Here is a 72,089-nt window from a genome sequence, read left to right as displayed (position 1 = left end):
ATCCCCGAGTTCTCTGGAGCCAAGCTACGAGGAGGAGGAAGCCGATCCAATGTTCATGGCGGAGGTCGCGGCGCAGAAGGCCCCCGATGGGTATGAGACGATGGACGTCGACTTCGTGCCGGCGTCCGAGTCCCCCATGGTGCAGGCGGACCAGCGGTTCAACATGGCGATACTAAAGGAGGACCGGGAGGCAGAGGCTCAACTCGACGCGGAGCGCGCAGACGCCGCTGCCATTGAGGCTCTCCTGCAGGCAGAACTGGATGTCGTGGATGCGAACCGGGCGGCGGAGGCTCAACTTGAGGCGGAGCGCGCAGATGCCGCTACCATCGAGGCCCTCCTGCAGGCGGAACCGGATGTCCTGGACTTGAACCGGGCAGCAGAGGCTCGACTCGACGCAGAGCGCGCGGATGCCACTCTCATCGACGCCCTCCTGCAGGAGGAATCGGACGTCCTGGACTTGAACCGGGCGGCGGAGGCTCGACTCGACGCAGTGCGCGCGGATGCCGCTGCCATCGAGGCCCTCCTGTAGGCGGAACCGGACATCCTCGACTTGAACCGGGCTGTGCTCTCGTTCGTGCAGAGCGCCCGCACGCTCCGCTTGAACGAGTATCTGGAGGCCAAGGACAACCACAGTGCAGAGACACACGTCGGCAGCGATGACTGGTTCGCGCCGGCAGCCAAAGACAACGAGGCCGTCTCTTTCCGCGAGCAGTGATAGTTTTTCTTTATGTTGTTGTTTTTATGGATCTTTTGTTGTGTAAAAACATATATTTGTTATGCAAGTCGCCTGACTTGGGTCAGTCTACCATTTCAGTCGGTTGGATGAATATCCTACGTCTCCTAACCCTTCTTTCCTCCTTCCTCACCTCTTCTTCTTCCCCAACAGACCACCGCACGGGCCGTACGGATACTCCCCAACACGCAGTTGGATAAACATACTCTATGAACGAAAATTATGTGTCAGCGATAGGATGGCTGAGTTTGGTTTGTTCACATGTGACAACACGTGTCAGTGAGGGTGCGCTCCCTTGGTTGGGTTTGCGGCATGCAGGAGCGACTGTGTGAGGGTGCGGTGCGACCGCGGCATGCAGGAGCGACGGTGTGAGGGTGCGGTGCGACCGCGACAGCCATGCACAAGTGTACCTCCTTCTCATTTTGAAAACTTGTCAAAAATGTGTGGCGAAGTTTGGCAATGCAAGGCCTAGACCCAAACAGGATAAGTACGTACGTACTAGGAGTACTAGTGTTAAAAAAGAAAGGCGGGGTTTTCCTTCGCGAGATTTAATCGATACAAATCCTCGTTTCATGTGTCAATTAATGCGTATTTTTTCTCCAAATACCAAAGAGCTAACAATCTCACTCCTCATAGCTTGATTAATGCAGCGCCATGCAAACCAACCTTCTCACTTCCGCATGCATGCATGTCGTCTCTCCCTCTCCCCTGTCCATCTCTCTGCACGCATGTGCTTCTCGCTCTCTCTCCTGTTTCTACATGCAAGCAGCTCTCTCTGCCTTGGGAAGATGCGAAGCACATGGGAAAGAGAGATGGGATTACTGCAGGCACGCATGCGGTGGAAAGGGATGGAGGGCCCGGTTGGAAAGAGCAGCGAAAAAATGCCAATGCACAGAGCATTGCGGGGAAAAAAATTCTCAGACGCGGACAAAAAAGGACCGGAGGGAGTACTACTAGGAGTACTAGTGCGGTGAGATGGTTTCTCAAAGAAGATGATGGAGAAGCGGAGTCAGCGAAGAGTGAAAAGTGAAATGATGGTTGCTTCGTCCGTGCTTTTGTGATTTGACGCCTCACTGCTTTGTGATTTGTGATAGAAGGGACAGGGGAGTAGACTCTGTGCTCTATACTGTACTACATGCGTCCAAGCATGGGAGAAAGAGGAGATACGTTGCATTTTTCTATTCCTTCAATTAATCAATCAGGGAGCTTTGGTTCCATCTTTTTGGCTCGGGCAACACCGTCCACAATGGTTCCCACGATGCCAAAAGCTATTTCACATTTGGCTACACATTGTGGATGCCCTTAACCGTACCACTTGGTTTTGCTCCTATGTGCTATCTATACAAATCTCAATTATACTGATCTAAAAAACTATAGAATCAAGATTAGTAAAAAGGAGGTGATTTTGCCGCGCGAATGGCGGGGGGTGTTTCTTATTTGAGCAATGCTACATCCACGTAATGGTTTACGTAAAGTTACGAATTGATGTGATGTGGGACTATTTGATTGGATTAAAGGAGAGGATTAGGCCCACCCCACCTGAAAATTAGGGGGGCATATATAGATTAGATGGAAAGTATACGTAGCAGCTACGTAGCCCCTTGTAAGTCTAGGATTAGGATTCTTATTTTCGGAGGATGTTGTCCTCACGGTTTGCGAACATGCGGTCCCACGTGTCAGTGCTTTACCAAGCCGATCCGCATCCCACATGAGGCAGAACAACGGCAGAAGCAACACATGGTTAAGGTTAAGAAGATGAGGGAGAAGCGGATTCAGCAATGAGTGAAATGATGGTTGCTTTGTCCCTCCAACTTAACTGCGGGAAAGGTGCAGCTTTGTGATTTGACGCCTCATTGCTCATTACTACGCCGACACCATGACTGGGGTGCTTCACCCCGGCTGCTCTGCACTATATTCCGGTATGGCACGTGGACCCGGTAGCTTGATGTCCCACATGTCGGCGAAAGGGACTAGAAGATTTATGAAAGCAAGCGCTCCACTCTTACGATGGAGTAGATGACACGACGGCCCAGTGAACTGTCACTTGTACTGTATAGTACTATAGTTTTGCTGTTTCGCACGATCCATCGATACAAACCCAATTAAACAGGAAAGGGCGGGATTTTTCCCGCGCGGTAGATGATACTGGCCATACATTTCAAAGGAAATTTTAATGTATGCAAACTGAATAATTATAAGTAACAATATGATATCTAGTAAAACTAAAAACACATATGATTTATTGTGTTAGAGTGTAGTAGTAGTGTTGTATTGCATAGTTGTTAGATGTAATATGCGAGAATGTGTAGAGATGTAGTTCTGGAGAGCCTACAGAGAGAAAAGTGTAATACGGTCACCGAACTTCAGAATAAGCTGATTACGGTCACTATATACGTTTTGCGGTGATTATACGGTCACTTGCTCACAGTTCAGCATCGGATTGCACTCTGTTGACCGACCAAATAGTCTGCGTGGCGCCATGTTGACTAGTTAAATTGACCACGTTCCTTGTGGGTCCCACCTGTCAGTTCGCATAGGCAAAAGGTTAGATAAACACAAATTTACACAGGCGCGACAAGGCTCCAACCCGTGCGCGGGAATCACCTGGTTGTGTATGTGTCTGTCAGGGCCTGATGTGTGCGCATGCACGTGTAGGTTGAGCACTTGAGCATGAGAGTGTGTGTTGGTCGTGTGGTGTACTGGTGTGTGCATGCATGCGTGCGTGCGTGTGTGTGAGTGTTGCGTGCATGCGGGGCTGCATGTGTACGTGTGAGCGTTGCGTGCGTGCGTGGGTGCATGTGTTGAGTGGATGCAGTTCGTGTGCATGCGTGCGTCTGTGTATAATCACCACACCAGCTCCTGTGTGTTAAAACAGACGGCTCAGCATACCAATGCAAGGCCACCTTGTCCGCTGTGCCCGCGGTCATGACTTCGAACCACCGTCCAAATATTTTTTTGTCGTTTGTTTTCTTTCTTACTAGCAAGATGCCCGTGCGTTGCACGTAACATCAAGATGCATTTGTATGACTTGTTTATCTTGTGAGAGAAAAGGATGAACGAGGGAAGGCCTTATTTGCAAATGTGGAGAGGTGTGTGGGTACCTTTTTGCAAAATTGCCATAGTTCCTTTCCTATCCGTCAGATATAAATCAGACGGCCTATATTGCAGGATGGCAGGCACACCATCATCACCAACTCTTTTTTTTATAAGAGTGTATTTTATGTATTTTATAAGAGTGTAGATGTAGAGTAGATACAAGTTGACAGGTGGGCACGATGGTAGTGAGATAATGTGATGCAACACTAGAGGTGCCACTAGAGCGTTTAACTAGTCAACTAGTCATGTCATGAGCAAATACAGAGTTGTACGGTGAGCCTGTGACTGTATAATAACCACTAAACGTAAATGGTGACCGTAATGAGTGGATTCTGAAGTCCAATGTACATATCGTGCTTTCGCTTCAAATACAATGATCGTCATTGCATATATCGCGAGAGAAAGATGAAACATGCGTGAATTTTCTGGGGGCTTACTTTTAGAGGACCTGGAGATAGTTTTGTGTGCATACGTGAAAGGGCGTATAGGGGGGTATGTGATGGAGAGAGAGAGATGCTCTTAGTTTCTCTTTATTATGACTAACTTTGTATATAGTATAAAAATATACAAATTCACAGTGCGGAATAAATATCATTGTGGGCACCATGCAATGCACATTAGCGTTTGTACTCCTCCATATAACTTTGTAATGTTGTATATATGTAGAAACTCTAAAATAATTTTTTGGCCACACTTTATTCAAAAGTAATGTTGTATGCGAAATAAACGTGAAGAGAGGGCTTTTTAGATCAACGGGGTACGTGATGTAACATGTGTGAATGTGTAGTTGATGCATTTGGCGGGGCCTAGAGAGGTATGTGTGTGTATTACGTATTCGAGAGAGGCATGGATAGAGGGGCCGACGGGGGGGGGGGGCGTGGGAGAGATAGCACGAGAAATGAGAGTGGTCTAGAGAGAGAGATATGAATATGACGTCACGGCAAGAGATTCCATTCCCTTGAGTGTGTATATGAAAGGGGGAGGGAATAGAGGCACCAGGAGAAATTTTCTGTGTGTGTGGTGTTTGTGTTGGTATGTGTGGGTGTGAGAAGATAATGAGACGTGGGGGCAGAGGGTGTGTCACCGCGTGAGGTCCAGTGGGTCGAGGTGAGGCCCTTCGTTCGGTTCCGTCCTGCGCCACATTGGTCGGCCCGTGACGCATTTAGGAAGACTCATGGATGACTAGTCGTACAAGACAAAGATATCAGAATTGTGAAGGACTCTGTGTCCACTGACAAAGCCGGCTAGGATCTGTAACCCTTGGTTCTCGGACTAAGGTAACCCCTTTATCTCTGATATTACTATTCATCCAACCTAACTTTAAGGGGCATCCTACATAATGCTCTGCTAGAATCATACTCGTCGATTAGGAAGAGAGGTGTGAGGCAATGCGTGAGAGACAGGCGTAAAGATAATGTGCGTACATGAGACACGTAGGCAGGTCCATGTATATAGAAAGGGTCGATGAGGATTGTGCGTGTGTATGTTTGCGAGAGGAAGAGTGCTTGTGATAAAGGTTAGTGAAAATAGTTGTAAATGGTTACGAGAGGGAGGGAGGGTTATATCTAGAGCATGTGTGCGAGACCTCGGGAGAGAGTGTGTGAGCATGTGTGAGAGACCACCGATGGAGAGTGGAACAACACGTAAAAGACTGCTCTACACATTGATTAAAGATATAAATTGTATCCAAATATTCGGATGGGATCATGATATTTGCAATTCGCGTAAGGAGCGGTCATTGATCCATCAGACATCTAGATTCTATTGAATTTGAGCATGTCTATGTTATTATTTGACACAATTGATCCACATAGTTAGTATTTTGAACTCCAGACAATGCATCGCTTTAGCAATCGAATATAAATGTGAGTATAGTTCATGTTGTGTGTGTAAAGCACATTATACATACGAAAGTTACACAATGGACATTATAAATAGCTACCTATGAACTAGCATACATTTGAATTCAACTTAAGGTGGTTTAAAAAATCGAATTCAACATGAAGTCCATTCAATTATTTGAATTTGATATCATGGCATTTGTAAACCATACCTAAATTATGGGGGCACCAATCTTTGCTATGATTTTATACATAATAGCATATGTAGTCCTGTACAAAATAGATTCAAATTTAGCTCCTCCATTCCAAAATATTCGTAGTTATAGGATTTTCAAGTGTCAAAATTTCAAAAAGAAGCGGATAATTTAATGAGGTTTTCAAACATATAAGGTCAAATATAACGTTGTCTATTTAGGTCAATCCTCATAGTTCAAGAGTACTCTAAACGTGAATGCTTGTGTTTCAAAATTTCGAACGAAGCACCAAAAGAGCCTCTACTCACCCGAAACCGCGTGAGACCAATGTTTGGTAGTAGAAGGAAATTACTTTTCTAATAACTCTGACCCGTGAAACCTACTGGCTCGACGTCCAAAGGTCTAAACCGGGGTAGGTTTGTAGCTTCATCTAGATGCCACGCAACCGCATCCGAAAAACATTCATACACAATGGCTTCCTAAGCACACACGCACGCGGCCAAAATCGCTCCCGCACACTATTTGGGACACATGGGATTACCATCCTACCCCCAGCCCGCAGTAGGTCCGAAATTTAAGAGGGGGGCAAAGTTTGTACTTTCCCCAAATTTCAAACAAGCGCGTCCCATCTTCTGTTCAAAAAAGCCAAAAACAAGCATGTCCCAGACCGAAACATGGTTCCCCCTCCCCCCGCCCACCCTGTCCTATTCCCCATTCGTACTCCGTGGGTGCCAAAACTACCTCTCCACTAGCCGCGAAACCCCGACGTCCTCCGTTCGCCACCCCATCCTACCCATCAACCGTCGCCCTCCTCCATCACACTGGAGCCGATACCCCGACGTCGTCGTCCACCGCAACCTCAACCGCAACGCCCTCCACGGCTAGTAGTTGAAGTCGAGGCCGAGCTGTCCGTACCCGAGCCAGTTCAACCACGTCGTCCTGCGCCTCACCGCTGCCGCTCCAACTTCACCACCCTCCACCGCACCAGAGTTGTTCCTGCTACGCCGTCCTTCGCCGCCTCGGATCTGCTTCCCCTCCACCGACATACGGCCACGGCAACACAGTCAACAATTTGGCCATGGGTTCGTCCAAGCCTGCACCCTCCAGAACATCGGTTTCCCCGGTAAAAAGAAGAAGATCGCCGCGACATGTGGAGGTGACCACACCGACAACCGAAAAAGGTACTCCTCTTCCCTTATTCGTGCAAATCTTACGTCTCTCCTTGCACGGTATTCATCCCACAGAAGACACTAGTTGACCGCTTCTTCTTGATACTAGATGTTCCTAGTAACTCGCGATGCACAAGGTTTCTCCTCATATACTATTTCACCTTAGCTAGAGGTCCGTCACCCCCCTGAATTTCAATTTCTGGCCAATTGATTTCCAATTAACGGAAGCATTCCCCTGCGTAACAGGCGCTAGTACGCCTATTACGCTGGGGAAGCAGCGCCTTGGTGTTTATCTTAAGGGCGTGTGCGGCCTAGAGCTACTGGTGCCCGATCTGGAGGTCGGCCGGGATTAAAGGGATGGCCTGGGGGTGCTGCTAAGCACAGCGGTGGTGTGAGGTCGATGGGAGGGCGGGGCGGCGAAGGCAGGGGTCTGGGCCGGTGGTCGCTGGCGGTTCGAGAAAGATCGTCAACAGTGACTGGCGGGAGGTAGACGAAGGCCATCTGCCCGTTCCTTATAGATCGGACGGTTCATTAAAAAAATCGACTGACCTATTTATTTTTAGTCGACTTATCTTAGATATGACCACATGTGGTGGTGTGCTGGAGGAGTACCTGCATTTCCTGTGCTCATATATTACAAAATCATACAGAGTAGAATCTAATTTTGTTTGCCATGCAATGTTGTAGAGCTATCATATGTCTCCTGTCATTTATTTTTCAGCCACCTGCTATCTGCTACTTTTACAGTGCACTAGTTCTGCACACACTTCACCCTTACTCTCACTATTGTGTTTTTATGCAAGGGTATTTCAGACCCTGCCTTGACAGAAGCAGAAAAGAATAGAGAGAAGTCGCTCCAGCGTGGTATGTGGCTAGGCCAAAAACGTTTCAAGGCTTTAAAGGGTGTAGTGCCAGCAAATGGAGACAAGGAACGTAGCTCTGGAGTTGATGATCTCGCTCGCCGTGAACCACTAACCCAGGTGCTTGCTTTAACTTCACGGTGTCATATGTGGTTGCACGTTGCATATGGTGTCTAGCTTGTATTCGAAAGGCCGAAGTCGGTAAGATAAGGAAAGATTTTTTTACATGAACCACCATCTTGTGAGCACCAGAAAACAAATAGCTAGTCAGGGCACTGGCCGAGCCAGTGACAAGCCTAGCAAAGATAGGCATCACATGTAAGCCAACTAAAAAGCTGCGATGGTGGCGAAGCAGCCCGCCTCCCACCAGGCTCTCAGGTCCTAGATGATCATGCTCACCACTCCAGCCGGATGTCTAGCTTGTATTGCTTCCAATTTGGTTAAATTGCATCTGCTTAGCTTACACATTATACCTTTGAATATGACATGCCTTTCTGTTTTTGGTACATACTAGTACATCTGTGTATTAACCATGTTCTTACATCAAACTAATGTTCTTGTGTATCCCTCATCAATCACTTATGACGAGGCAGGCAGGCAAGGGACTACTCCTCATTTAAAGAATGCAACGTCAGCCTCCCGACATGATTCTCAAGAAACAGAAATGCTAGATGAAGCTAGTGAACGTAGCTCTGTAGTTGATTACAGCATTTCCCCTACACTAGCATCGCAGGTGCTTGCTCTAACTTGGCAGCGTGATATGTGGTTGCATGTTGCATATGGTGTCTAGATTGTAATTCTTCCAATCTGGTTAAACTGCATGTGCTAGTCTGCTTAGCTTATACATTATACCTGTTAATGTGACATGTCTTCCTGTATTTAGTACATAGTACATCTGTCTATTAATCATGTCCTTACATAAAACTATTGTTTTTTTGTATCTCGCATCAATCAACATGACGAGACATCTTTAGTATATGTAGTGCGATATTAGTTGCATCTTTCATATGATTTATAGCATGCGCTACTTCTAATTTGTTGAAATTCCATTTATGATGGGACGCTTTTAACTTGGCAGAGTCATATTGGTTGCATCTTTCATGTGGTGTCTAGCTTGCATTGCTTCTTATTTGCTGGAATGGTTTCTGCTTAGTTTACACAAACAGTTGTGAACATGCCATGCCGTCCTGTTTTTCATACATATTCCATCCTGGTATCATGTGTTTGCCTTACATCAAAGTAGTGATTGTCAGTATCATGCATGAATGAGTTCCGAAGAGAGAATTTTATTTTTTTTCTTGTCGGTTTTACTTGACAATTCAAAATCAATAAAGCGGAAGGAAGTTAGCAAGGCAGGGGATAAAGGTGCTCCTTCCGAACGGAGGGCCTCTACAGTTTCTACTCCTCCACACCTCCAAGATGATTTCCAAGACAACACATGCATAGACACTCAACAAAGCTGTGTTTATGATGAGCACGTCTCCCCTAGTGCAGCATCACCGGTGCTCCCTCTAACTTGGCACTGTTATACGTGGTTGCATGTTATGTGTGATGTCTAGCTTGTATTTCTTCTAATTTTGTTGAATTCCATCTGCTTACTTTACACATTATACTTGAATAAGACATGTGTTCCTGTTTCTAGAACATACAATATCTGTCTATCACACCATGTTCTTACATCAAATTACCACTGTTGTGTAACCTGCAACAATCACTTATCATAAGACACTTTTGACTTTGGAGTGTGATATAGGTTACATCTCACATTCTTTTCTAGCTTGTACTACTAATTTGTTTAAATGGCACTTATGACGAGATAGTTTTAACTTGGTAGAGTGATATTCGTTGCATCTTTCATATGGTGTCTAGCTTTCATTGCTTCTAATTTGTTGAAATGCCTTCTCCGTAGTTTACGCATCATAAGCTGTGAATATGCAATGCTGTGAATATGCAATTGCACTAATGACGAGAGACCTCTAACATGGTAGTGTGATGTTGTTTGCATCTTGCACATGATTTATTTCTTGTATTGCTTCACATTTGTTTAAACGCCATTTATGATGAGACATTGTTAACTTGGCAGAGCGATATTTGTAGCATCTTTCATATGGTGTCTACCTTCCATTGCATTGCTTCTAATTTGGTGAAATGTCTTCTTCTTAGTTTACACATCATAGTTCTGGTTATCTCTTCCGTCCTGTTTTTCATACATATTACATCCTCCTATCATGTGGTTGTCTAACATCGAAGTTCAGTTCGTCTGCATCACGCATCAATTTGTCTAAAGAACTAAACTGTTATTCGTTTTTCTTGTCGGCTTGACTTAACATGGCACAGAGAAAGAGGAAGAAACACAGAATGGCAGGGAATGAGAAGCGGATAAACCCTGCAGATTCTGCTGGTACTGATGGTGCAATGGAAGGTCAAAGTCCAGCGGAAAATTCTACAAACACGGCATCCCATGCTACATGAGTTGCAAAAAAGCGAAACAGAAACAAATAGTTGCCACCAAACAAGCAGAGACAGCCCTAGTTCTTGCAACACCTACCACAAAACTACCAGCTGCATGACTTACTCGTGCGTCAACTGAGCTAGCAGCACGTTCCCAAGCTCCCTTGCCACCTGACACTACTTCCCAAGCACTCTTGACACAAGATGAGTTGGCAATATCAGATGAACCTTGTGAGCTTCAACAGCAAGAAGGTAGTTGCTGGAGTCAAGTTACAGTTGCATGCTTCTTTATATGTAGTCTCACAGTTTGATGTACACTAACACTTCCTATGTTTGTTGTTGGACTAGCACCTAGGCGCAAGAGGAAACAAACATCAGGGATAATGCTCGATAGGTTAACTAAATCTAGAGGAGGAAGAATGGAGATCCGTTTTGAGGCAGGTTTAAAAAGGCCACGTGATGCTACAGAGTCAGCCAAGTTAGTATCAGAGGCAGCGGTTGCTGTTAGGTGTCATGTACGTATCCTCCCAACATGGATTCAGTACAGGAATGACAAAGACGAAACCCAGTTCAACACCTTCCTCGACCATTTATCCGTAAGTATGGTTATGTATGGAAACTAGTAATATCGTCTTGCTCTGTCCAATACTTTCTTGGTTGCTGATAATGAGACTCCCATAATTTTCAACAGGTGAGGTTCAAGTTGGATAGCCAAGATGATGCAACCAGACAAGGTTGCACCCATGTTTTCAAGTCTGCTCTGCGACAGTATCAGTATAACTTGAGGAAACTCACTTTGAAGGCAAGGCTAACAGTGAACTTTCCCAAACATCTCCAGTGGAAAATATATCTGATGAAGACTGGAGAGGCCTCGTTAAACACTGGTCCGATCTGAAGTATCAGGTACATTATATATATATGTCATCAGATCACATGTTGAAGTCCTATTTATGCATGTGCCACACAAATCCGTCTTCTTGTAGGTGAACTGTTCAAAGAACAAGGCCAACCGTATGAAAGTGAAATTCCAACAGACGACGGGATCTCATAGCTATATTGCACACTGCAAAGCTCTTGTAATTAGCTGATGTTTCACTCTTTTCGATGTACCATATTATTAGATCTATATTGACTTGTTCCAAATGCAGAAGAAAGCCCACAAGGACCAAAAAGTACCTAAACCAAATGTTGTGGAAATCTTCAAGGACTGTCACACCAGCAAGAAGAAGGGCATGACTACACCAGTCAAAGCCGCTGTTGTAAGTCCTTAATCCTCATGCCTTTTAACTACTACTTACTCTGACTTGTGCCTTGAACTGCATGGTTTGCAGCCAATGTCTATTACTCTTTTCAATTTTATACACAATTGTCTTAGCGTATCATTGCACCTTACAAGGTTTAAAAGAGAGGAGTGATGTTCCTTTGATCTTGACCTGTAATCTAGTTCTGTGCTGGACTTGCCCACACAACGTTACAATTGCCTATTTGTCTGTTCTCAGTTGTTTTGTGATATGAATGATGTCATACTATGCTTACCATATTATAAACTTCGTCTCTTTATCCTTAGCCCTCAATACAATGTGAAGAAATAGACAATACATTAGCGATGGTACATGGTCATATGTTTGGAACCTGGTTTTATTATGTACTTTGCAATAAAATACAACTATTATTTTACATGGATTCACCAGAATAAGTTCTATATATAGAACAAAGCTATTTTGTTTGGTTTTGCTGCCTCCTTAATATCTTCTGTTCTGGTACTACTAATGTAAAACCTCAACTTTTTAGCGAGCTATGGAAAAAATGGTGGAACCGCCACCTTCTGAAGGTGGCGAGGCAACTATAGCCGCAATGTCAGCTCTTGCTGCAGTGGGTCAGTACCTGTCCACTAACAGTGCCAAAAGCATGTTCATGCGTAATACTGGGTTGGTTTATAAGGCAATATTGTCCAAACTGCCTCATGATCAAGATATGCAAGCTCAAAGCAATGTTGTATCTGCGCTCTAGGCACAATTCCATTCCCTAATAGAGACCCTTTGTGAAACAAGGAGAAACATTGCTCAATGTCGTCAAGATATGCATGGTTTTGAAACCAGACTATCAGACATTTGCTATGTTGTTCAGGAGCCTAGGGGAAATGAAGGCGAGGGTTATGGTGCTCCATCGGACAATACAGCATGAAAACGTAACAGTCAGGTCAAATGAACTGAGCTTCTGAACTTCTGGTGGTGCATTTATCTGCTAGACTGTTAAGTTTTATGCCAACCTTCCTTTTGTTATATAGTTGTAATTTGTTTTGGTGCGATACAAAATTTATTCTTAACGTGCAGCCACCGGCTGAAGAAAATAGCAAGCCATTTTTGTATAGTGTAGGGTGTTCCCTATATTTGCACTGGTGGCGATCTTTGATGCCGAGTGGATGTAATCTGTGCAATCGCCTTAATAGCCTAGCATTAGTTTTGGCCTTATTTATTTCTAGTCTTCTTTTTCCCTGGTTTGCTAGTGGCCGCAACTACCATGGGCCATATACGGGCCGTAGGATCCATGGGTCTCCTACGGGCCGTCGATAAATGGGCCTTTAATCGGTGGGCCTCGGGCCGTCGGATAAATGGGTCTACATGGGCCGTAATCGGGCGTAATTGGTATCGGCCCAGCACAGTAACAGGTCGTTAACAGGCCGTAGGACAGCAAAGGCTTAATTCTGTCACAGGCATAATGGGTTGTTAATGGGCCAGAATATAGGACGGGCTGGAAATGGCGCAACGGGTTAACAGGCCAGAAATGGGCTGACTCTTTCCATGGGCCGAATTTGGCCCATTAGGGTAACAGGCCAGTAACGGGCTGACTCTTGCCATGGGTCGAATTTGTCCCATTAGGGGAACAGCCCAGTAACGGGCCGACTCTTGCCATGGGCCGAATTTGGCCCATCAGGGCAACAGGCCAGTAACGGGCCAAAAGTAACCGAGGGCCGAAAAGGAGCCCAAGAACGTATGGGCCATCAAGAGGCCGAAAGCTAACACGGGCTGGAAACGGCCCATGTAAATCACGGGCCATTAACGGGTATAAATAAAATTACTGTTCATTATGGGCTAGAGTGACCATGCGCCTGTAAAGGGCCGAAAGATACGAAGACCTCATATGGGCCGAAAGACGTCGTGGGCCATACATGGGCCGAAAGTGAAATGGGCTAGTGTTATATTCGACGGCCCACATGACGTTGTTGGTCCGATTTCCTTTAGGGCCTAACGGGCCGTGAGTTAACGGGCCGTAAAATGGGCTATTTGCAAAGAGACCGTTAATAGGCTTTTCATGGGCCAGCCCGTTAACTTTTGACCAAGTCAAACGGGCCGGCTTTGTAAGCTAAATGGGCCAGTGGTGGTCCGTGGCACATGTCGACATATCATAGGCGCCTATCTGACCCACTAACAAGCTGACACGTGTTTCGTCCGGCCAATAAGAATTTTACACATGGAAATTTCCCATTGGTCGGGGCTGTTAATGGGTTATCGGATCCAAAACCCGACCCGATATCTTAACGGCGTTCTATTACGGTGGATGCCACGTGTCGGTCACCCTTGACGAAAGCACTTCTGTGACGCGCGATTTATCGTCATGGAAGTGGACACTTCCATGATGATAATTTTCGCAATGTCATGGAACACTTCTACGATAGCACAGGTATGACTATCTTGATTCTGTCATAAATTTGTCATGGATGTACATGCATGACAGAAAACGTGACCTACTATGACAAACACGTATCATCACGGAAGTGTATTTTTTTGTAGTGCCTCCAGTTTATATAGACACCGGAGGGATCTAGGGTTACATAAAGTCGGTTACAGTGAAAGAAATCTTCATATTTGGTCGCCAAGCTTGCCTTCCATGCCAAGGAGGGTCTCACCCGGACACGGGTAGAGTCTTCGGTCTTTGTATCTTCACAACCCTTCAGTCTGGCCCATGGCTAACAGGCCGGACGCCCGAGAACCCCTTAGTCCAGGACTCCCTCAGGGGGCGCGCCCTACCCCCTGGGCGCGCCCCCCTACCTCGTGGCCGCCTCGAGGACCCTCCCTGACTTGTTCCTGACTCCAACACCTCTTATATATACCCAAACTTCCAGAAAGAAACCTAGACAAGGAGTTCCGCCGCCACAAGCTTCTGTAGCCACCGAAAACCAATCTAGACCTGTTCCGGCACCCTGCGGAGGGGGAATCCCTCTCCGGTGGCCATCTTCATCATCCCGGCGCTCTCCATGATGAGGAGGGAGTAGTTCACCCTCGGGGCTGAGGGTATGTACCAGTAGCTATGTGTTTGATCTCTCTCTCTCTCTCTCGTGTTCTTAATTTGGCATGATCTTGATGTGTCGTGAGCTTTGCTAATATAGTTGGATCTTATGATGTTTCTCCCCCTCTACTCTTGTCGTGGTTTTGTCATGGCAGATGTCCTCGTGAAAGGACTTAGTAGTGGAGCCATCGCTACGGGTTAGCTTGAAGGGGTTAAACCAGACAAGGGACACGAGAGTTTTATACTAGTTCGGCCCCTTCGATGAAGGTAAAGGCCTATGTCTAGTTGTGTTGGTATTGCTAGGGTTTCGATGACCAGGGAGCGAATCCGCTTTGCCTGGCTCTCGAGTTGTTGTGTGTTGTCCCTAAACCACTGTCGGGTCGTCCCTTTATATACACAGTTTGACGCCCGCCGGTTTACAGAGTCCCGAGACCGGATCATAAACATGTCCGGCACGGTCTCTATCCTTCCTATCTTACAATACCAGTTACATGAGAAAGTCGGTTTATATCTATAGGCCTTAACCCGCCTTTGGGCCTTGGGCCTTCGTAAAGCGCCACCATCCTTACGTCTTCATGGGCTTCTAATCTTCATAGAGTTAACCCGGCTACTCCTGGCCGGTTTACATCCAGTAGTAATATCCCCAACATTAGGCCCCAGATTGATTTGAACTTGTTCATGTCAATCTTCAACGCTTAGAAAAATTCTTGCCCTGGCACCTTCGCATGGATCTTGTAAACCGCCGTGATGTCATCCTCCAGGATCATGATAAAATCGCCATGACATCACTTGTTATATAAGAATTATACATCTCACCTCCAGTTAATGAGCCTCCGACAATCGAGGCGACCACTCCATTATCCATCCAATTTTCGGGTTCCTTGATTCTCGCGCCTATCACCTCTCCATTTACCTTATAAATAGAACCAAGGGTCATCTTCCTTTTCCCCCTTCGTCTCCTTGCTTCTTCTTCCTCCTTATGACGCCCCTGCACCCGAGCGTCGCCGCCGTCGTTGAGCTTTGTCTCTGCATCTCCGTTGGCGCATCTCCGCTACCTCAACCGCTGCTGTAAGCCTCTCCTCTTTCCTCTGTAGATCCGTTAGGGTTCATGCGGGTTCATGTCGCTCTCCTCGTGTTCTTCGTCAACCCATAGATAGCAGAGCTTGATCTTGATGTGTTCCGCATAGTAGCTATGGAACTCCTTATCTCAGCCATTTGATCCGAACCTTAAATAGATCATAAATTGATCTAGACCTTTTGTGAACTGCTTCGGGACCAAACTTTTAAGTCTCAATATTTTTCCCTTTCCTGACTTACGGTAGATCCAAAATTTCAATGCAATCCTATGAAACCTGTTTCCCTCACTTAGGTATTTTTAGATATGTACCCTTTACACCAATATAGGCGGTTTAACTTTTTGAAGTATGATAATCCGGTAGGTACCATTAGTCCCCTTTTAAACCGCCAATTTATTTATACTCCGGTTTAACAATATGTATATACCTCTACCTCTGTTCATTCCTTATCATTCATAAATACCCTGTCGTCGGTTTACCAATTTGCACATACTTGGATTCCTTTTCCTTGTTGTACCTTATGCATCACTATTAATGAATCGTAAACCGGCATTATTTTCTTCCCAGCTTTTCACTTGCAATGGCCAAGCAGTTTTATTCCTGCAACTGGGTCCCCTCCCGGGTTACTGAGGAGCAACTCAACGAAATGGTCAAGATTGGCACCTTACCGAAGAAGAATGAGATCCGGTGGCGAGTTCCTGGGACGGAAAATCCTCCCACCCCTAAACAGGGTGAAGTAGTGGTGTTTGTTGATCACATAGGCAGTGGCTTTAAACCGCCCAGATTGAAGTTTTTCTGGGATGTGCTTGCCAGCTTTCAACTCCACCCTCAAGATATTGGACCCAACTCGGTATCCAATATATGCAACTTTCAAGTTTTTTGTGAAGTGTATCTACAAGAAGAACCAACTGCCGAGCTGTTCCAGGATTTCTTCCATCTAAACTGGCGCACTGAATTTGTAGACGGTCCCAATACTGAACTTGGCGGCGTCTCCATTCAGAAAAGGAAAGAAGTTGAGTTTCCTCATGCCAAACTCCACAGTCACCCAAAGGAGTGGAACCAAACTTGGTTCTATTGCAGAGACACCTCTCCCGAAGATGAGAACCCTCTATCAGGTTATCGTGCACACCGGCTCGCTAATAATCATCCACTTCTGCAATGACTAAGTGCCTAGGAACGGGCCTCGTACGCACCCCAACTCGCCAAGCTGAGAGCCTTCTTGGCCAACGGTTTAACAGGCGTGGACTTTGTCCATTGTTGGATTTCCTGGGGCATTTTGCCGTTAAGTCGCCGCTCCGGTTAATGTGTGAGTATACTGGTGATGTAGAAGACTCCCAACGCCATATCAATATTCAGCTAACAGATGAAGAAGTCACTGAATCTGTTAAGAAAATATTGAACGAATCGGAAGTTGTCTGCAGCAAGACTGGGTTAAGCCCCTTTTATACGCAAAACAAACCGCCCGCTGTAAGTATTGTTTGTGCTTCCGCTTTACACCTGATATTTTTGAACTGTGCAATCTTTGAATACTCTCTGCTCATGTTTAAACAGGGTGACAATCCTTTCTGGAAAAAGAAACCTCAAGAGATAGCAGCGAAGCCTTCTCGTCCTAAGACGAAAGCCGTCAAGAAAACCACAAAGAGAAAAGCACCTGAACCCATCGGTTTCAAGCTTGATGACGACCCGGATGAACCAGAAGCAGATGTAGAACTTGATTCACTTGGTTCACTTTTCATGCATCTCATTGACAATGATACTTATCAGGAGGACGTTGAGGGCAGCCAAGCTGAAATGCAGAGGTAATTATCCTTTCCTCTGGTTCAGATCCTTTGCCAACACCAAAAATCTGTCAAGAAGTCTGGAAAGTAAGCTTTTCTCACCCTCTTGCTCACTTGGATCCAACATTTATTTTGAAGAAGCAGCAGCACGAGGCTCGCCGCACAACCCGGCACAGTGGCCAAAAGGTTACTTCGACCGGTTTACCGAATACCCTGGTTCGAAAACACCGATCTGAGGTCTCACCTACTTCTGACACTTCTTATCCCAAGGCAGGCTATTTCCGACAACCTCTTAATCCATCCGATTCGAATTATCAGGTGACACCTCCTTCATCCTCTGGCTAGTCAACAACGACCCAACTCCCTCCTCTCAAAACCGTAGCTGGGTAAGTACTTCAACCCCATCTTTTGATGTTTTACACTTTATATGCTATGCTAACCTTTGCCTCTTGTTCTGTTTAGAGCCAAAGCCAGACCCAATAAGAAGGCTCGGGTGAATATCCCGCCTGAAGACCATGTGGTTATTGAACCAGAGAAAACCACTGAACCGAAAGGTCCCCATGTAGACACTGTTGTTCATGAACCACCCCCTCCGGATCATGATTTGAACGAGCAAACAGAAGTTGAAATAGCATATCTTGCCAACAAACCGATGAGCCCGATCCATAATGACGATGGTCCACCTAGTCCGGCGAAGGCTACTGATATTCCCACAACTCCAACACAGACTATTGGTAACAAGGAAGATGATGTTGTCATCACTGGTGTTGGTTATACTTCTCCTGGCAACCCTGTCGTATTGGCGAAACATAGTGCCAAAGAAGAACGCACTGCCATGGAAAAGGGCAAGTGGAGCACCGATCTATCAAGCTATGCCCACTTGAGTGCTGAAGAACTCCACTCTGGCTTTCTGAACCGTCTGCACACAAACCGTGATTATGAAGCCGGTTTGGTGAATCTAATGAAGGAGTGCTATGAGGTAATGACATAACTTTTCCTTTCTTAAGTCCATTTGCAAATATCAACTCCAGTAGCCCCCAAGGGTCGGTTTATGGTAGCAATCATTAATCGGGACTTTGTAATATCTCAACCCTTGCATACTTATCCTCCATATGTCAGGTGATCCTTTGAAATAAACCGGTACTTTATCGTTGTATTCCTGTAGTTTTTCATCTGTGTAGTCCCCAAGGGCCGGTTTATCTTTCCAAGGGAAACCAGGACTTGAATCAATGTTTTCACTTTGAACAGATATACATTAGCCCCCAAGTGTCAAGGATAATGCTTGTATTGTACTTGGGACTTGCAAAAATTTCTGATAATAGAGCAAACATGCATTAGCCCCCAAGTACAAAGTGCATAACTTGTTATGTGCTTGGTACTTCAAATATATACATCCCACTTGATGATATGTCATTCCTTTACAGGCTGAACTTAGCAAAAAGGACTCCCAAACCGCTGATCTTCAGGAAAACATTAAATCTCAGCAAGCAGAAGCTTCCAAAGCCAAGGAAAAACTGACTAATGCTTTAGCAGCCATGGAGAGGCTGAAGGAAACTTTTAATAAAGAACATGCCGATTGGGAGACAGAGAAGGCCGGTTTAACAAACAAGGCTGAAAATGTAGAAGCGGCCCTGAAGCCGGTGGTTGAAGAACTGACCGGCCTAAAGCGGCAGATTAATGCTATGACTTCTGCTGTGTTTGGTGAGTACCCTCTCATGAAGTTTTTCTAATTCATAATATATTATCAATGACCGGTTTACTGATGTTTTACCATGACAGGGACCCGCATTACTCATCTGGGCTCCGACATGCGGATGAAGCTTAAAGCGGCCTATACTTTGATAGAACAGCTGTATTCTGGATCCCAGCGAGCGACTTTCACGACAGCTTATAACAAGCCTCCTCCAATGCTGATAAAAGAAACCATCGAAATGCTGGCCATGCTGCCTGCCCGGTTGGATGAACTGAAGAGATCAGCCGCAAGGTCAGGTGCACTGACCGCGCTAATCTGGGCCAAGGCGTGGATTCCAGATCTGGAACCGGCAGATATCATCAAAGGCTATCCTGGTGTGAAGGAAGACAGTTCAGATTTCAATAATGATGATCTCAGAAGGCTGACAAAGGAGATGCGGCCTATAGCAAGCAAATTGGTGGATGACACAGATCTATTTCATTTTCAACCGGTTTATGATGTTGAGGGGAAAAGACAGCCCGAGCTGATTCATAATGTAGAAGATCTTGTTTCGCCAATCCGTAAGCATACTTATGCTCCTGACATTGACCCTTCCAACCTTATTCATGAAGAAGCCGTTTTTCAAGCCTTAACTGGAATCGATTGGTCAATGATTGATTTCCAGTGACTGGGTAGAGATGAGGAGAATGCGACCGCTCAAGACGACCCTCAACCTTCAAACCGTCCAAATGAGGAACCATAAACCGGAGGCCGGTTTATCAGTTGCAGTCTGCCACTCCTATTAAAACAATTATTCAATTTGGGCTGTTTAAAGCGCCTTGTAATAGGATAGCGTGAACACTTTATCTGTCATGCCATCGAGCATGTTTGGTTTGCTTGTTACTGAGAACTTGCCATGCCTTTGAGAGCTATTATATGCATAGTCCATTATGGCTTTTACTCCTGCATATAAAAACTTGAAAGTGTCCTAGTGGTTTACCACTGGATGGGTCATGATGCCCAACAAATATATACATAACTTGGACAGAGAACCAAGATTATAATAACCAGATATAAAATAGATGATACCTGTGACATATCTCATTGGCTAACCAACTGTTGGTATAGTAAGGGTGAAAACACCAATCTGGTGTATTGATGACTCCTTTCCCTCTTGTCGGTTCATATAAAAACCATACTGGGGTATGATAACCACCAGTTTGTTCATATAATGCTGGTGACCTCTAGCCAAAACCAGACCGGAGAAACTTACTGCCGGTTTAGAAATGATCATGTACTAACAACTGAGGGTTGAAAGCCATGCCGGTTGTAACAAACACCGGTTTATCAGAAAATATTCATAAATCCCTTATCAGAAGATGTTTAAAAATAGCAAATCCAAAATAAATATGCAAGGCTTTTCATGGGCTGCCAGGCCCTAAATTGAGGCTTTTCATGGGCTGCTAGGCCGCTGAGTTAAACCATTTTTCAAAGCCCTTAAGATGGACCTCAATCTTTAACCAATCACCGTTTTAACTTTGACAAGTTCAGGGTCTATGAGATTGAGTTGTCAAACATTCGATGGGTCATACCAGGTTTACCTGGACGGAGTGGCTTACTTAAAAAGGCAGGATAACCTGGGGTTTTAGGTGAATACACCTGGCTTCCAAGCCTGGCTTGATAGCCTATTACAAGGGTGCAAGCTCATTGTTCTTTGAGAAGCAAGGAGCCCCCAAGTTAATATTTGAGTTGTGCTCAGTGGGTACCTATGTTTGAGCTTGTGCTTGAAGCAACAGACTCTCTTTGGTTCCACATAATTTCCTTTTGGCTTTAAGCCTATCAAAAGGTGTAACTATGGTGTAAATACAACCAAGCCCCCTAGTGATTTCCCTTTTTGGTTTTAAACCGATCAAGAGGTGTAGCTATGGTTTGAATATGACCAAGACCCCTAGTGACTTCCTTTAAATCTGTGTGGCTTTATAGGCCGGTTTAATAGAACTCCGCTTTGTAAGTAGAATCCCCCATGTAACCACACATGATGTAAAACAGAACAGAGACCCCGCTTTAGCTGAGGCTCCAGTTTATTATATAATATATACATCGTCATAAGTATGTACATAAGAAGAGCCTACGGCTCAAGTATAGTAAGGCCGAAGGAGAGCTATATTCCATGGCCGCTGGGTCTCCTCCTCTGATTTGCGTGAGTCTTTGTGCTCTCGAACATCGATAATGTAGTATGACCTGTTGTGCAGGTTTTTGCTGACCACAAAAGGTCCTTCCCAAGGTGAGGATAACTTGTTCATATCAGTCTGATCCTGGATGAGCCGGAGCACCAGATCGCCTTCTTGAAAAGTTCTGGTCTTAACCCGGCGGCTGTGATAACGTCGGAGATCTTGTTGATAAATCGTCGACCGCAACGCTGCAAGATCACGCTCCTCATCTAACAGGTCCAGTGAGTCCTGATGTGCCTTATCATTTTCAGCTTCAACGTAAGCTGCCACACGGGGTGAGTCATGATGGATGTCACTAGGGAGAACCGTCTCTGCTCCGTAAACCATGAAGAAAGGCGTGTAACCCGTAGATCTGTTTGGTGTGGTGTTGATACTCCATAATACGGAAGGTAACTCCTCCACCCAACAACCTGGCGTCCGCTTTAAAGGAACCAGAAGCCGGGGTTTAATACCTCTCAAAATTTGTTGATTTGCCCTCTCTGCTTGACCATTAGACTGGGGGTGAGCCACTGATGCTACATCAAGCCGGATGTGCTCATGTTGACAAAATTCCTCCATATCACCTTTGGACAGATTAGTACCATTATCAGTTATAATGCTGTGTGGAAAACCAAACTGGAATATCACCTTTTTGATGAATTGAACCGTCGTGGCTGCATCACACTTACTGACTGGCTCTGCCTCTACCCACTTGGTAAACTTGTCAACCGCTACCAACAGGTGGGTCTTTTTGTCCTTGGATCTCTTAAAGGGTCCAACCATATCGAGCCCTAAGTTGCAAATGGCCAAGTGATTGGAATCATTCTCAACTCCCGAGCCAGAACATGAGCGCGGCGTGCAAATTTCTGACAATCGTCACACCTTTTTACTAAATCCTCAGCATCAGCATGAGCCGCCAACCAATAGAAGCCATGACGAAAAGCCTTAGCCACCAAGGATTTTGAACCGGCGTGGTGACCACAATCTCCTTCGTGGATTTCTCGCAAAATCTCACAACCCTCTTGAGGAGACACACAACACTGAATTGTTCCTGTGACGTTGTAATGATGTAGCTCCCCGTTGATAATGGTTGTTGACTTGGATCGCCGGATTATCTGTCGGACCAAGGTTTCATCATATGGTAACTCGCTCCGGTTCATGTAAGCCAGGTATGGGACTGTCCAATCCGGTATAACATGCAAAGCCGCTACCAACTGGGTCTCCTGGTCAGGAATAGCCAACTCCTCCTCTGTGGGTAGCTTGACCGACGGATTATGAAGTACGTCGAGGAAGACATTAGGTGGCACCGATTTACGCTGAGAGCCTAGACGACTTAAAGCGTCCGCCGCTTCATTCTTTCGCCAGTCTATATGGTCCACTTGATAACCCTTGAAATGACCTGCCACTATATCCACTTCTCCGCGATATGCAGCCATGAGTGGATCATTAGAGTCCCAAGTGCCAGATACCTGCTGAGCCACCAGGCCCGAGTCACCAAAGCATTTAACTCGGCTTAAATTCATCTCTTTAGCCATGTGAAGGCCATGGGGTAAGGCCTCATACTCAGCTGCATTGTTAGTACAAGGGAACATTAAGCGGAGAACATAACAAAACTTGTCACCTCGTGGGGAAGTTAATATGACTCCAGCCCCCGAGCCCTCCAATTGCCTGGATCCATCAAAGTGAATAGTCCAATAAGTGTTGTCTCAGTTTTCCTCTGGTGCCTGCAACTCTGTCCAATCATTGATGAAGTCCACAAGTGATTGAGATTTGATCGCTGTGCGAGGTGTATATTGGAGCCCGTGAGGTCCAAGCTCAATAGCCCACTTGGCAATCCAGCCAGTCGCCTCTCTGTTTTGGATGATATCTCCCAAAGCAGCTGAACTAACCACTGTGATACGATGACCTTGAAAACAATGTTTGAGCTTCTGGCTTGCCATAAAAACCCCATACACGAGCTTCTGCCAATGCGAATACCTCTGCTTCGATTCGATAAGCACCTCACTGATATAATAAACTGGCCGTTGAACCGGATACTCCTTCCCAACCTCCTTGCGCTCCACAACAATAGCCACACTAACAGCCCGGGCATTAGCAGCCACATATAGCAATAAGGGCTCTTTATCGACCGGAGCTGCAAGGACTGGCGGTTCAGCTAATTGTCTCTTCAAATCCTCAAACGCTTTATTAGCCACATCGCTCCAGACAAACTCATATGTTTTCTTTAGCATCTGATATAAAGGGATAGCCTTCTCCGCAAGACGACTGATAAACCGGCTCAAAGACACAATCCGGCCCGCCAGATGCTGAACGTCATTGATACATGCCGGTTTAGCCAGAGAGGTGATAGCTATGATCTTCTCTGGATTAGCCTCAATGCCCCTGTTAGACACCAGAAAACCCAAGAGCTTGCCTGCCGGAACACCAAAGACACATTTGTCTGGATTAAGCATCATCTTATAAACCTGGAGGTTGTCAAAAGTCTCTCTCAAGTCATCTATCAATGTTTCCTCCTTCCTAGACTTCACCACAATATCATCCACATATGCATGAACATTGCGCCCAATCTGCTTATGAACAAAATTCTGAACACAATGTTGATAAGTCGCCTGGGCACTCTTGAGCCCAAAGGGCATAGAGACATAGCAGAAGGCTCCAAAGGGAGTTATAAAAGCTGTCTTCTCCTGGTCCTTAACTGCCATTTTGATCTGATGACAACCAGAACAAGCATCCAGAAAACACAAACGGTCACAACCTGCCGTAGCATCAATAATCTGATCAATACGAGGAAGGGCAAAGGGATCAGCTGGACAAGCCTTGTTCAAGTCTGTGTAGTCCACACACATACGCCAAGTGCCGTTTTTCTTAAGAACCAGCACTAGATTAGCCAGCCACTCCGGGTGAAAGACCTCCACAATAAACCCTGCGGCCAACAGCCGGGCTACCTCCTCACCAATAGCCTTACGCCTGTCTTCGTTGATGCGGCGGAGAAACTGCCTGACCGGTTTAAACTTAGGATCTATATTAAGTGTGTGCTCAGCGAGTTCCCTCGGTACACCTGGCAAGTCAGAAGGCTTCCATGCAAAGATGTCCCGGTTCTCATGGATGAACTCGATGAGCGCGCTTTCCTATTTTGGATCTAGATTAGCGCTGATGCTAAACTGCTTAGATGAATCACCAGGAACAAAATCAACCATCTTAGTGTCTGTAGCTGATTTAGACTTCAACGCCGGATCATGCTCCGTAGTTGGTTTTTTCAAAGAAGTCATGTCTGCCGAATCAACATTGTCCTTATAAAACTTTAGCTCCTCTGTGGCACAAACCGACTCAGCATAAGCCGCATCACCCTCTTCACATTCTAAAGTGATCTTCTTGTTCCCATGTACTGTGATGGTCCCCTTATGACCCGGCATCTTAAGCTGTAGATAAACATAACACGGCCTCGCCATGAACTTGGCATAAGCCGGTTGTCCGAACAGGGCATGATACGGACTCTTGATTTTCACCACCTCAAAATTCAACATTTCTGACCTTGAATCATGATCATCTCCAAAAGCCACCTCTAGGGCTATCTTGCCCACTGATACGCCGATTTGCCAGGCACCACACCATGAAAAACGGTGTTCGACGGTTTAAGATTCTTATTTGTCAATCCCATACGGCGGAAGGTATCATAGTAAAGGATATTGATACTACTTCCCCATCCATAAGCACCTTGGTGAAATTATACCCCCCAACTTGAGGTGCCACTACTAAGGCCAGATGACCCGGATTATCAACCCGAGGTGGGTGATCCTCTCGATTCCATAAAATTGGTTGTTCAGACCAGCGCAAATACTGAGGCACTGCCGGTTCAACAGATTTCACGGCCCTTTTGTGAAGCTTCTGATCACGCTTACACAAGCTAGTAGTGAAAACATGATACTGCCCACTATTCAACTGCTTCGGATTGCTCTGATAACCCGACTGCTGCTGCTGCTGATTCCCCTGATGGTTATAACCTCCGTGATTGCCCTAATTACCTTGATTGCCATATCCGGTCTGATGGCCTTGGAATCCCAAACCGGAGCTGCCGCCTCCATAACCCGACCCATGAAAACCGCCTCCTGAACCGTCGGGCGGGCCATTATCGTACTGAAACATTGGAATTTTTGAACTCCCGCATGATGAAACAATCCTTCCAAAGATGTGAAGTTGGTTTCTCCTTCGATCCGTGCTTTGGACAAGGTTGATTTAACAGGCGCTCCAGATTGGGGCCTGACCCTCCGCCCCTCTGAGGCGGTTTGCCCTTACAACGCTGACTGTTATCCTGGGCGGTGGTGTTAGCCACAAAGTCCAGGCTATTATCTGCTTTGCGCTTACCATTATTCCCATGACCTGTCGGATTGTGCTGCTGCCCCTTGGCATTGCCTTTCTTTTTCCCCTTCCCCGTTTTGTCATCCTCCAACTCAGGGTCCTTGGTACTATCTGAATCGGCATATTTCACCAAAGCAGCCATAAGGGTTGACATGTCATTGCAGTGGCGTTTGAGCCTCCCTAACTTCAGTTTTAATGGCATAAACTGGCAATTGCCCTCCAATGTCAAAACTTTGTATCCGCGTTGATGCGGTCCGACGAATGCAGAATAGCTGAGACTCGCTTCACCCAATGCGTTGTAGACTCCCCATCCTCTTGAACACAAGCGGCCAAGTCCACAATCGACATAGGTTGCTTAAAGTATCTTTAAAATTCTGGATAAACCGGTGTTTTAACTCAGCCCATGACCCGACAGAGTTAGCCAGTAAGCTCTTTAACCAAGTACGAGTTGTCCCATCCAACATCATGGTGAAGTACTTAGCCCACACCGCTTCATCCACATCCAGCATCTCCATCGCCATCTCATAACTCTCAACCCATGACTCAGGGGGTAAATCGGTAGTCTAATTGGGCACCTTACGAGGGCCTTTAAAATCCTTGGGCAGTCGTACATTACGCAAAGCGGGGGTGAGACACGGCACCCCTAAAGAACTGAAGACCACGCCTGGCTCCACTGAAGCGGTAGGACGAACCGGAGTAAGTTGACGGGCCGCATGCTGTGCTGCTAACTTGGCTTCTCGACGTGCACGACCATGATCCACCACATCCTGCGCATTAGCACCACCACCTGTCGGGTTATGCCCTCGCAGCGAGTTACGGTGACGTTCACTGCTTGACACGGCCGGTTCATCCTCAACGTGCCTGCTGTAGCTCTGACTCGGACGGGGGGTGGAATGAATCCTCTCGCGACTATGCGAATAAGCCTGCTGCTAGTTTAAAGCTCTTTGAAGGAGCTCTCTGGCCCGTCGTGTCTCAATCACCACTAGTGACTCGCCGTCAATTGGGAGGGCTGCCAATCGTGAAGTGGCGGCCACAATGTTATTCAACGGGTTGGAGTAATGCCCCGGGGGCGTCGGAACATACTGTGGCACAATGTTGTTCTGACGAGGCGGGTTCATCATGCGCGGCTGAACCGGCGCTCCTGTTACCGGTGCCTCAGTCCAGTTTACCACTGGCTGGTTACTGGTTCCTGCTCCTGGCGTGTTGAAGAGATTTCTTGGTTCATAGCCCGGCGGGAGGTGCGACCGGTATCTCCTCCTCATGATATCGTCTGAGGCACTCTAATCCAGCCTAAGCCGGTAGGCCTGAGCTTCTAACTCGGTCTGTTTTGTAGCCATCCTGGCGTTCTCTCCTGCCAGGTCCGCTTTAGCCTGAGTTAACTGATCTTTCACCTTTGCAATCTCCGCATTGTGCTGATCTCGGGTTGCTGCATCCACTTCTACTGCCAGCAATGTTGCCAATGCGTCAAACAAATCAGACAAAACCTGAGCCGGAGGCGGCGCAGAGCCCCCTGCTCCCGCTGGCGTTGCTGTTGCTGAACCGGAGAGCATTGCCGCGGCGATAGAAGAGTGTTGCGCTGGTTGTGTATCAGCCATGAAGACCGCGACCCGGCTTGGCAGATTGAGGGGGTCCGGAATACTGTTGCCATCGGAACCTCCACTAATCCGGTCGTCCTGCAGCTGATACAGCGACTCGGTCTCTCCGGTTGAAGACTCGTCATCAGAACAGACAATGGTTTCCCCATCAGATGTGGTCCATCCTCATATTCCGCTCCACGGATGACACCTACGAAAACATGCCTTGCTGCAAGCTGAACCTGGGCAGGGCTTGCACGCTGAGCCGTCTCGATGATGTCGGTGTAGGTGTCCGGCTCAGGGCCCGGTTCGCCCACAGTGTATCCCTTGAGTCCTTCAAAGCTGCCCTTCAAGACCTCGAAACCATCATGCGATAGCCCCACGGTGGGCGCCAATTGTCGTGGTTTTGTGATGGCAGATGTCCTCGTGAAAGGACTTAGTCGTGGAGCCATCGCTACGGGTTAGCTTGAAGGGGTTAAACCGGACAAGGGACACTAGAGTTTTATACTAGTTCGGCCTTTCGATGAAGGTAAAGGCCTACGTCTAATTGTGTTGGTATTGCTAGGATTTCGATGACCAGGGAGTGAATCCGCTTTGCCTGGCTCTCGAGTTGTTGTGTGTTGTCCCTAAACCACTGACGGGTCGTCCCTTTATATACACAGGTTGACGCCCGCGGTTTACAGAGTCCCGAGGCCGGATCATAAACGTGTCCGGCTCGGTCTCTATCCTTCCTATCTTACAATACAAGTTACATGAGAAAGTCGGTTTATATATATAGGCCTTAACCCACCTTTGGGCCTTGGGCCTTCATAAAGCGCCACCATCCTTACGTCTTCATGGGCTTCTAATCTTCATAGAGTTAACCCGGCTACTCTTGGCCGGTTTACATCCAGTAGTAATATCCCCAACAACTCTCTTGCAATGGATTGAGTTTTCCCTTTGAAGTTATCTTATCGGATTGAGTCTTTAAGGATTTGAGAACACTTGATGTATGTCTTGCATGTGCTTATCTGTGGTGACAATGGGATATTCACGTGATCCACTTGATGTATGTTTTGGTGATCAACTTGCGAGTTCCGCGACCTTGTGAACTTATTGTAACGCCCACGATGCGGTTATATCTCCCACATGTCGAAGCACGACTTAGAGGCATAACCGCATTGTAAGCTATGTCACAAGTGAGGTAATCTTCACATCAACCCATGTAATAAATAAGGGAAAAGAGATACATAGTTGGCTTACACTCGCCATGTCACAAAATAGCATAAATATCATTACATTCATCCAGATACACTCAAGGTCCGACTACGAAACCAAAATAAAGAACAACCCCAAATGCGACAAAGTCCCCGATCGCCCCAACTAGGCACCACTACTGATTGTCTGGAAAGGAAATGTAGTATCGTCCTGAGTCCTCATCGAACTCTCACTTGTGCTCAGTCGAATCTCCTAGAGCGGTATCATCGGTCCCTGCATCTGGTTTTGGAAGTAATCTGTGAGTCACGGGGACTCAGCAATCTCACACCCTCGCGATCAAAACTATTTAAGCTTATAGGAAGGGTAAGAGGTATGAGGTGGAGCTGCAGCAAGCACTAGCATATATGGTGGCTAACATACGCAAATGAGAGCGAGAATAGAAGGCAAAGGCACGGTCGATAAACTATGATCAAGAAGTGATCCTAGAATAACCTATGTTCAAGCATAACTCGAGACCGTGTTCTCTTCCCGGACTCCACCGAAAAGAGACCATCACGGCCACACACTCTGTTGATTCATTTTAATTAAGTTAAGTTTCAGGTTTTCTACAACCGGACATTAACAAATTCCCATCTGCCCATAACCGCGGGCATGGCTTTCGAAAGTTCAAATCCCTGCAGGGGTGCCCCAACTTAGCCCATCACAAGCTCTCACGGTCAACGAAGGATATTCCTTCTCCCAAGACAATCCGATCAGACTCGTAATCCCGGTAAAACAAGTCCAGCAAGACCACCCGCTGTGCCGACAAATCCCGATAGGAGCTGCACATATCTCGTTCTCAGGGCACACCGGATAAGCTAAGCATACGGAAGCCAATGTAACCCAAGTTGCCAAGGGACGGCCCCGCATGGTGCTCTGGGTTGTACCAACACTTAGAGAAGCACTGGCCCGGGGGTTTAAAATAAAGATGACCCTTGAGTCTGCGAAACCCAAGGGAAAAAGGCTAGGTGGCGAATGGTAAAACCAAGGTTGGTCCTTGCTGGAGGAGTTTTATTCAAGGCGAACTGTCAAGGGGTTCCCATTATAACCCAATCGTGTAAGGAACGCAAAATCAAGGAACATAACACCGGTATGACGGAAACTAGGGCGGTAAGAGTGGAACAAAACACCAGGCATAAGGCCGATCCTTCCACCCTTTACCAAGTATATAGATGCATTAAGATAGACAAGATATAATAATGATATCCCAACAATAAACATGTTCCAACAAGGAACAAACTCCAATCTTCACCTGCAACTAGCAACGCTATAAGAGGGGCTGAGCAAAGCGGTAACATAGCCAAACAACGGTTTGCTAGGACAAGGTGGGTTAGAGGTTTGACATGGCAATATGGGAGGCATGATAAGAAAGTGGTAGGTATCGTAGCATAGGCATAGAAAAAGAGCGAGCATCTAGCAAGCAAAGATAGAAGTGATTTCAAGGGTATGGTCATCTTGCCTGCAAAGTTCTCCGAGTTGACGTTAGCTTGATCCTCGTAAACGTACTCAATGGGCTCCTCGATCACGTACTCGTCTCCCGGCTCTACCCAAAGCAAGAACACAAGCAAAGGGAGACACAATCAACCACATGCAATGCACAAGCAACATGATGCAAAACATGGCATGATATGCGGGATGCGATATGTGGTGCATATGCATGCTTTGGAAAGGAATAATTGAACCTGGCCTCAACTTGGAAAACCAAGAGTGCCACTGGAAAGAGGAGTTGATTTCGGTCGAAATCGATATAAAGATCACCGGAATCGGATGCACGGTTTGCAAATGGCAAGCAAAACAAATATGGCATCGATCTGCGATTAACAGCAAGAGGCCATCTAAATGCATCAAGAACAAGAAGCTACTGCACTCAAACATAGCAACAAAATACATGGCAGGGATCCACTCAAGATGCTTGACAAAAGATGATCACTGAGCTACGGCTAATTTACTCAATAGCAGGTTCAAACAAGCATGGCAAAAGTGCAAAAGATATCAGGTTACAGACTTGGCAAAAATAACAACATGTCAGGAATTTAACATCAGGAAGCAATGTTTAGAGCAAGATAACAACATGTTACAGGATCATATCATGGCAAAGCAAGGCATGGCATGAAGCTACTCAAAGCATACAACAAAAGTCTCTTACTGACCATAAGCCAAAAGGGATCAGAAAATACAATGGCAACCATGTGAACATAGCAATTATCGTTAACAGATTCAGACTTAGTGAAAAACTGGAACATGGCAAAACAGATATTAAGTAGGCATGTTTACGAGCTCGATGCACTCACCACAAGGCATTTCATGACAAACTAAGCATACGCCCAACAAGTAGACATGGCATAGAAACTAAACATGGCAAGAACAACATCATAGCATGGATGGATCAACTACAACAAGCTCGGCAAAAATGCTTAACATGTAAACATTCTGCCAGGAACATTTTATAGCAAAAGTAGAGCTCGATTGACTCAAGCTAGGGTTCTCCATAAATGCAAACAAAGACATGGATGGATAGAGCACCACAATATCTACAAAACATCCTTACTGATCATGCTCAAAAGAGGCATGGATCACTCTACAGCAGCAAGAAAACATGGCATAAAAATATTGACAGGACAAAGACTTAGAATATTTCTAAGTCTCTGAAATCAGCAGCATTATGAGAGCTACTTTGCATGCTTGTGCTAGTGACCACAGAGATCACAAAAATACATGGCATACACCCCTGTAAAGATGGCATGGCATACTGCAAAACTCATGTAGGGCTCAAGTTCATAGGAGGCACACATCAATCATGGCAAAAATGATAAATGACCAATTGCTGATAATAATCTGAAACTAACAGAAACTAGCACTCTTCCAACAACATTTAGGGCATCAAGATGAGCTCAAATGAACATGATGCAATGAGATTAAAAGAAGTACTCATCGAGACGAACATTTCGATATGCTACACGCCCAAAACGGAGCCACAGTTGCAGAGATATGATGCGATAAAATAGGCAAAAAAAAACTAGGGTTAGGGCAAAAAGTCAACCCGATCCAGATCTAGATCCGGATCGCACGTGGACCGAGGTTCATCATTGAAGTCGCCGGAGAAGAGCAGGTGCGACGGCCGGAGCTGGAGAAGCTCGCTGGCGCGAGGGGGCGACCGGATCCGTCGACGGGGCTCGCCGGTGGTGGACTTGACGCGGGCGGCGGCGACGCGGCAGTCCGGCGCGGGCGGAGGTCGACGGAGCGGCGAAGATCGGTGGCGGCCGGAGCGGAGCGAGCAGGCGGCGCGATGAGGGCGGCGACCCTCGGGCGAGGCGGCGACGAAGGTGGGCTGCGAGGGCTCTCCCTGGGTCAGGCGGGCCTCGGCGGCGGCGGGCACCGCGGGTGCCACATGGTGGTCCCCAGTTGGGTGTGGACGGCGGCGGCTATTTTGTCCGGCTGGACCGGACGTGTCCGGTGCAGCGGAGGAGCGGGGAGCTAGGGTTTGGGGGGAAAAGATCCGGAATTTCGGGGGAGAGGCTATATTTATAGGTAGGAGGAGCTAGGGGGCTCCAAATTGAGCATGGTTTTTAGCCGCGCGTTCGTGATCGAACGATCTAGATGATGGAGGAGGTTTAGGTGGGTTTTGGGCCACTTTGGAGGGGTGTTGGGCTGCAACACACACAAGGCCTTTTCGGTCCCTCGGTTAACCGTTGGAGTATCAAACGAAGTCCAAATGGCACGAAACTTGACAGGCGGTCTACCGGTAGTAAACCAAGGCCGCTTGGCAAGTCTCGGTCCAATCCGAAAACGTTTAACACCCGCACACGAAAAGAGGTAGAAAGGGACACCGAAGGACATAGGAGCGCCGAAATGCAAAACGGACAACGGGGAAAATGCTTGGATGCATGAGACGAACACGTATGCAAATGCAATGCACATGTTGACATCATATGAGATGCATGACAAAGACAAAACAACGGACAAAAACCCGACAATGAGGAAATATCATAACTTAGTGCCGGAAATGGCAAGAGTTGGAATACAAATATGGCAGGTTACATACGGGGTGTTACAACACTCCACCACTACGAAAGGATCTCGTCCCGAGATCTAGGACTGGAAAAACTCCGGGTACTCAGAACGGAGGTGATCCTCGCGTTCCCAGGTGGCTTCACGGTCGGAATGATGTGACCACTTGACTTTTAGGAATTTGATAGACTTGTTGCGAGTCTTGCACTCAGTTTCTTCAAGAATAGCAATGGGGTGCTCATGATAAGACATGTCTTCTTGGAGATCAATGTCTTCAAAGTTGATGGTGCGGTCAGGAGTCTTGAAACACTTGCGGAGTTGAGACACGTGAAATACGTCGTGCACATTTGCAAAGTTGGATGGAAGCTCAAGTTGACAGGCGAGATCGCCTCTTTTGCCAATGATCTTGAAAGGACCCACATATCTAGGGGCAAGCTTCCCTTTGATACCGAAGCGACGAGTACCTTTCATTGGAGAGACGCGGAGGTAGACATGGTCTCCGATCTCGAAAGCCAAGTCACGATGCTTGCTATCATAGTAACTCTTCTGGCGCGATTGCGCGGCTTTGATATTTTCATGAATGACTTTGCACATTTCTTCTGCCTCTGTGATCAAGTCATTGCCAAGGAGTTGGTGTTCACCAGTCTCTGACCAATTAAGAGGAGGACGACACTTCCTGCCATAGAGAAATTCGAATGGGACCTTGCTCGAACTCGCTTGGAAGCTGTTGTTGTAGGAGAACTTGGCATATGGAAGACAATCTTCCCACTTCATACCGAAAGAGATGACACATGCCCTGAGCATATCTTCAAGAATTTGATTGACTCACTCGACTTGGCCAATGGTTTGAGGACGAAAGGCTGTGCTGAAGCGAATGTTGGTGCCCATGGCCTTCTGAAAAGAATCCCAGAACTTAGAGGTAAAGATGTTGCCACGATCTAAAGATATCAACCGCGGAATGCCGTGCAGAGAGACAATCCTGGAGGTATATAGCTCTGCCAACTGAGCTGTTGTGATAGATTCTTTGATAGGAAAAGATGAGCCACTTTAGTGAGTTTGTCGATGACAACGAAGATAGCACCATTGCCACGCTTGGACTTTGGAAATCCAGTCACGAAGTTCATCTCAATGTGGTTAAACTTCCATTCTAGAATGGCAAGAGGTTGGAGGAGACCAGCTGGTCGTTGGTGTTCTGCTTTCACTCTTCTGCAGACATCACATTCATTCACGAACTGAGCAATCTCGCGCCTCATTCGAGTCCACCAATACGACTGCTTGAGGTCCTGGTACATCTTTGTACTTCCAGGGTGAATAGAGATGAGTGAATTGTGAGCCTCGTTCATAATGACTTTACGAAGGTCACCCTTAGGAACAACCATGCGATCCTCGAAGAATAGAGTATCCTTGTCATCAAGGCATAGCACTTGTACTTGGGTTGACTCTTGGCAATCCCAATCTTCACCTTCTTCACCATAGCATCAAGAAGTTGAGCCTCACGAATCTGATCTTCCAAAGTAGGAGAGACTTGGAGGTTGGCAAGAAATCCTTGAGGAACAACTTGAAGATTGAGTTTGCGGAAAGCTTCACAAAGCTTTGGTTGGTAAGGCTTGAGAATCAGACTGTTGCAGTAGGCCTTCCTGCTCAATGCGTCAGCAATTACATTGGCCTTTCCTGGAGTATATTCAATACTCGGATTATACTCTTGAATCATTTCGAACCAATGAGTCTGCCTGAGGTTGAGGTTGGGCTGAGTGAAGATGTACTTGAGACTCTTATGATCAGTGAAGATGTCCACTTTTCTTCCCAATAAGAGATGTCTCCAAGTTAAAAGAGCATGGACAACTGCCGCCAACTCGAGGTCATGAGTGGGGTAGTTCTTTTCGTTGGGCTTCAACTGGTGAGAGGCATAGGCCACAACTTTCTTCTCTTGCACCAACACTGCACCAAGACCTTGAAGGGAAGCATCACAGAATACCTCGAACGGTTTGGATTCATCAGGAGGAGTCAGAACTGGAGCAATGACTAACTTCTCTTTCAGGGTGTTGAAAGCGATGTCACATTCAGGCGACCAGACATACTTCACGTGCTTCTGGAGAAGGTTGGAAAGAGGCTTCGCGATCTTTGAGAAGTTCTCAACGAACCTTCGACAATAGCTTGCGAGCCCAAGGAAGCTGTGGAGTTACTTCACATTTTGAGGTGGTTCCTAATTCACAATTGCAGACACCTTCTCAGGATTAACAGCTATGCCCTTGGAGGAGATGATATGCCCAAGGTAGAGAACCTCATCGAGCCAAAACTCGCACTTAGAAAACTTCGCATAGAACTGATGTTCTCTGAGTTTATCCAGCACCAATCTCAAATGCTTGGAATGATCCTCCTTGTTCTTGGAAAAGACCAAAATGTCATCGAGGTAGACCAAGAGAATTCATTTGTGTAGGCGTTGAAGATGAAGTTCATCATGCGGAAGAATGTTGGAGGAGCATTGATGAGGCCGAAAGACATGATAGGGTATTCATATGAACCATAGCTTGTTCTGAATGCTGTCTTTGGGATATCTTCTTCACGAATGTGAATCTGATGATAGCCCATACGAAGATCAAGCTTGGAGAATACTTGAGCACCTTTAAGTTGTTAGAAAAGCTCATTGATGTTCTTTATGGTCTTCGTGTTCAATGGACGGTAGTCGACACAAAGTCGGTCCGTTCCATCCTTCTTCTTGACGAAAAGAACACCACAACCCCATGGAGAAGAACTTGGTCGGATGAGACCCATACGCTCTTGAATATCGAGTTGTTTCTTTAGCTCCTTCAACTCTTCAGGTCCAAGCTTGTAAGGACGTTTGCAAACAGGTTCCGTGCCACGCTCACGATCGATGACGAATTCAACTGGCCGGTGCGGAGGCATTCCTGGAAGCTCTTCTAGAAAGACGTCTTGATACTCACAAACGACTGGAATCTGAGAGATGGCATCCAGCTCGCCCTTCTCATTGAGAGAAAACAGTCGGATGGTATCATCATGAGTGGCAAAGACGATTACATCCTCAGACGAATGTGTCAATTGAATCTACCTGGCAGCACAATCAAGCTGAGCCTTGTGCTTAGAAAGCCAGTCCATTCCGAGAATAAGATCAATATCCGAGTTACTAAGAACCATTGGAGAAGCCAGAAACTTGTAGTCACCCAGCGTGATGGTAACATCCGGAACCATGGAACCATGGAGCCTCCTTCGGAGTTCCGTGACCTTGTGAACTTATGCATAGGGGTCAGCACACGTTTTCGTCTTGGCTCTCCAGTAGAAACTTTGGGGCCCTCTTTGAAGTTCTTTGTGTTGGTTGAATAGATGAATCTGAGATTGTGTGATACATATCGTATAATCATACCCACGGATACTTGAGGTGACATTGGAGTATCTAGGTGACATTAGGGTTTTGGTTGATTTGTGTCTTAAGGTGTTATATATTCTAGTACGAACTCTGGGATAGATTGAATGGAAAGAATAGCTTCTTGTTATTTTACGACGGACTCTTGAATAGATCGATCAGAAAGGATAGCTTTGAGGTTGTTTCATACCCTACAATAATCTCTTCGTTTGTTCTCCGCTATTAGTGACTTTGGAGTGACTCTTTGTTGCATGTTGAGGGATAGTTATATGATCCAATTATGTTATTATTGTTGAGAGAACTTGCACTAGTGAAATTATGAACCCTAGGCCTGGTTTCCTCGCATTGCAATACCGTTTACGCTCACTTTTACCACTTGCTACCTTGCTGTATTTATATTTTCATATTACAAAAACCTATATCTACCATCCATATTGCACTTGTATCACCATCTCTTCGCCGAACTAGTCCACCTATACAATTTACCATTGTATTGGATGTGTTCGGGACAAAAGAGACTCTTAGTTATTTGGTTGCAGGGTTATTTGAGAGAGACCATCTTCATCCTATGCCTCCCACGGATTTGATAAACCTTAGGTCATCCACTTGAGGTAAATTTGCTACTGTCCAACAAACCTCTGCACTTGGAGGCCCAACAACGTCTACAAGAAGAAGGTTGTGTAGTAGACATCAAGCTCTTTTCTGGCGCTGTTGCCGGGGAGGTTAGCGCTTGAAGGTATATCTTTAGATCTTGCAATCGAATCTTTTTGCTTCTTGTTTTATCACTAGTTTAGTCTATAAAATAAAACTACAAAAAATGGAATTGAGGTTGCCGCATATGCTTCATCTTTTTAATATCTTTCATGAAAATAAGGATTCCGATAATTGTGTGTAACACCCATGATGCGGCTATATCTCCCACGTGTCGGAGCACGACTTAGAGGCATAACCGCATTGTAGGCATGTCGCAAGAGGGGTAATCTTTACACATCCCATGTACTGAATAAGAAAGAGATAAAGAGTTGGCTTACAATCGCCACTTCACACAATACATAAATACATCATTACATCATCCAGAATTCAATCAAGGTCCGACTACGGAACCAAAATAAAAGAAGACAACCCCTAATGCTAGATCCCCGATTGCCCTGACTGGGCTCCACTACTGATCGACTGGAAACAAAAAAACACAATGAACACGGTCTTCAATGAGCTCCCACTTGAGCTGGGTTGCTTCACCTGCACGGCATCATCGGCACCTGCAACTGTTTTGGAAGTATATGTGACTCACGGGGACTCAGCAATCTCACACCCTCGCGATCAAGACTATTTAAGCTTATGGGTAGGAAAAGGTAGTGAGGTGGAGCTGCAGCAAGCACTAGCATATATGGTGGCTAACTTACACAAATGAGAGCGAGAAGAGAAGCAAAGCACGGTTGTGAACTAGAAGTGATCAAGAAGTGATCCTCAAACTACTTACGTTCAAACATAACTCAAGAACCGTGTTCACTTCCCGGACCCCGCCGAGAAGAGACCATCACGGCTACACATGCGGTTGATGCATTTTAAATTAAGTTAAGTGTAAAGTTCTCTACAACCGGACATTAACAAATTCCCGTCTGCCCATAACCGCGGGCACGGCTTTCGAAAGTTCAAAACCCTGCAGGGGTGTCCCAACTTAGCCTATCACAAGCTCTCACGGTCAACGAAGGATATTTCTTCTCCCAGGAAGACCCGATCAGACTCGGAATCCCGGTTACAAGACATCTCGACAATGGTAAAACAAGACTAGCAAAGCCGCCCAATGTGCCGACAAATCCCGATAGGAGTCGCAAGTATCGCGTTCTCAGGGCACACCGGATAGGTCAAGCTACGAGTAAAACCAACCCTCGAGTTGCCCCGAGGTGGCCCCGCAGGCTGCCCGGTTCGGACCAACACTTAGACAAGCACTGGCCCGGGGGGTTAAAATAAAGATGACCCTTGGGTTGGCCAACCCAAGGGAAGGGTAATAGGTTGTTAGGCAAATGTAAAACCAAGGTTGGGCCTTGCTGGAGGAGTTTTATTCAAAGCGAACTGCCAAGGGGTTCCCATAACACCCAACCGCGTAAGGAACACAAAATCAAGGAACATAACACTAATATGACAGAAACTAGGGCGGCAAGAGTGGAACAAAACACCAGGCATAAGGCCGAGCCTTCCACCCTTTACCAAGTATATAGATGCATTAATTAAAATAATAGATATTGTGATATCCCAACATATCCATGTTCCGCAAACATGGAACATACTTCATCTTCACCTGCAACTAACAACGCTATAAGAGGGGCTGAGCAAAGCGGTAACATAGCCAAACAACGGTTTGCTAGGACAATGTGGCTTAGAGGTTTGACATGGCAATATGGGAGGCATAATAAAGCATGTGGTAGGTATCGCGGCATAGCAATAGAGCGAGCAACTAGCAAGCAAAGATAGAAGTGATTTCGAGGGTATGGTCATCTTGCCTGCAAAGTTCTCCGAGTTGACGAAATCTTGATCCTCATAAGCGTACTCAACGGGTTCCTCGAACACGTACTCGTATCCCGGCTCTACCCAAAGAAAGAACACAAGCAAAAGGACCAACAATCAATCACGGTGCAATGCGCAAGCAACATGATGCAAAACATGGCATGATATGCGGGATGTGATATGCAATGCATATGCGTGCTCCGGAAGGAAAAGATTGAACCAGGCCTCAACTTGGCAAACCAAGAGTGCCGCTGGAAAGATGAGTTGATTTTGGTCGAAATCAATATAAAGATCGCCGGAAACAGATGCACGGTTTGCAAATGGCAAGCAAAACAAGGACACAATTCTGTGATAAACAGCACGATGCCATCTAGAATGCAACAAGAAACTAAGCTACTACACCCCAACATAGCAACAAAGCACATGGCAGTGATCTACTCAAAATGCTTGACAAAATATGAACACTGAGCTACGGCTAAATCACACAAGAGCAGGTTCAAACAAGCATGGCAAAAGTGCAAAAGATATCAGCATCACAGACTTAGTGAAAATACTAACATGTCAGGAATTAACATCAGGAAGCAATGTTTAGAGCAAGATAACAACATGCTACAGGAACAGAACATAGCAAACAAAGGAATGGCATGAATCTACTCAAAGCAGATAACAAAAGTCCCTTACTGACCATAAGCCAAAAAGGATCAGAAGATATGATGGCACCCATGTAAACATAGCACGTTTCGTTAACAGGTTTAGACTTCGCAGAAAACTGGACATGACATAAACAGAATTATGAAGGCAGGTTTGAGAGCTCGATGCACTCAACACAAGGCATTGCATGACAAACTAAACATACTACCAGGAAGAAGACATGATCAAGAAGCTAACCATGGCAAGAACAATCTCATAGCATGCATGGATCAACTACAACAACCTTGACAATATTGATTAACACGTAAACAATCTGCCAGGAACATTTTATAGCAAAAGTAGAGCAAGATTGAGCATGCTAGGGCACTCCATAAATGCAAACAGGGACATGGATGGATAGAGCATAAACATATGTCCAAATCATCCTTACTGAACATACTCAAAAGAAGCATGGATCTCTCTGTAGCAACATGAATACATGGCATAAAAATGACAGCAGAGCAAAGACTTAGTGAAATTATAAGTCCCTGAAATCAGCTATATCACGAGAGCTACTTTGCATGCTTGTGCTAGTCACCACATTTATCACAAAAATACATGGCATGCACCCCTGTAAAGATGGCATGGCATAGCCCAAAACACATGTAGGGCTCAAGCCCATATGCTATTGGAAATATGCCCTAGAGGCAATAATAAAATGATTATTATATTTCCTTGTTCATGATAATTGTCTATTATTCATGCTATAATTGTATTGTCCGGAAATCATAATACATGTGTGAATACATAGACCATAATGTGTCCCTAGTGAGCCTCTAGTTGACTAGCTCGTTGATCAACAGATAGTCATGGTTTCCTGGCTATGGACATGGGGATGTCATTGATAACGGGATCACATCATTAGGAGAATGATGTGATGGACAAGACCCAAACCTAAGCATAGCACAAAGATCGTGTAGTTCGTTTGCTTTAGCTTTTCTGGATGTCAAGTATCATTTCCTTACACCATGAGATTGTGCAACTTCCGGATACCGTAGGAGTGCCTTGGGTGTGCCAAACGTCACAACGTAACTGGGTGACTATAAAGGTACATTACAGGTATCTTCGAAAGTGTCTGTTGGGTTGGCACAAATCGAGACTGGGATTTGTCACTCCGTATGACGGAGAGGTATCTCTGGGCCCACTCGGTAATGCATCATCATAATGAGCTCAATGTGATCAAGTGGTTGATCACGGGATCATGCATTACAGTACGAGTAAAGTGACTTGCCGGTAATGAGACTGAACAAGGTATTGGGATACCGACGATCGAGTCTCGGGCAAGTAACGTACCGATTGACAAAGGGAATTGAGTACGGGATTGATTAGGTCCTCGACATCGTGGTTCATCCGATGAGATCATCGAGGAGCATGTGGGAGCCAACATGGGTATCCAGATCCCGCTGTTGGTTATTGACTAGAGAGTCGTCTCAGTCACGTCTGCTTGTCTCCCGAACCCGTAGGGTCTACACACTTAAGGTTCGGTGACGCTAGGGTTGTATAGATATGAGTATGCAGTAATCCGAAAGTTGTTCGGAGTCCCGGATGAGATCCTGGACGTCACGAGGAGTTCCGAAATAATCCGGAGGTAAAGAATTATATATGGGAAGTTGTCATACGGTCACCGGAAAGGTTCGGGGGCATATCGGTATTGTACTGGGGCCATCGGAGGGGTTCCGGGGGTCCACCGGGAGGGGCCACCTCTCCTGGAGGGCCTTATGGGCTGTATGAGGAAGGGATCCAGCCCAAAGTGGGCTGGGGCGCCACTCCCCTAGGGCCCATGCGCCTAGGGTTGGGGGAAACCCTAAGGGGGGCGCCCCCTTGCTTGGGGGGCAAGCCCCCCTCCCCTTGGCTGCCGCCCCCCCCTCTAGATCTCATCTAGAGGGGGCCGGCCCCCTTCCCCCTTCCCCTATAAATAGAGGGGTGAGGGGAGGGCTGCAGAGTACATCCAAGGCGCAGCCCCTCCCCTCCCCAACACATCTCCTCCTCCGTCACGAGCTTGGCGAAGCCCTGCCGGAGTACTGCTGCTCCACCACCACCACGCCGTCGTGCTGCTGCTGGAGCCATCTTCCTCAACCTCTCCTTCCCCCTTGCTGGATCAAGAAGGAGGAGACGTCACGCTGACCGTACGTGTGTTGAATGCGGAGGTGCCGTCCGTTCGGTGCTAGGATCTCCGGTGATTTGGATCACGTCGAGTACGACTTCCTCATCCCCGTTCTTTGAACGCTTTCGTGCGTGATCTACAAAGGTATGTAGATGCAATCCGATCACTCGTTGCTAGATGAACTCATAGATGGATCTTGGTGAAACCGTAGGAAATTTTTTTGTTTTCTGCAATGTTCCCCAACAGTGGCATCTTGAGCTAGGTCTATGCGTAGTTCTCCTTGCACGAGTAGAACACAATTTGTTGTGGACGTAGATGTTGTCAACTTTCTTGCCGCTACTAGTCTTATCTTGCTTCAGCGGTATTGTGGGATGAAGTGGCCCGGACCGACCTTACACGTACGCTTACGTGAGACTGGTTCCACCGACTGACATGCACTAGTTGCATAAGGTGGCTAGCGGGTGTCTGTCTCTCCCACTTTAGTTGGAGCGGATTCGATGAAAAGGGTCCTTATGAAGGGTAAATAGAAGTTGACAAATCACGTTGTGGCTATTACGTAGGTAAGAAAACGTTCTTGCTAGAACCCTTTTGCAGCCACGTAAAACTTGCAACAACAATTAGAGGACGTCTAACTTGTTTTTGCAGCAAGTGATTTGTGATGTGATATGGCCAAAGTTGTGATGAATGATGAATGATATATATGTGATGTATGAGATCATGTTCTTGTAATAGGAATCACGACTTGCATGTCGATGAGTATGACAACCGGCAAGAGCCATAGGAGTTGTCTTTATTTTTTGTATGACTTGTGTGTCATTGAGAAACGCCATGTAAATTACTTTACTTTATTGCTAAACGCGTTAGCCATAGTAGTAGAAGTAATAGTTGGCGAGCAACTTCATGGAGACACGATGATGGAGATCATGATGATGGAGATCATGGTGTCATGCCGATGACAAGATGATCATGGAGCCCCAAGATGGAGATCAAAGGAGCTATGTGATATTGGCCATATCATGTCACTATTATTATTTGATTGCATGTGATGTTTATGATGTTTTTGCATCTTGTTTACTTAGAACGGCGGTAGTAAATAAGATGATCCCTCATAATAATTTCAAGAAAGTGTTCCCCCTAACTGTGCACCGTTGCGACAGTTTGTTGTTTCGAAGCACCACGTGATGATCGGGTGTGATAGATTCCAACATTCACATACAACGGGTGTAAGACAGATTTACACACACAAAACACTTAGGTTGACTTGACGAGCCTAGCATGTACAGACATGGCCTCGGAACACAGTAGACCGAAAGGTCGAGCATGAGTCGTATAGAAGATACGATCAACATGAAGATGTTCACCGATGTTGACTAGTCCGTCTCACGTGATGATCGGACACGGCCCAGTTAACTCGGATCATGTTATACTTAGATGACTGGAGGGATGTCTATCTAAGTGGGAGTTCATTATATAATTTGATTAGATGAACTTAATTATCATGAACTTAGTCTAAAATCTTTACAATATGTCTTGTAGATCAAATGGCCAACGTTGTCCTCAACTTCAACGCATTCCTAGAGAAAACCAAGCTGAAAGAAGATGGCAGCAACTACACGGACTGGGTCCGGAACCTAAGGATCATCCTCATAGCTGCCAAGAAAGATTATGTCCTAGAAGCACCGCTAGGTGATGCACCCGTCCCACAGAACCAAGACGTTATGAACGCTTGGCAGACACGTGTTGATGATTACTCCCTCGTTCAGTGCGGCATGCTTTACAGCTTAGAACCGGGGCTCCAAAAGTGTTTTGAGCGACACGGAGCATATGAGATGTTCGAAGAGCTGAAAATGGTTTTCCAAGCTCATGCCCGGGTCGAGAGATATGAAGTCTCCGACAAGTTCTTCAGCTGTAAGATGGAGGAAAATAGTTCTGTCAATGAGCACATACTCACTATGTCTGGGTTACATAACCGCTTGAGTCAGCTGGGAGTTAATATCCCGGATGATGCGGTCATTGACAGAATCCTCCAGTCGCTTCCACCAAGCTACAAGAGCTTTGTGATGAACTTCAATATACAGGGGATGGAAAAGACCATTCCTGAAGTATTTGCAATGCTGAAATTAGCAGAGGTAGAAGTCAAAAAGGACCATCAAGTGTTGATGGTGAATAAAAACACTAAGTTAAGGAAAGGCAAGGGTAAGAAGAACTTCAAGAAGGACGGCAAGGGAGTTGCCGCGCCCGGTAAGCAAGCTGCCGGGAAGAAGCCAAAGAATGGACCCAAGCCCGAGACTGAGTGTTTTTATTGCAAGGGAAGTGGTCACTGGAAGCGGAACTGCCCCAAATACTAAGTGGACAAGAAGGTTGGCAAAACGAAAGGTATATGTGATATACATGTAATTGATTTGTACCTTACCAATACTCGTAGTAGCTCCTGGGTAATTGATACCGGTGCAGTTGCTCACATTTGTAACTCAAAGCAGGAGCTGTGGAATAAGCGGAGATTGGCGAAGGACGAGGTGACGATGCGCGTCGGGAATGGTTCCAAGGTCGATGTGATCGCCGTCGGCACGCTACCTCTACATTTACCTACGGGATTAGTTTTGAACCTCAATAATTGTTATTTAGTGCCAAGTATGAGCATGAACATTGTATCAGGATCTTGTTTAATACGAGATGGCTACTCATTTAAATCCGAGAATAATGGTTGTTCTATTTATATGAGAGATATGTTTTATGGTCATGCTCCTACGGTGAATAGTTTATTCTTAATGAATCTCGAGCGTAATGCTACACATATTCATAGTGTGAATGCCAAAAGATGTAAGGTTGATAATGATAGTCCCACATACTTGTGGCACTGCCGCCTTGGTCACATAGGTGTCAAACCCATGAAGAAGCTCCATACAGATGGACTTTTAGAGTCTCTTGATTATGAATCATTTGACACGTGCGAACCATGCCTCATGGGTAAGATGACCAAGACTCCGTTCTCAAGAACAATGGAGCGAGCAACCAACCTATTGGAAATCATACATACTGATGTGTGCGGTCCAATGAGTGTTGAGGCTCGTGGTGGCTATCGTTATGTTCTCACCCTCACTGATGACTTGAGTAGATATGGGTATATCTACTTAATGAAACACAAGTCTGAAACCTTTGAAAAGTTCAAGCAATTTCAGAGTGAGGTTGAGAATCAACGTGACAGAAAAATCAAGTTTTTGCGATCAGATCGTGGAGGAGAATACTTGAGTCATGAATTTGGTACACACTTAAGAAAATGTGGAATAGTTTCACAACTCACGCCGCCTGGAACACCTCAGCGTAATGGTGTGTCCGAACGTCGTAATCGCACTCTATTAGATATGGTGCGATCTATGATGTCTCTTACCGATTTACCGCTGTCATTTTGGGGCTATGCTTTAGAGACTGCCGCATTCACTTTAAATAGGGCTCCGTCAAAATCCGTTGAGACGACACCATATGAATTATGGTTTGGGAAGAAGCCTAAGCTGTCGTTTCTAAAAGTTTGGGATGTGATGCTTATGTCAAGAAACTTCAACCTAAAAAGCTCGAACCCAAGTCGGAAAAATGCGTCTTCATAGGATACCCTAAAGAAACTATTGGGTATACCTTCTACCTCAGATCCGAAGGCAAGATCTTTGTTGCCAAGAATGGATCCTTTCTAGAGAAGGAGTTTCTCTCGAAAGAAGTGGGAGGAAAGTAGAACTTGATGAAGTATTGCCTCTTGAACCGGAAACTGGCGCAACTCAGGAAAATGTTCCTGTGGTGCCTGCACCAATTAGATAGGAAGTTAATGATGATGATCAAGATACTTCTGATCAAGCTCCTACTGAACTTCGAAGGTCCACAAGGACACGTTCCGCACCAGAGTGGTACGGCAACCCTGTCTTGGAAATCATGTTGTTAGACAACGGTGAAACCTTCGAACTATGAAGAAGCGATGGCGGGCCCGGATTCCGACAAATGGCTGGAAGCCATGAAATCCGAGATAGGATCCATGTATGAAAACGAAGTATGGACTTTGACTGACTTGCCCGTTGATCGGCGAGCCATAGAAAATAAATGGATCTTTAAGAAGAAGACAGACGCGGATGGTAATGTGACCATCTATAAAGCACGGCTTGTCGCTAAGGGTTATCGACAAGTTCAAGGGGTTGACTACGATAAGACTTTCTCACCCGTAGTGAAGCTGAAGTCCGTCCGAATCATGTTAGCAATTGCCGCATTCTATGATTATGAAATATGGCAAATGGACGTCAAAACGGCATTCCTTAATGGTTTCCTTAAGGAAGAATTGTACATGATGCAACCGGAAGGTTTTGTCGATCCTAAGAATGCTGACAAGGTGTGCAAGCTCCAACGCTCGATTTATGGGCTGGTGCAAGCATCTCGGAGTTGGAACATTCGCTTTGATGAGATGATCAAAGCGTTTGGGTTTATGCAGACTTATGGAGAAGCCTGCATTTACAAGAAAGTGAGTGGGAGCTCTGTAGCATTTCTCATATTGTATGTGGATGACATACTGTTGATGGGAAATGATATAGAATTCTTGGAAAGCATAAAGGCCTATTTGAACAAGTGTTTTTCAATGAAGGACCTTGGAGAAGCTGCTTATATATTAGGCATCAAGATCTATAGAGATAGATCAAGACGCCTCATTGGTCTTTCACAGAGTACGTACCTTGACAAGATATTGAAGAAGTTCAAAATGGATCCGTCAAAGAAGGGGTTCTTGCCTGTATTGCAAGGTACGAGATTGAGCTTGGCTCAATGCCCGACCACGGCAGAAGATAGAGAAAAGATGAGTGTCGTCCTCTATGCCTCGGCCATAAGGTCTATCATGTATGCTATGCTGTGTACCAGACCTGATGTAAACCTTTCCGTGAGTTTGGTAGGAAGGTACCAAAGTAATCCCGGCATGGAACACTGGACAGCGGTCAAAAATATCCTGAAGTACCTGAAAAGTACTAAGGAAATGTTTCTTGTTTATGGAGGTGACGAAGAGCTTGTCGTAAAGGGTTACATCGATGCTAGCTATGACATAGATCTGGATGACTCTAAGTCACAAACCGGATACGTGTATATTTTGAATGGTGGGGCAGTAAGCTGGTGCAGTTGCAAGCAAAGCGTTGTGGCGGGATCTACATGTGAAGCGGAGTACATGGCAGCCTCGGAGGAAGCACACGAAGGAGTCTGGGTGAAGGAGTTCATTACCGACCTAGGAGTCATACCCAATGCGTCGGGCCCGATGACTCTCTTCTGTGACAACACTGGAGCTATTGCCCTTGCCAAGGAGCCCAGGTTTCACAGGAAGACCAGTCATATCAAGCGTCGCTTCAACTCCATTCGTGAAATTGTTCAAAATGGAGACATAGAGATTTGTAAAGTACATACGGATCTGAATGTAGCAGATTCGTTGACTAAATCTCTCCCTAGAGCAAAACATGATCAACACCAGAATTCCATGGGTGTTCGATTCATCACATAACTAGATGATTGACTCTAGTGCAAGTGGGAGACTGTTGGAAATATGCCCTAGAGGCAATAATAAAATGATTATTATATTTCCTTGTTCATGATAATTGTCTATTATTCATGCTATAATTGTATTGTCCGGAAATCGTAATACATGTGTGAATACATAGACCATAATGTGTCCCTAGTGAGCCTCTAGTTGACTAGCTCGTTGATCAACAGATAGTCATGGTTTCCTGGCTATGGACATGGGGATGTCATTGATAACGGGATCACATCATTAGGAGAATGATGTGATGGACAAGACCCAAACCTAAGCATAGCACAAAGATCGTGTAGTTCATTTGCTGTAGCTTTTCTGGATGTCAAGTATCATTTCCTTAGACCATGAGATTGTGCAACTCCCAGATACCGTAGGAGTGCCTTGGGTGTGCGAAACGTGACAATGTAACTGGGTGACTATAAAGGTACATTACAGGTATCTCCGAAAGTGTCTGTTGGGTTGGCACGAATCGAGACTGGGATTTGTCACTCCGTATGATGGAGAGGTATCTCTGGGCCCACTGGTAATGCATCATCATAATGAGCTCAATGTGATCAAGTGGTTGATCACGGGATCATGCATTACGGTACGAGTAAAGTGACTTGCCGGTAACGAGACTGAACAAGGTATTGGGATACCAACGATCGAGTCTCAGGAAAGTAATGTACCGATTGACAAAGGGAATTGAGTACGGGATTGATTAGGTCCTCGACATCGTGGTTCATCCGATGAGATCATCGAGGAGCATGTGGGAGCCAACATGGGTATCCAGATCCCGCTGTTGGTTATTAACCAGAGAGTCCTCTCTGTCATGTCTGCTTGTCTCCCGAACCCGTAGGGTCTACACACTTAAGGTTCGGTGACGCTAGGGTTGTATAGATATGAGTATGCAGTAATCCGAAAGTTGTTCGGAGTCCCGTATGAGATCCTGGACGTCACGAGGAGTTCCGGAATAATCCGGAGGTAAAGAATTATATATGGGAAGTTGTCATACGGTCACCGGAAAGTTCGGGGGCATATCGATATTGTACCGGGGCCACCGGAGGGGTTTCGGGGGTCCACCGGGAGGGGCCACCTCTCCCGGAGGGCCTTATGGGCTGTATGAGGAAGGGATCCAGCCTAAAGTGGGCTGGGGCGCCACTCCCCTAGGGCCCATGCGCCTAGGGTTGGGGGAAACCCTAAGGGGGGGTGCCCCCTTGCATGGGGGGCAAGCCCCCCTCCCTTTGGCCACCGCCCCCCCTCTAGATCTCATCTAGAGGGGGGCGGCCCCATTCCCCCTTCCCCTATAAATAGAGGGGTGAGGGGAGGGCTGCAGAGTACATCCAAGGCGCAGCCCCTCCCCTCCCCAACACATCTCCTCCTCCGTCACGAGCTTGGCGAAGCCCTGCCGGAGTACTGCTGCTCCACCACCACCACGCCGTCGTGCTGCTGCTGGAGCCATCTTCCTCAACCTCTCCTTCCCCCTTGCTGGATCAAGAAGGAGCAGACGTCACGCTGACTGTACGTGTGTTGAACGCGGAGGTGTCGTCCGGTCGGCGCTAGGATCTCCGGTGATTTGGATCACGTCGAGTACGACTTCCTCATCCCCGTTCTTTGAACGCTTCCGCGCGTGATCTACAAAGGTATGTAGATGCAATCCGATCACTCGTTGCTAGATGAAGTCATAGATGGATCTTGGTGAAACCGTAGGAAATTTTTTTGTTTTCTGCAACGTTCCCCAACAGTGGCATCTTGAGCTAGGTCTATGCGTAGTTCTCCTTGCACGAGTAGAACACAATTTGTTGTGGGCGTAGATGTTGTCAACTTTCTTGCCGCTACTAGTCTTATCTTGCTTCAGCGGTATTGTGGGATGAAGCGGCCCGGACCGACCTTACACGTACGCTTACGTGAGACTGGTTCCACCGACTGACATGCACTAGTTGCATAAGGTGGCTAGCGGGTGTCTGTCTCTCCCACTTTAGTTGGAGCGGATTCGATGAAAGGGTCCTTATGAAGGGTAAATAGAAGTTGACAAATCACGTTGTGGCTATTACGTAGGTAAGAAAACGTTCTTGCTAGAACCCTTTTGCAGCCACATAAAACTTGCAACAACAATTAGAGGACGTCTAACTTGTTTTTGCAGCAAGTGATTTGTGATATGATATGGCCAAAGTTGTGATGAATGATGAATGATATATATGTGATGTATGAGATCATGTTCTTGTAATAGGAATCACGACTTGCATGTCGATGAGTATGACAACCGGCAAGAGCTATAGGAGTTGTCTTTATTTTTTGTATGACCTGCATGTCATTGAGAAACGCCATGTAAATTACTTTACTTTATTGCTAAACGCGCTAGCCATAGTAGTAGAAGTAATAGTTGGCGAGCAACTTCATGGAGACACGATGATGGAGATCATGATGATGGAGATCATGGTGTCATGCCGGTGACAAGATGATCATGGAGCCCCAAGATGGAGATCAAAGGAGCTATGTGATATTGGCCATATCATGTCACTATTATTATTTGATTGCATGTGATGTTTATCATGTTTTTGCATCATGTTTACTTAGAACGGCGGTAGTAAATAAGATGATCCCTCATAATAATTTCAAGAAAGTGTTCCCCCTAACTGTGCACCGTTGCGACAGTTTGTTGTTTCGAAGCAGCACGTGATGATCAGGTGTGATAGATTCCAACATTCACATACAATGGGTGTAAGACAGATTTACACACGCAAAACACTTAGGTTGACTTGACGAGCCTAGCATGTACAGACATGGCCTCGGAACACAGAAGACCGAAAGGTCGAGCATGAGTCGTATAGAAGATACGATCAACATGAAGATGTTCACCGATGTTGACTAGTCCGTCTCACGTGATGATCGGACACGGCCCAGTTAACTCAGATCATGTTATACTTAGATGACTGGAGGGATGTCTATCTAAGTGGGAGTTCATTATATAATTTGATTAGATGAACTTAATTATCATGAACTTAGTCTAAAATCTTTACAATATGTCCTGTAGATCAAATGGCCAACGTTGTCCTCAACTTCAACGCGTTCCTAGAGAAAACCAAGCTGAAAGACGATGGCAGCAACTATACGGACTGGGTCCGGAACCTGAGGATCATCCTCATAGCTGCCAAGAAAGATTATGTCCTAGAAGCACCGCTAGGAGACGCACCCGTCCCACAGAACCAAGACGTTATGAACGCTTGGCAGACATGTGCTGATGATTACTCCCTCGTTCAGTGCGGCATGCTTTACAGCTTAGAACCGGGGCTCCAAAAGTGTTTTGAGCGACACGGAGCATATGAGATGTTCGAAGAGCTGAAAATGGTTTTCCAAGATCATGCCCGGGTCAAGAGATATGAAGTCTCCGACAAGTTCTTCAGCTGTAAGATGGAGAAAATAGTTCTGTCAGTGAGCACATACTCACTATGTCTGGGTTACATAACCGCTTGACTCAACTGGGAGTTAATCTCCCGGATGACGCGGTCATTGACAGAATCCTCCAGTCGCTTCCACCAAGCTACAAGAGCTTTGTGATGAACTTCAATATACATGGGATGGAAAAGACCATTCCTGAAGTATTTGCAATGCTGAAATCAGCAGAGGTAGAAGTCAAAAAGGACCATCAAGTATTGATGGTGAATAAAACCACTAAGTTCAAGAAAGGCAAGGGTAAGAAGAACTTCAAGAAGGACGGCAAGGGAGTTGCCGCGCCCGGTAAGCAAGCTGCCGGGAAGAAGCCAAAGAATGGACCCAAGCCCGAGACTGAGTCTTTTTATTGCAAGGGAAGTGGTCACTGGAAGTGGAACTGCCCCAAATACTTAGCGGACAAGAAGGCCGGCAAAACGAAAGGTATATGTGATATACATGTAATTTATGTGTACCTTACCAATACTCGTAGTAGCTCCTGGGTAATTGATACCGGTGCAGTTGCTCACATTTGTAACTCAAAGCAGGAGCTGTGGAATAAGCGGAGATTGGCGAAGGACGAGGTGACGATGCGCGTCGGGAATGGTTCCAAGGTCGATGTGATCGCCGTCGGCATGCTACCTCTACATTTACCTACGGGATTAGTTTTGAACCTCAATAATTGTTATTTAGTGCCAAGTATGAGCATGAACATTGTATCAGGATCTTGTTTAATACGAGATGGCTACTCATTTAAATCCGAGAATAATGGTTGTTCTATTTATATGAGAGATATGTTTTATGGTCATGCTCCTATGGTGAATGGTTTATTCTTAATGAATCTCGAGCGTAATGCTACACATATTCATAGTGTGAATGCCAAAAGATGTAAGGTTGATAATGATAGTCCCACATACTTGTGGCACTGCCGCCTTGGTCAAATAGGTGTCAAACCCATGAAGAAGCTCCATACAGATGGACTTTTAGAGTCTCTTGATTATGAATCATTTGACACGTGCGAACCATGCCTCATGGGTAAGATGACCAAGACTCCGTTCTCAAGAACAATGGAGCGAGCAACCAACCTATTGGAAATCATACATACTGATGTGTGCGGTCCAATGAGTGTTGAGGCTCGTGGTGGCTATCGTTATGTTCTCACCCTCACTGATGACTTGAGTAGATATGGGTATATCTACTTAATGAAACACAAGTATGAAACCATTGAAAAGTTCAAGGAATTTCAGAGTGAGGTTGAGAATCAACGTGACAGAAAAATCAAGTTTTCACGATCAGATCGTGGAGGAGAATACTTGATTCACGAATTTGGTACACACTTAAGAAAATGTGGAATAGTTTCACAACTCACGCCGCCTGGAACACCTCAGCGTAATGGTGTGTCAGAACGTCGTAATCGCACTCTATTAGATATGGTGCGATCTATGATGTCTCTTACTGATTTACCGCTGTCATTTTGGGGCTATGCTTTAGAGACTGCCGCATTCACTTTAAATAGGGCTCCGTCGAAATCCGTTGAGACGACACCGTATGAATTATGGTTTGGGAAGAAGCCTAAGCTGTCGTTTCTAAAATTTTGGGGATGCGATGCTTATGTCAAGAAACTTCAACCTGAAAAGCTCGAACCCAAGTCGGAAAAATGCGTCTTCATAGGATACCCTAAAGAAACTATTGGGTATACCTTCTACCTCAGATCCGAAGGCAAGATCTTTGTTGCCAAGAATGGATCCTTTCTAGAGAAGGAGTTTCTCTCGAAAGAAGTAAGTGGGAGGAAAGTAGAACTTGATGAAGTATTGCCTCTTGAACCGGAAACTGGCGCAACTCAGGAAAATGTTCCTGTGGTGCCTGCACCAATTAGAGAGGAAGTTAATGATGATGATCAAGATACTTCCGATCAAGCTCCTACTAAACTTCGAAGGTCCACAAGGACACGTTCTGCACCAGAGTGGTACGGCAACCCTGTCTTGGAAATCATGTTGTTAGACAACGGTGAAACCTTCGAACTATGAAGAAGTGATGGCGGGCCCGGATTCCGACAAATGGCTGGAAGCCATGAAATCCGAGATAGGATCCATGTATGAAAACGAAGTATGGACTTTGACTGACTTGCCCGTTGATCGGCGAGCCATAGAAAATAAATGGATCTTTAAGAAGAAGACAGACGCGGATGGTAATGTGACCATCTATAAAGCACGGCTTGTCGCTAAGGGTTATCGACAAGTTCAAGGGGTTGACTACGATGAGACTTTCTCACCCGTAGTGAAGCTGAAGTCCGTCCGAATCATGTTAGCAATTGCTGCATTCTATGATTATGAAATATGGCAAATGGACGTCAAAACGGTATTCCTTAATGGTTTCCTTAAGGAAGAATTGTATATGATGCAACCGGAAGGTTTTGTCGATCCTAAGAATGCTGACAAGGTGTGCAAGCTCCAATGCTCGATTTATGGGCTGGTGCAAGCATCTCGGAGTTGGAACATTCGCTTTGATGAGATGATCAAAGCGTTTGGGTTTATGCAGACTTATGGAGAAGCCTGCATTTACAAGAAAGTGAGTGGGAGGTCTGTAGCATTTCTCATATTGTATGTGGATGACATACTGTTGATGGGAAATGATATAGAATTCTTGGAAAGCATAAAGGCCTATTTGAACAAGTATTTTTCAATGAAGGACCTTGGAGAAGCTGCTTATATATTAGGCATCAAGATCTATAGAGATAGATCGAGACGCCTCATTGGTATTTCACAGAGTACGTACCTTGACAAGATATTGAAGAAGTTCAAAATGGATCAGTCAAAGAAGGGGTTCTTGCCTGTATTGCAAGGTACGAGATTGAGCTTGGCTCAATGCCCGACCACGGTAGAAGATAGAGAAAAGATGAGTGTCGTCCCCTATGCCTCGTCCATAGGGTCTATCATGTATGCTATGCTGTGTACCAGACCTGATGTACACCTTGCGTGAGTTTGGTAGGAAGGTACCAAAGTAATCCCGGCATGGAACACTGGACAACGGTCAAAAATATCCTGAAGTACCTGAAAAGGACTAAGGAAATGTTTCTCGTTTATGGAGGTGATGAAGAGCTTGTCGTAAAGGGTTACGTCGATGCTAGCTTCGACACAGATCTGGATGACTCTAAGTCACAAACCGGATACATGTATATTTTGAATGGTGGGGCAGTAAGCTGGTGCAGTTGCAAGCAAAGCGTTGTGGCGGGATCTACATGTGAAGCGGAGTACATGGCAGCCTCAGAGGCAGCACACGAAGGAGTCTGGGTGAAGGAGTTCATTACCGACCTAGGAGTCATACCCAATGCGTCGGGCCCGACGACTCTCTTCTGTGACAACACTGGAGCTATTGCCCTTGCCAAGGAGCCCAGGTTTCACAGGAAGACCAGGCATATCAAGAGTCACTTCAACTCCATTCATGAAAGTGTTCAAAATGGAGACATAGAGGTTTGTAAAGTACATACGGACCTGAATGTAGCAGATCCGTTGACTAAACCTCTCCCTAGAGCAAAACATGATCAACACCAGAATTCCATGGGTGTTCGATTCATCACAATGTAACTAGATGATTGACTCTAGTGCAAGTGGGAGACTGTTGGAAATATGCCCTAGAGGCAATAATAAAATGATTATTGTATTTCCTTGTTCATGATAATTGTCTATTATTCATGCTATAATTGTATTGTCCAGAAATCGTAATACATGTGTGAATACATAGACCATAATGTGTCCCTAGTGAGCCTCTAGTTGACTAGCTTGTTGATCAATAGATAGTCATGGTTTCCTGGCTATGGACATGGGGATGTCATTGATAACGGGATCACATCATTAGGAGAATGATGTGATGGACAAGACCCAAACCTAAGCATAGCACAAAGATCGTGTAGTTCGTTTGCTGTAGCTTTTCTGGATGTCAAGTATCATTTCCTTAGACCATGAGATTGTGCAACTCCCGGATACCGTAGGAGTGCCTTGGGTGTGCCAAACGTCACAATGTAACTGGGTGACTATAAAGGTACATTACAGGTATCTCCGAATGTGTCTGTTGGGTTGGCACGAATTGAGACTGGGATTTGTCACTCCGTATGACGGAGAGGTATCTCTGGGCCCACTCGGTAATGCATCATCATAATGAGCTCAATGTGATCAAGTGGTTGATCACGGGATCATGCATTACGGTACGAGTAAAGTGACTTGCCGGTACCGAGACTGAACAAGGTATTGGGATACCGACGATCGAGTCTCGGGAAAGTAACGTACCGATTGACAAAGGGAATTGAGTACGGGATTGATTAGGTCCTCGACATCGTGGTTCATCCGATGAGATCATCGAGGAGCATGTGGGAGCCAACATGGGTATCCAGATCCCGCTGTTGGTTATTGACCAGAGAGTCGTCTCGGTCATGTCTGCTTGTCTCCCGAACCCGTAGGGTCTACACACTTAAGGTTCGGTGACGCTAGGGTTGTATAGATATGAGTATGCAGTAATCCGAAAGTTGTTCGGAGTCCCGGATGAGATCCTGGACGTCACGAGGAGTTCCGGAATAATCCGGAGGTAAAGAATTATATATGGGAAGTTGTCATACGGTTACCGGAAAGGTTCGGGGGCATATCGGTATTGTACCGGGGCCACCGGAGGGGTTCCGGGGGTCCACCGGGAGGGGCCACCTCTCCCGGAGGGCCTTATGGGCTGTATGAGGAAGGGATCCAGCCCAAAGTGGGCAGGGGCACCACTCCCCTAGGGCCCATGCGCCTAGGGTTGGGGGAAACCCTAAGGGGGGCGCCCCCTTGCTTAGGGGGCAAGCCCCCCTCCCCTTGCCCGCCGCCCCCCCTCTAGATCTCATCTAGAGGGGGCCGGCCCCTTTCCCCCTTCCCCTATAAATAGAGGGGTGAGGGGAGGGCTGTAGAGTACATCCAAGGTGCAGCCCCTCCCCTCCCCAACACATCTCCTCCTCCGTCACGAGCTTGGCGAAGCCCTGCCGGAGTACTGCTGCTCCACCACCACCACGCCGTCGTGCTGCTGCTGGAGCCATCTTCCTCAACCTCTCCTTCCCCCTTGCTGGATCAAGAAGGAGGAGACGTCACGATGACCGTACGTGTGTTGAACGCGGAGGTGCCGTCCGTTCGGCGCTAGGATCTCCGGTGATTTGGATCACGTCGAGTACGACTTCCTCATCCCCGTTCTTTGAATGCTTCCGCGCGTGATCTACAAAGGTATGTAGATGCAATCTGATCACTCGTTGCTAGATGAAGTCATAGATGGATCTTGGTGAAACCGTAGGAAATTTTTTTGTTTTCTGCAACGTTCCCCAACAGTGGCATCATGAGGTAGGTCTATGCATAGTTCTCCTTGCACGAGTAGAACACAATTTGTTGTGGGCGTAGATGTTGTCAACTTTCTTGCCGCTACTAGTCTTATCTTGCTTCAGTGGTATTGTGGGATGAAGCGGCCCGGACCGACCTTACACGTATGCTTACGTGAGACTGGTTCCACCGACTGACATGCACTAGTTGCATAAGGTGGCTAGTGGGTGTCTGTCTCTCCCACTTTAGTTGGAGCGGATTCGATGAAAAGGGTCCTTATGAAGGGTAAATAGAAGTTGACAAATCACGTTGTGGCTATTACGTAGGTAAGAAAACGTTCTTGCTAGAACCCTTTTGCAGCCACGTAAAACTTGCAACAACAATTAGAGGACATCTAACTTGTTTTTGCAGCAAGTGATTTGTGATGTGATATGGCCAAAGTTGTGATGAATGATGAATGATATATATGTGATGTATGAGATCATGTTCTTGTAATAGGAATCACGACTTGCATGTCGATGAGTATGACAACCAGCAAGAGCCATAGGAGTTGTCTTTATTTTTTGTATGACCTACCTGTCATTGAGAAACGCCATGTAAATTACTTTACTTTATTGCTAAACGCGTTAGCCATAGTAGTAGAAGTAATAGTTGGCGAGCAACTTCATGGAGACACGATGATGGAGATCATGATAATGGAGATCATGGTGTCATGCCGGTGACAAGATGATCATGGAGCCCCAAGATGGAGATCAAAGGAGCTATGTGATATTGGCCATATCATGTCACTATTATTATTTGATTGCATGTGATGTTTATCATGTTTTTGCATCTTGTTTACTTAGAACGGCGGTAGTAAATAAGATGATCCCTCATAATAATTTCAAGAAAGTGTTCCCCCTAACTGTGCACCGTTGCGACAGTTCGTTGTTTCGAAGCACCACGTGATGATCGGGTGTGATAGATTCCAACATTCACATACAACGGGTGTAAGACAGATCTACACACGTGAAACACTTAGGTTGACTTGACGAGCCTAGCATGTACAGACATGGCCTCGGAACACAGAAGACCAAAAGGTCGAGCATGAGTCGTATAGAAGATACGATCAACATGAAGATGTTCACCGATGTTGACTAGTCCGTCTCACGTGATGATCAGACACGGCCCAATTAACTCGGATCATGTTATACTTAGATGACTGGAGGGATGTCTATCTAAGTGGGAGTTCATTATATAATTTGATTAGATGAACTTAATTATCATGAACTTAGTCTAAAATCTTTACAATATGTCTTGTAGATCAAATGGCCAACGTTGTCCTCAACTTCAACGCATTCCTAGAGAAAACCAAGCTGAAAGAAGATGGCAACAACTATACGGACTGGGTCCGGAACCTGAGGATAATCCTCATAGCTGCCAAGAAAGATTATGTCCTAGAAGCACCGCTAGGTGATGCACCCGTCCCACAGAACCAAGACGTTATGAACGCTTGGCAGACATGTGCTGATGATTACTCCCTCGTTCAGTGCGGCATGCTTTACAGCTTAGAACCGGGGCTCCAAAAGTGTTTTGAGCAACACGGAGCATATGAGATGTTCGAAGAGCTGAAAATGGTTTTCCAAGCTCATGCCCGGGTCGAGAGATATGAAGTCTCCGACAAGTTCTTCAGCTGTAAGATGGAGGAAAATAGTTCTGTCAATGAGCACATACTCACTATGTCTGGGTTACATAACCGCTTGACTCAGCTGGGAGTTAATCTCCCGGATGACGCGGTCATTAATAGAATCCTCCAGTCGCTTCCACCAAGCTACAAGAGCTTTGTGATGAATTTCGATATACAGGGGATGGAAAAGACCATTCCTGAAGTATTTGCAATGCTGAAATCAGCAGAGGTAGAAATCAAAAAGGACCATCAAGTGTTGATGGTGAATAAAAACACTAAGTTCAAGAAAGGCAAGGGTAAGAAGAACTTCAAGAAGGACGGCAAGGGAGTTGCCGCGCCCGGTAAGCAAGCTGCCGGGAAGAAGCCAAAGAATGGACCCAAGCCCGAGACTGAGTGTTTTTATTGCAAGGGAAGTGGTCACTGGAAGCGGAACTGCCCCAAATACTTAGCGGACAAGAAGGCCGGCAAAACGAAAGGTATATGTGATATACATGTAATTGATGTGTACCTTACCAATACTCATAGTAGCTCCTGGGTATTTGATACCGGTGTAGTTGCTCACATTTGTAACTCAAAGCAGGAGCTGCGGAATAAGCGGAGATTGGCGAAGGACGAGGTGACGATGCGCGTCGGGAATGGTTCCAAGGTCGATGTGATCGCCGTCGGAACGCTACCTCTACATTTACCTACGGGATTAGTTTTGAACCTCAATAATTGTTATTTAGTGCCAAGTTTGAGCATGAACATTGTATCAGGATCTTGTTTAATACGAGATGGCTACTCATTTAAATCCGAGAATAATGGTTGTTCTATTTATATGAGAGATATGTTTTATGGTCATGCTCCTATGGTAAATGGTTTATTCTTAATGAATCTTGAGCGTAATGCTACACATATTCATAGTGTGAATGCCAAAAGATGTAAGGTTGATAATGATAGTCTCACATACTTGTGGCACTGCCGCCTTGGTCACATAGGTGTCATCTGCATGAAGAAGCTCCATACAGATGGACTTTTAGAGTCTCCTGATTACGAATCATTTGACACGTGCGAACCATGCCTCATGGGTAAGATGACCAAGACTCCGTTCTCAGGAACAATGGAGCGAGCAACCAACCTATTGGAAATCATACATACTGATGTGTGCGGTCCAATGAGTGTTGAGGCTCGTGGTGGCTATCGTTATGTTCTCGCCCTCACTGATGACTTGAGTAGATATGGGTATATCTACTTAATGAAACACAAGTCTGAAACCTTTGAAAAGTTCAAGGAATTTCAGAGTGAGGTTGAGAATCAACGTGACAGAAAAATCAAGTTTTTGCGATCAGATCGTGGAGGAGAATACTTGAGTCACGAATTTGGTACACACTTAAGAAAATGTGGAATAGTTTCACAACTCACGCTGCCTGGAACACCTCAGCGTAATGGTGTGTCCGAACGTTGTAATCGCACTCTATTAGATATGGTGCGATCTATCATGTCTCTTACTGATTTACCGCTGTCATTTTGGGGCTATGCTTTAGAGACTGCTGCATTCACTTTAAATAGGGCTCCGTCGAAATCCGTTGAGACGACACCGTATGAATTATGGTTTGGGAAGAAGCCTAAGCTGTCGTTTCTAAAAGTTTGGGGATGCGATGCTTATGTCAAGAAACTTCAACCTGAAAAGCTCGAACCCAAGTCGGAAAAATGCGTCTTTATAGGATACCCTAAAGAAACTATTGGGTATACCTTCTACCTCAGATCCGAAGGCAAGATCTTTGTTGCCAAGAATGGATCCTTTCTAGAGAAGGAGTTTCTCTCGAAAGAAGTAAGTGGTAGGAAAGTAGAACTTGATGAAGTATTGCCTCTTGAACCGGAAACTGGCGCAACTCAGGAAAATGTTCCTGTGGTGCCTACACCAATTAGAGAGGAAGTTAATGATGATGATCAAGATACTTATGATCAATCTCCTACTAAACTTCGAAGGTCCACAAGGACACGTTCCGCACCAGAGTGGTACGGCAACCCTGTCTTGGAAATCATGTTGTTAGACAACGGTGAAACCTTTGAACTGTGAAGAAGCGATGGTGGGCCCGGATTCCGACAAATGGCTGGAAGCCATGAAATCCGAGATAGGATCCATGTATGAAAACGAAGTATGGACTTTGACTGACTTGCCCGTTGATCGGCGAGCCATAGAAAATAAATGGATCTTTAAGAAGAAGACAGACGCGGATGGTAATGTGACCATCTAGAAAGCACGGCTTGTCGCTAAGGGTTATCGACAAGTTCAAGGGGTTGACTACGATGAGACTTTCTCACCCGTAGCGAAGCTGAAGTCCGTCCGAATCATGTTAGCAATTGCCGCATTATATGATTATGAAATATGGCAAATGGACGTCAAAACAGCATTCCTTAATGGTTTCCTTAAGGAAGAATTGTATATGATGCAACCGGAAGGTTTTGTCGATCCTAAGAATGCTGACAAGGTGTGCAAGCTCCAACGCTCGATTTATGGGCTGGTGCAAGCATCTCGGAGTTGGAACATTTGCTTTGATGAGATGATCAAAGCGTTTGGGTTTATGCAGACTTATGGAGAAGCCTGCATTTACAAGAAAGTGAGTGGGAGGTCTGTAGCATTTCTCATATTGTATGTGGATGACATACTATTGATGGGAAATGATATAGAATTCTTGGAAAGCATAAAGGCCTATTTGAACAAGTGTTTTTCAATGAAGGACCTTGGAGAAGCTGCTTATATATTAGGCATCAAGATCTATAGAGATAGATCGAGACGCCTCATTGGTCTTTCACAGAGTATGTACCTTGACAAGATATTGAAGAAGTTCAAAATGGATCAGTCAAAGAAGGGGTTCTTGCCTGTATTGCAAGGTACGAGATTGATCTTGGCTCAATGCCCGACCACGGCAGAAGATAGAGAAAAGATGAGTGTCGTCCCCTATGCCTCGGCCATAGGGTCTATCATGTATGCTATGTTGTGTACCAGACCTGATGTACACCTTGTGTGAGTTTGGTAGGAAGGTACCAAAGTAATCCCGGCATGGAACACTGGACAGCGGTCAAAAATATCCTGAAGTACCTGAAAAGGACTAAGGAAATGTTTCTCGTTTATGGAGGTGACGAAGAGCTTGTCGTAAAGGGTTACGTCGATGCTAGCTTCGACACAGATCTAGATGACTCTAAGTCACAAACCGGATACATGTATATTTTGAATGGTGGGGCAGTAAGCTGGTGCAGTTGCAAGCAAAGCGTTGTGGCGGGATCTACATGTGAAGCGGAGTACATGGCAGCCTCGGAGGCAGCACACGAAGGAGTCTGGGTGAAGGAGTTCATTACCGACCTAGGAGTCATACCCAATGCGTCGGGCCCGATGACTCTCTTCTGTGACAACACTGGAGCTATTGCCCTTGCCAAGGAGCCCAGGTTTCACAGGAAGACCAGACATATCAAGCGTCGCTTCAACTCCATTCGTGAAAGTGTTTAAAATGGAGACATAGAGATTTGTAAAGTACATACGGACCTGAATGTAGCAGATCCGTTTACTAAACCTCTCCCTAGAGCAAAACATGATCAACACCAGAATTCCATGGGTGTTCGATTCATCACAATGTAACTAGATGATTGACTCTAGTGCAAGTGGGAGACTGTTGGAAATATGCCCTAGAGGCAATAATAAAATGATTATTATATTTCCTTGTTCATGATAATTGTCTATTATTCATGCTATAATTGTATTGTCCGTGAATCGTAATACATGTGTGAATACATAGACCATAATGTATCCCTAGTGAGCCTCTAGTTGACTAGCTCGTTGATCAACAGATAGTCATGGTTTCCTGGCTATGGACATGGGGATGTCATTGATAACGGGATCACATCATTAGGAGAATGATGTGATGGACAAGACCCAAACCTAAGCATAGCACAAAGATCGTGTAGTTCGTTTGCTGTAGCTTTTCTGGATGTCAAGTATCATTTCCTTAGACCATGAGATTGTGCAACTCCCAGATACCGTAGGAGTGCCTTGGGTGTGCCAAACGTCACAACGTAACTGGGTGACTATAAAGGTACATTACAGGTATCTCCGAATGTGTCTGTTGGGTTGGCACGAATTGAGACTGGGATTTGTCACTCCGTATGACGGAGAGGTATCTCGGGGCCCACTCAGTAATGCATCATCATAATGAGCTCAATGTGATCAAGTGTTTGATCACGGGATCATGCATTACGGTACGAGTAAAGTGACTTGCCGGTAACGAGACTGAACAAGGTATTGGGATACCGACGATCGAGTCTCTGGCAAGTAACGTACCGATTGACAAAGGGAATTGAGTACGGGATTGATTAGGTCCTCGACATCGTGGTTCATCCGATGAGATCATCGAGGAGCATGTGGGAGCCAACATGGGTATCCAGATCCCGCTGTTGGTTATTGACCAGAGAGTCGTCTCGGTCATGTCTGCTTGTCTCCCAAACCCGTAGGGTCTACACACTTAAGGTTCGGTGACACTAGGGTTGTATAGATATGAGTATGCAGTAATCCAAAAGTTGTTCGGAGTCCCGGATGAGATCCTAGACGTCACGAGGAGTTCCGGAATAATCCGGAGGTAAAGAATTATATATGGGAAGTTGTCATACGGTCACCGAAAAGGTTCGGGGGCATATCGGTATTGTACCGGGGCCACCGGAGGGGTTCCGGGGGTCCACCAGGAGGGGCCACCTCTCCCGGAGGGCCTTATGGGCTGTATGAGGAAGGGATCCAGCCCAAAGTGGGCTGGGGCGCCACTCCCCTAGGGCCCATGCGCCTAGGGTTGGGGGAAACCCTAGGGGGGGGGGGCTTGCTTGGGGGGCAAGCCCCCCTCCCCTTGGCCGCCGCCCCCCCTCTAGATCTCATCTAGAGGGGGCCGGCCCCCTTCCCCCTTCCCCTATAAATAGAGGGGTGAGGGGAGGGCTGCAGAGTACATCCAAGGCGCAGCCCCTCACCTCCCCAACACATCTCCTCCTCCGTCACGAGCTTGGTGAAGCCCTGCCGGAGTACTGCTGCTCCACCACCACCACGCCGTCGTGCTGCTGCTGGAGCCATCTTCCTCAACCTCTCCTTCCCCCTTGATGGATCAAGAAGGAGGAGACGTCACGCTGACCGCACGTGTGTTGAACGCGGAGGTGCCGTCCGTTCGGTGCTAGGATCTCCGGTGATTTGGATCACGTCGAATACGACTTCCTCATCCCCGTTCTTTGTACGCTTCCGCGCGTGATCTACAAAGGTATGTAGATGCAATCCGATCACTCGTTGCTAGATGAACTCATAGATGGATCTTGGTGAAACCGTAGGAATTTTTTTTGTTCTCTGCAACGTTCCCCAACATATGCAGCACACAATAATCATGGCAAAAATGACAAATGCTCAAGATCTGCTAAGAATCAACACCTAACATTTTATAGCACTCTTGCATCAACTATTAGCGCATCAAGATGGACTCAAACAAGCGTGACACAATGGAACAAAATGAAGAGCACATCCACATGAACATTTTGATATATCATGTGCATGAAACGAGCTAAGATGATGAAGTTATGATGCGATGAACATGGCCTAAAAACATCACAGATCTGGGGACAGAGAAAATCAACCTCCGGAAAAGTCAACTTTGGACGAAGACGTGCGGGACGAGGAGATCCAGGATGTGGGCGCGACGTTTGGTTCGGTGGCCTAGTGGATCTGGTCCACCTCCAGATCCGGCGCCGGTGAGAGCTCCGGCGAGCTCCCCGGCGAGGGGGAGGCCGGCGAGGGGCGCGGGATGACGGAGGAGGTCAGGGACGACGCGGGCCAGATCCGGCCAGACCGAGGGGCGTGCTCCGGCGAAGCTTCTGCAGGCGGCTCGACTCCAGTGGTGCGAGCAGGAGCTCCGGCGAGGTTGGCAGCGCGAGGCGCAGAGGCAGGCGGCGGTGGGCGGCGCACTGCGGCGGCGGAACACGCCGGCGGCGGGTGGCGTGCGGCTCCGCGGGGCGCTGGAGCCCGTGGGAGGCGGCGGGGGAGATCCGGGCCAGGCGGGCCCGCGATGGGCCGCGGCGGGCCGGTGCGGCGGCGGGAGGACGGCGGGACAGGTGGCGAGGCGCGGTTGGACGCGGGAGGCGGTGAGGCTGATGTGGCATGACCCGATTGGTCGAAGTGAGGTGGACAGGCGCGGCGGTCATGTCCGGCGCGGCGCGGACGCGTCCGGACGCGCGGAGGAGGAGGAGGTTAGGGTTCAACCGTGAATTTTTCGGGGGAGAGGACATATATATAGGTAGAGGGAGCTAGCAGAGTCCAAATGAGGTGCGGTTTTTGGCCACGTGATTGTGATTGAACGGACGAGAGGAAGGAGGGGGTTTGGATGGGTTATTGGGCCACTTTGGAGGGGTGTTGGGCTGCAACACACACGAGGCCTTTACGGTTCCCCGGTTAACCGTTGGAGTATCAAACGGACTCCAAATGGCACAAAACTTGATAGGCGGTCTACCGGTGGTGAACCAAGGCCACTTGGCAAATCTAGGTCCAATCCGAGAATGTTTTACACCCGCTCACGAAAAGAGGCAAAAGGGGGCACCGGAGAACGTAGGAGTGTCGGATCGCAAAACGGACAACGGGGAAAATGCTCGGATGCATGAGACGAACATGTATGCAAATGCGATGCACATGATGACATGATATGAAATGCATGACACGCAAACAAATGGCAAGGCAACAACAGCGAATAACTGGAAGACACCTAGCGCAACGGTCTCGGGGCGTTACATTGTGCCAAAGTGTTAAAAGAAGAATGCATTGAAATGTATGGCACTAAATTTTCGAATGATGAGCATGATTGCAATCTTGTTAGTACGAATTCTTTGAATATCTATGATCCTAATGATATGCAAAGCCACAATCTTGGGGATGCTATGTTTGATGAAGATGATTTTTTTTGTCCCCCAAGTTTTGATGAGCAAATTTATTTTGATGATAGCATGCCTCCTATTTATGATGATTATATTGATGAAAGTGGGCTTGGAAGAGTGTCAACTTTAGGAAGTAATGATCCCACTATTTTGGAGGGTGTTGAATCTTATTGTGATAATTATGAAAGTGGGTTTGGAGAGGTCATGACTTTATATAGTTAATGTTAATCCCACTATTTTGGAAGAGTGTCAGCTTTGCATACATGTGGATCGTGTTAAGAATGTGTTTTTTGATAGCTATATTGTTGAATTTTCTTATGAAACTACATGTAATTATTATGAGGGAGGAACATATGCTTGTAGGAATTGCAATAATATCAAGTTTCCTCTCTATGTGTTCAAAATCTTGAAGATTTGCTTGTTTTACCTTCCTATGCAAGTTGATTCTTTTTCCCACAAGTTGTTTGCTCACAAGATCCCTATGCATAGGAAGTGGGTTAGACTTAAATGTGCTTGTCATATGCTTCATGATGCTCCCATTATGTTTCAATTCTTATCTTTTATGTGAGCATCATTGAAATCATCATGCCTAGCTAGGGGCGTTAAACGATAGCGCTTGTTGGGAGGCAACCCAATTTTATTTCTGTTACGTGCCTTTTGTTCCTATTTAGTAATAAATAAATCATCTATACTCTGTTATGATTGTGTTTTTATGTTTTAATTAGTGGTTGTGCCAAGTAAAGCCTTTAGGATCTTCTTGGGTGATTGTTATTTGATCTTGCTGTCAAAAAACAGAAAGTATGCGCTCACGAGAATAATTTTCATGTTTTACCAAAGAGCGATAAAATACCAATTCCACTTGAAGTAAATTAATAAAAAAAATCCTGGGACTTCCTAATTTGTTAGGATTTTTGCAGTTACGGAAGTATTCTAAACCTACAGATTACTACAGACTGTTCTGTTTTTGACAGATTATGTTTTCTATGTGTTGTTTTCTTATTTTGATGAATCTATGAGTAGTAACGGAGGGTATGAACCATAGAAAAGTTGGAATACAGTAGATATTATACCAATATGAATTTAGAATGAGTTCACAATAGTACCTAAGTGGTGATTTATTTTCTTATACTAACAGAGCTTACGAGTTTTCTGTTAAGTTTTGTGTTGTGAAATTTTCAAGTTTTGGGTAAAGATTCGATGGACTATGGAATAAGGAGTGGCAAGATCCTTAGCTTGGGGATGCCCAAGGCACCCCAAGGTAATATTCAAGGATAACCAACAGCCTAAGCTTGGGGATGCCCCAGATGGCATCCCCTCTTTCGTCTTCATTCATTGGTAACTTTACTTGGAGCTATATTTTTATTCATCACATGATATGTGTTTTGCTTGGAGCATCATTTTATTTTCTTTTTTTTGCTTGCTGCTTGAATAATATACCAAGATCTGAAATTCTTAAATGTTAGAGAGTCTTCACATAGTTGCATAATTATTCGACTACTCATTGATCTTCACTTATATCTTTTGGAGTAGTTTGTCATTTGCTCTAGTGCTTCACTTATATCTTTTTAGAGCACGGCGATGGTTTTATTTTGAATAAATAGGTGAACTCTCATGCTTCACTTATATTATTTTAAGAGTCTTTAGAACAGCATGGTAATTTTCTTGGGTTATAAAATTAGTCCTACTATGATGGGCATTCAAGATGGGTATAACAAAAAAATTCATATAGAGTGTGTTGAATACTATGAGAAGTTTGATACTTGATGATTGTTTTGAGATATAAAGATGGTGATATTAGACTCATGCTAGTTGAGTAGTTATGAATTTGAGAGATACTTATGTTAAAGTTTGTGATTTCCGTAGCATGCACGTATGGTGAATCGTTATGTGATGAAGTCGGAGCATGATTTATTTATTGATTGTCTTCCTTATGAGTGGCGGTCGGGGACGAGCGATGGTCTTTTCCTATCAATCTATCCCCCCAAGGAGCATGCGCGTAACACTTCGTTTCGATAACTAATAGATTTTTGCAATAAGTATGTGAGTTCTTTATGACTAATGTTGAGAACATGGATTATACGCACTCTCACCCTTCCACCATTGCTAGCCTCTCTAGTACCGCACAACTTTCGCCGGTACCATAAACCCACCATTTACCTTTCTCAAAACAGCCACCATACCTACCTATTATGGTATTTCCATAGCCATTCCGAGATATATTGCCATGCAAATTTCCACCGTTCCATTTATTATGACACGCTCCATCATTGTCATATTGCTTTGCATGATCATGTAGTTGACATCGTATTTGTGGCAAAGCCACCGTTCACAATTCTTTCATACATGTCACTCTTGATTCATTGCACATCCTGGTACACCGCCGGAGGCATTCATGTAGAGTCATATTTTGTTCTAAGTATCGAGTTGTAAGTAAATAAAAGTGTGATGATCATCATTATTAGAGCATTGTCCCAGTGATGAAAGGATGATGGAGACTATGATTCCCCCACAAGTCGTGATGAGACTCCAGAAGAAAAATAAAGAAAGAAAAAAAGAAAAGGAAAAGTGGCCATAAAAAGAAAAAAGAAAAGACCCAAATAAAAAATGAGAGAAAAAGGGAGAAGGGGCAATGCTACTATCCTTTTTCCACACTTGTGCTTCAAAGTAGCACCATGATCTTCATGATAGAGAGTCTCTTATGTTGTCACTTTCATATACAAGTGGGAATCTTTCATTATAGAACTTGGCTTGTATATTCCAATGATGGGCTTCCTCAAAATGCCCTAGGTCTTCGTGAGCAAGCGAGTTGGATGCACACCCACTTAGTTTCTTTTTGAGCTTTCATACACATATAGCTCTAGTGCATCCGTTGCATGGCAATCCCTACTCACTCACATTGATATCTATTGATGGGCATCTACATAGCTCGTTGATTAGCCGTGTCGATGTGAGACTATCTACTCCTTTTTGTCTTCTCCACAACCACCATTCTATTCCACCTATAGTTCTATGTCCATGGCTCACGCTCATATATTGCGTGAAGATTGAAAAAGTTGGAGAACATCAAAAGTATAAAACAATTGCTTGGCTTGTCATCGGGGTTGTGCATGATTTAAATATTTTGTGTGACGAAGATAGAGCATAGCCAGACTATATGATTTTGTAGGGATAGCTTTATTTGGCCATGTTATTTTGAGAAGACATGATTGCTTTGTTAGTATGCTTGAAGTATTATTATTTTTATGTCAATATTAAACTTTTGTCTTGAATCATATGGATCTGAATATTCATGCCACAATAAAGAGAATTACATAGATAAATATGTTAGGTAGCATTCCACATCAAAAAAATCTGTTTTTATCATTTACCTACTCGAGGACGAGCAGGAAGCTTGGGGATGCTTGATACGTCTCCAATGTATCTATAATTTTTTATTGGTCCATGCTATTATATTATCCACCTAGGATGTTTTATATGCATTTATATGCTATTTTATATTATTTTTGGGACTAACCTATTAACCTAGAGCCCAGTGCCAGTTTTTGGTTTTTCCTTGTTTTCGAGTATTGCAGAAAAGAAAAACCAAACGGAGTCCAATTGACCTGAAAATTCACAGAGATAATTTTTGGACCAGAAGAAGCCCAGTGAGTACTGGAGATGGGCCAGAAGAGTCCCGAGGCACCCACGAGGGTGGGGGCGCGCCCTACCCCCCTGGGCGAGCCCCCCTACCTTGTGGCCGCCTCGGGGACCCCCTGACTTGTTCCGGACTCCAATACCTCTTATATATACCCAAACTTCCATAAAGAAACCTAGATTAGGAGTTCCACCGCCGGAAGCCTCTGTAGCCACCGAAAACCAATCTAGACCTGTTTCGGCACCCTGCCGGAGGGGGGAATCCCTCTCCATGGCCATCTTCATCATCCCGGCGCTCCCCATGACGAGGAGGGAGTAGTTCACCCTCGGGGCTGAGGGTATGTACTGGTAGCTATGTGTTTGATCTCTCTCTCTCTCTCGTGTTCTTGATTCGGCATGATCTTGATGTATCGCGAGCTTTGCTATTATAGTTGGATCTTATGATGTTTCACCCCTCTACTCTCTTGTAATGGATTGAGTTTTCCCTTTGAAGTTATCTTATCAGATTGAGTCTTTAAGGATTTTAGAACACTTGATGTATGTCTTGCATGTGCTTATCTGTGGTGACAATGGGATATTCATGTGATCCACTTGATGTATGTTTTGGGTGATCAACTTGCGAGTTCCATGACCTCTTGAACTTATGCATAGGGGTTGGCACACATTTTCGTCTTGACTCTCCGGTAGAAACTTTGGGGCACTCTTTGAAGTTCTTTGTGTTGGTTGAATAGATGAATCTGAGATTGTGTGATACATATCGTATAATCATACCCACGGATACTTGAGGTGACATTGGAGTATATAGGTGACATTAGGGTTTTGGTTGATTTGTGTCTTAAGGTGTTATTCTAGTACGAACTCTAGGATAGATTGAACGGAAAGAATAGCTTCTTATTATTTTACTACGGACTCTTGAATAGATTGATCAAAAAGGAGAACTTTGAGGTGGTTTCGTACCCTACAATAATCTCTTCTTTTGTTCTCCGCTATTAGTGACTTTGGAGTGACTCTTTGTTGCCTGTTGAGGGATAGTTATATGATCCAATTATGTTATTATTGTTGAGAGAACTTGCACTAGCGAAAGTATGAACCCTAGGCCTTGTTACCTAGCATTGCAATACCGTTTACGCTCACTTTTACCACTTGCTACCTTGCTGTTTTATATTTTCAGATTACAAAAACCTATATCTACCATCCATATTGCACTTGTATCACCATCTCTTCACCGAACTAGTGCACCTATACAATTTACCATTGTATTGGGTGTGTTGGGGACACAAGAGACTCTTTGTTATTTGGTTGCAGGGTTGTTTGATAGAGACCATCTTCATCCTATGCCTCCCACGGATTGATAAACCTTAGGTCATCCACTTGAGGGAAATTTGCTACTGTCCTACAAACCTCTACACTTGGAGGCCCAACAACGTCTACAAGATGAAGGTTATGTAGTAGACATCATTACTAAACCCCCCTGGTGAAGTGTTGGGAGGGCAGCCCACGGGAGGTGGTCGCGCACCCCCTCCTTGGGAGTCCGAATAGGACAAGGAGGAGGCGGCGGCGCCCCCCTTCCCTTTCCCTCTCCCTCTCCTTCCTATTCCCTTCGGTGGAAGAAAGCAAAAGGAGGGCGAACCCTACTTGAACTAGGAGTCCAAGTAGGACTCCCCCCATGGCGCGCCCCTCCTAGCCACCGGCCTCTCCCCCTCCCCCGCCTTTATATACATGGCCAGGGGGCATCCTAAAGCAGAACAGACAATCTCTTAGCCGTGTGTGGTGCCCCCTCCACAGTTTGACACCTCGGTCATATCGTCGTAGTGCTTAGGCGAAGCCCCGCACCGGTAACTTCATCATCACCGTCGCCACACCATCGTGCTGGCAGAACTCTCCCTCGACCCTCTACTGGATCAAGAGCTCGAGGGACGTCATCATGCTGAACGTGTGCTGAGTATAGAGGTGGGTATGTTCGGTACTTGGATCGGTTGGATCGTGAAGACGTTCGACTACATCAACACGTTACTAAACGCTTTCGCTTTCGCTCTACGAGGGTACGTGGAAACACTCCCCCGGCTCATTGCTATACTTCTCCTAGATAGATCTTGTGTGATTGTAGGAATATTTTTGAATTACTACGTTCCCCAACAGTGGCATCTGTCGGGGATATACCCCGCGGTATGACCCGGCCGGAAGTATGACCCGGTCGGGCTTGGCGTTTTCATTGGTAACCCGCCGTGGTGGCAACTCACGAACCTGGCGACTCACGGATGGCCATTAGGGCGGGTCGGATAGAAGACTAGGCCCAAGGACCAGAAGGCCGGCTCACGTTTATGATGGGCCGGTTTAAGAGGAAAGGCATAAGGAATATTCTCCTACAAAGGAAGCAAGACTAGGACTCCACTTATAATAGGTTAATCCTAATCCTACTAGGACTAGTCATGTAACCCGCCCCTTCAACATATATAAGGAGGGGCAGGGCTCCGCAAGGAGGGACGAGCAAGAAACAATCTCTAGGGCTAGAAACAAAGGGGGGCGGCTTATGCGGCGACTCTCTCATGATCATAATGAGATCTAACCACAAACAGCATGTAGGGCTATTACCAGATGATGTTTCCCGGGGTCTGAAGCTGTCTAAATCCTTGTCTTGTGCGTTGATCTGCCCTGCGTCTCTCGTCCCGCTCAACCCCTCTCAAGATACTACAAAGATATGTTGGCCTCACGACTAAATCCTCACACTAGGACATCTGCCATGACAATTCCACGACAGTTGGCGCCCACCGTGGGGCTCGCGCACGGTGATGTTGAGTTCTTGAAGGGATATCTTCCAGGGATCGAGAAACTCACAATTTGCTGGATCAAGAAAAACGGCTCAGAAAGATCACATCAAAATTCGGATCCCAAGATCGAGTCCTGAAGATTTTTTCTTTTCCCATGGCAGTCTAGTTTGGACGTCTACATTATCAATCTGGCCTACGCTATCTTCAATCTGATCTAATGGTTAGCGGGAGCGTTCGAAGGATCCTTTGTGGAGGTAGGAAACCTCAGCCGTGTTACGAGACTAAAACTACAAGCTACTCAGAAAAACCATATGGAAAAAGTCGCCGTCGTAAAGCATCTATGGAATAGATTGATCAGTTAAGGGAATAGGAGAAAATTCCCATGTGAGAGCTGATGATTATGGGGTACGTCTGGTGTCAAGTTAATTCCACTGAGAAAGAAAAATCATGGTGTACATCTAGTGGTCTAGCCAGACAATTCCTACCGCAGCCACTAAATTATTTTCCGGCGGATCCAAGTTGCGTCAGCACGAGCCGCGATGGCAAAGCAATCAGTACTACTATGGCTGGTTGTAATGGGGAGTATCATATACTAGTATCATGCATATGATAGTAGTCTATGATACTACATTCCTAATGCATAGTATCATATGTTGGTATCATAGAGGACTACATTTATTACCATGCATGACACAAAGTAGCACATCATTTATTATGATACGGTATCATGATATGATACTTAAGCCTCTCTTTCTTCATTTAATTATATGCCACCTCATCAAAACCGCTTAGTTGGCATGTATGATACTACCTATGATACTTCCATTACGGGCAGGCTACTAGCATTATCAAATTGGGATTCTGCCGCTACAGCTCGGTGAGTACTCCGAGGCAATGAATGAACAAGTACCAAGTTAGTACTCCTCTCATTAAAAAAAGGAGAAGAAGACATGACTGAGAAACGGATACGGTCACGGCCTGAATTTTGCCGTCAGTACTTGCACAGCTCCGATTCCGAGCCGACTGCGGCTTCAGCGACCTCGCCTCCGCTCCCGAGTCAAATTCGCCGGTCCGACCTCTCCTGCAAGCCAAACGAATCGAAAACCTCCGCGGCCTCGGTGAGCCGTTGACCAGGGAGAGCTCGCGTTGAGCCATGGCCGATTCGCCGTCCTGCCACCGCCGCTGGGATCCACCTACTATGGTGTGCCTCTGAGCCGCCTGCCCCCGCCTGCTGAGCCGCGCCAGTGCGTCAAGCCGGCCTCGCCGGAGCCACCTCTGCCGCCGCGTTTCTAAGCTGCCGTTGCCGGCTTCCGCTCCAAGTCGCCCTCCCGGCCACCTCCGAGCTGCCATCGTGGCCGACTTCGGGTGGCTGCCTCCAAACCCGGAAGGCCTCGGCTGCTCGCCATTGATTCACTGATGTGGTTCACCGCCGTGGCCTAGCCCGTTCTTGAACCGCCAGCTGACCCTCTGAACTGCCTGTCATGCCCGTCCGCGTTGGGATTCCTCCTGAGCGTTTCTATCTCTGTTGTGGCTAGCTTTGCGTGCGTGCGCTGCCACTGCCTTATCTTTAACAAGTTGCCTGTGAAAACGACATGGTCACCACAGGCC

The sequence above is a fragment of the Triticum dicoccoides genome, chromosome 2A (assembly GCF_002162155.2).
Source record: "Triticum dicoccoides isolate Atlit2015 ecotype Zavitan chromosome 2A, WEW_v2.0, whole genome shotgun sequence".
In the NCBI taxonomy this organism is placed as follows: Eukaryota; Viridiplantae; Streptophyta; class Magnoliopsida; order Poales; family Poaceae; genus Triticum; species Triticum dicoccoides.
This window is presented reverse-complemented; position numbering follows the sequence as displayed.